The sequence below is a fragment of the Liolophura sinensis genome, chromosome 13 (genome assembly GCF_032854445.1).
Source record: "Liolophura sinensis isolate JHLJ2023 chromosome 13, CUHK_Ljap_v2, whole genome shotgun sequence".
Taxonomy (NCBI): Eukaryota; Metazoa; Mollusca; class Polyplacophora; order Chitonida; family Chitonidae; genus Liolophura; species Liolophura sinensis.
Genome location: NC_088307.1, coordinates 16,445,415 through 16,517,503, shown reverse-complemented (window position 1 = coordinate 16,517,503; position 72,089 = coordinate 16,445,415). Strand labels below are relative to the sequence as shown.

The window sequence follows — 72,089 nt, the reverse complement described above, 5'->3', positions numbered from 1 at the left end:
ATGAAAACGCTGTTCATAAGTTCATACCGGCTCTGAACAAGAACATGACACTGAGACCTGTGTTTTCTAAAGCTTGTACAACTAACACTGCAGCACTTGGTTATTTCTGTGAGGCTGGGAGAAGAGGCAAGAAGCATAGTGTAATTCTCCTTTCCAACACAAATGTGAATACATTCTGTAAAAACATGTGTGCAAAACCTGAGCTTAATGCATTTTCTAAGATACTACCCCGAACATTTTCGTTAACAATGCTTTCTCTGTTATTGAGCCCTGACGCTCAAACTAACAAATGTTAGTAAAAAAAAATGCGTAAATGTGGTAAAGCACAAAGCAAACAAAAGTCTCAATAGATGACAAAGATTACAAGGAAAAAGTCACATAAAAACAAATCTTGTTCACAGCTTGAGCGTAATCTAAAAGGGAGCCACAAAATAAAGGAAAAGGGATTTGTAAAGGGTGCTTTGATGTGATTGGCTGTTACTAAGTGGGACATATCCTCATTGATTACTGTCTCGTTAGGTCTCCCAGGGACCCCAGGCCCCGCCATGGAGCTTGGGGTTTGACCTGGGGTCTGGTTTGGGGTAACGCACAGGGACGGCTGTGACATTATAAGCCTGTAGTCTTTCCAACATCTTTCTGACCATATCCGGGTACTGCTCAGAAATGTCGTCGCGCTCTTCGGGATCAACAGCGATGTTAAACAGCCACAGATTTTTTGTTGGTGCCTCAGATGAAATCTGGGTTTTCCCTGCCATATGTGGGGGTGGAATCCAACTGCTGTTACCTAAAGAAATCAACACACAGAATTAGATCAGCTAAGTTGTGGGTTCAAATCCCAAACTAGCCGGAGAAGTGTGTTAGCTGTTAATTTAATGTGACAAGGTGGTATATAATGCTATATAGGATGTATTTAGAGGCTGCGTGGTATATAATGCTATATAGGATGTATTTAGAGGCTGCGTGGTATATAATGCTATATAGGATGTATTTAGAGGCTGCGTGGTATATAATGCTATATAGAATGTATTTAGAGGCTGCGTGGTATATAATGCTATATAGAATGTATTTAGAGGCTGCGTGGTATATAATGCTATATAGGATGTATTTAGAGGCTGCGTGGTATATAATGCTATATAGGATGTATTTAGAGGCTGCGTGGTATATAATGCTATACAGGATGTATTTAGAGGCTGCAGGGAATTTTCCTATAGTTTAGTGGTAGAAGCATGAACTCAAAACCAAGGGACAACTTAATCCCGCAAACCCTTAATCTCCGTCAGGCTTGGCGCTGTGAGCAGGGTTGCTGAGGTGGCTTATTGCAGGCCGTGTTGCAGAGCGGTTATGTATCTCTAATCTTCAGGGAATTTCCCTTTAGTCTAAATGTAGAAGCGTGAACTTGAAACCCAAAGATCACTGGTTCAAGTGGTCAGCTGGTAAAACCAGTGTCATTAAGCTGTCTGAAAGAAGGTATATTTATACATATAACATGGCAACACAGCTACATGTAAATCTTGAGTAATCTCCCTTGGTTCTGGTATCAATGTTGCGGTGTTGGCAAAGTGAAATGATTTTGAACACCTAGTTTGGCATTTAATTCAGAGATTCCCCTTCAATATGTTGTTTCAGTTAATAAAAATAACTGCAAAGATCAGCAAAATGCCAATTTCTGTCTAGGCATCAGAAGGCTGTTTGATCTCTAGTGCACCAAGATATATACCTTAACTTTACCCCTTGTTCTATTACAAACCTGGGCCGCCTGTGATAATCTTCCAGTCGCCCACACGAAGAGCCGCTCTCACTGTGTTGTCAAAACTGGCGTTACGGAGAGGCTGACCAGTTTTTTTACTGAGTGGATCTATATTGTGAAGAATTTCCTGACGTGAACTGGGCTTGCCTTGGCTGTCAATGACAAACAAAAAAATTGCTCATGGATATTTGATACAGTTTCATACTGCAGAAGCTTGTATTCTTTCACACAATGATGCATATTTATGTAATTAAAAAGTTATGATTCTTTATCTAGTCATTGTTGGGCAGTAAATGTGGAAGAGATGAAATTTTAGAATAAGGCACCCAAAGTCCAGTGCTGTGATCCAATTACATTCCGAGGTGTTTGTATCTTCATATAAAAACTATCCTGTTAAAAGTGAAAAAAATCCATAAAGGTATCATAGGAAGGATCATTAAAAAAAACGATATATCAAAAACTACACCAGACACGATACACACACAAACCACAGTACGCTGACAACTGACTGACAAGCATATATGTAGGCCAATACCCTTCTGCCGATGTGTGCCAAGTGAGCAAATTAACATAATAACCAATTCTAAAATTTTAGGTATAACTTCACTGTTATTATATCGATTTATTAATTTCTTAATTTGACTGATACCTAATACCGCCTCCAAGAACATTGCAATTCAATGTGAACTATAAGGTGAAAAAACCTATATATCTACATCCATCTATATTCCCATTCATGCTATTTGGGTCCATGTTCACAACTGGTGGTGTATGGTTTTGTATCCGTGCCTGATTGTTTCCCACTGGTCATGGCCATCCAGTTTGGTTCCATTGAGAGATCCTTTAGCAAGGTTGACCAGGGTTGGATACCAGTCAGTTACATGCATTAGGCCCGTGTTAATTGTGCCAGGTTTGGTCAGGCCGTTGCCATGGACAAAGCCAACACCTTTCATCCCTCCATCCCAAAGTGAACCCTTCCAGCCCCGGAGTGGCCAATTGTTCCCACCTTCATGAATTTGACCACCATTGTCTGTAAACATATTTTTCATGCCAGCACTTAAGTTTCTCTGATAACAAATTAACAAGATTTCGCCAAAAATGTTCTTAAGTGACCCAATATAAAGGTCGATGAATCAAACACAATCTTTTCAGATAACAAATCAATGAGACTTCAGTCACTTGAATAAATCTAAACTTTAACTCGCATAAGTAATTTCTAACAACAGTAACAAAATCGTTCATAGCATACATAACCACATGTAACTTTTTTAAATAAGCTAAGACAATAGATAGGTGTAAAATATTTTGAATTTGAAATGTATCACTTATATGTGTGTTACAAATATACAAGTACTTAAGCATATTACAATATTGCCCCTCTTGAAAAGCCTGCGAGAGAGAAAACCGTTTTGGTCGGAGAAAACCTACCTGTTGTGAAAATCATGAAAGTGTCTTCAAACATGAACTTGTCCTGGAAAGCCTTAGTAATGTTTCCCACGGCTTCATCCATACATGTCACCATACCTTGACAAATAATGACAGGTGTAAAACCATTTATGTATTATTTCATAACAAACCAGAATTCACAACTGCTACATAACATCTTGCTCTCTGGCCTCTCTATAAAAGTGTATGGCCCAGGTTAGTCATAAATTTGACCGACCAACGGACAGACAGACAAACGGACTAAAAGACTTGATTTAATGCCATAAACAATAAGCAAGGTCTATATACATAAATGGTCAGTATGACAAAGTGTAATATTTATTCTAGCTTTGTATTAGATCCAGCGTGGACTTAAGTTACATTTTTTATGTATTTTAATAAGACTACTACGCGCTAGGATATATGAAGCCTGCATTTGACTCACACATGCACGTAGCTTCTGCTCAACCACTTCAGGAAATGTACATTAACAAAGTTTTAAGTTCTATACATATATTAATCATACGTGTTACAAATATATTTCTACAATCAGCAAATTAAAAAAAAATATTCCGGAAGGCATGAATTGTTTGTTTGCTTGTCTATGTTAACAGTATTGCTGTCACATCACAACAGTTCTTCCTTGTGGCACACCAGTTACAATGTCACAATTTGTATTGCCGCCTCCCTGGAATACTATGTCTAGCCACCAGAAATGATTATCCCCCCTAATTGGTCTACTGACTGAGGGCCAACCAGCAATTGGCCTTAACTTCCCCATTTACAAATCAAGGACAAAGAAAAAAACATTTACTGAAATTCAACCCTGCAAAGAGATCCCAATCTCCACAGGTCAGATCTGGCAGCCTCTCCCAATACTGACTTGTCTCTAACTAGATCTGAACACAGACTTACACTTAGTCTACTATTCATAAAATCAGGTTCCTGCTTCCCTATTACGGGTAATGAAATGAACTCTTCCATTTTCTTGTGGATTAAAACAGTCATTTTGAATGCTTGGTGCTAAGCTTTGATCTCTTACCACTGGAGGACACCAGTGAAGACGAAACTAGTTCAATTGACCTGGTCACTGCTGAGTGAACTACTCAAACCACTGGCCCCGGCCGGCAGATTATGAGAAGCATGATTTAAACCAGACTGCAAATCATCAAATCTAAACTCTAAAGGCATTTGAATTGTTACATAAAATGACTGACAACTTAATTTTACCAGCATAGGTCCTCCTGTTTTTATCCTGTATGAAATCGTACATCTGTGTATATTTCTCCGGCACTTCTAATGGAGCGTGAACAGCTTGGAAGGCTATGTACAGAAACAGTGGCTGAAAATACAGCAAAATAATGCAAATTAGTTTGTCAGTTATTGAACAAATGGACATCTGTTTCCTTCAGGCTTAACATCAATCTTTCCCTTATATGACCGCGTTTTATGGGCGTAGGAAACCAGAGTGTCCAAGATAAACCACTGACCTTTGGCAAGTTATTAACATTTGTATTACATATGCCCATCACACTGGTGGAAGACAAGTGCCCTGCAACGCACACTTAAGTCCACAAACAGCCTCATCGACTGCTTTTGTTACAAAGGTCTCACGATCAGTGAGAGCGAGGCAATCTACCACTCACCCAAGGGCATGGGCGTGTTTTATGGCAGAAATGGTACTTAAGCCTTGTAAAAATTGCTTCGTGGTAGTTGAATAAAATGCGTGTTTTGATTTCAGATTTCTGAAAAAAAAAATCCTACCTGTTCAATTTTTTATTCCAGATTTACATTGGAAAACAAGTGATAATCTTAAGGGGTCATAGATGCAAAATATAACGCCTCATATATTTGCTGTATACATCAGTATTATTTGAGATTTTCTCCACCTATGTGTACAAAGTCTAAGATGTCAAACAAAGAAGGGAAAGGTGGAATAATTTCAACAGAAAATAGGATTTCGCGTAGTGTTACACCCAGCCTCCTCACCACATGAATAACCTATGTCAGAAGACAAGAGGCCCAAATAAAAATTATACATACTCCAGTAAAAATTATGCAAGAACAAGCCTCACCTGATTTGGATCATGGGAGTTAACCACGTCTATGGCCCGCTGGGTAAAGACATGTGTAGAGTAGTTCCCCTTGTCTTGATAATCGACTTTATCTCCGTCTCTGAAGTCATAACCACAGAAGCCTTTCAGCAGGTAGGAGCAGGTATTGTGGCCATAGTAATCCTCACCGCCACCGTAGTAACCTTTATGGGGAAACCAAACAGAAATAGGCAGCCAAAATTTTAAGAGGAAACAAAACAGAAACAGGCATACAGTTAGTATACTTAATTTGACTGAAGTTTGTTTTTCAATTTGTAAATACGAGTATCTGAGCCGAGTGTATGAGGATTACAGGCAATTACTGCTAGCAGCCACTCGTTTTCTTCTGTAAATCCTCTTCTAAAATTATATCTAATTATTAGTTATAAATCAATTAGTGTTACAAGGAAAGTTACTAAAATTTTCAAAAAAATTTCAAAAAAGATTCTCTGAAGTTTGGTGCTTTTAATCCATATGTTTTAGACGATATTCAAGAGGATATCATCTAGATAATAGCCATCTTGTTTCAGGATAAAGGAAATGTCCAGCCTCATCAGGCTTTGTGAACGTTAAAGTTCCCTTTAAACAACCCTGAGAGAGGAGACCCTCACGATACCATCAGGGTCTTATGAAAGACATTAAACCAGTCAAACGGGTTTGAACATTACATGTACTAGTTTGGGATCCCCAAATCATGAAGTTTTCATACTATGGTGTTATTTGCATGCATAAAAATAGCAAAATTAACACCTTCGCAAATCAAAAAGGTGCCCAAACTTTAGTATGTTTCTTTTAATTTTACAGTCAAAGTCGCTACCAGAATTGCATTTCATCCATGACAAGTAATACCATAAGCTCTACACTTTGATATGTGGGACGTCTATTTTATTACGAAGAAAATTCAGTTAGAATACCTTTTCCTAATTTATAATGTTAAACTACATGAGACTCTTTTCAACACCAAGAACTCATTGCCTCAGGTGACATCCACGTCAAATGCTCGGCGCCAGGGCTTTGACATCATTTTGTTCACATCAAACTTCCTTTTCCAGCTCATAATGATGATGACACACTCATGACATTAAAGACAGTACAACATTATGATAGAAACTGATACATTTGTAACATTGTTGATGCGCTACAGTCCTTTTCTTTTTGGACATAAAATTGGCTCAAGGTTGAGTTTTACACTAGGGCCACCAAGTATACTTAACTTATACAACGCATACTGCATCAGGAAAGCGGGCTCAGGGAACCAAAGACCATCTGCAGGTTTGTGAAAGGCCTTCACACATACGGTCGGAGAGGTAGCTAGCATGAGCTGGACTTAAAACTCACAACGAACGCATTAGTGACAGGCTCTTGTGTCGCTGCATGGAGCTGGCGTGCTAACCACCTCAGCCATAGAGGCCCCTGTCCCCCTACACAGTACATCGATGCAACGTCAACCAATCATCAGAGCCGACCTGCTACACAGTACGCCCATGCAATGTAAACTTATCTGCAGAACTGTCCCGCTACACAGTACATTGATGTAACGTAAACCAATCACCAGAGCCGACCCACTATACAGTACGCCCATGCAATGTAAACTTATCTGCAGAACTGTCCCGCTACACAGTACATTGATGCAACGTAAACCAATCACCAGAGCCGACCCACTATACAGTACGCCCATGCAATGTAAACTTATCTGCAGAACTGTCCCGCTACACAGTACATTGATGCAACGTAAACCAATCACCAGAGCCGACCCACTATACAGTACGCCCATGCAATGCAAACTTATCCGCAGAACTGTCCTGCTACACAAGTACATCCATGCAAAGTAAACTTATCCGCAAAACTGCCCGCTACGTCCATGCAACGTAAACTTACCCACAGAACTGTCCCGCTACACAGTACGTCAATGCAACGTAAACTTATCTGCAGAACTGTCACGCTACACAGTACGTCCATGCAATGTAAACTTATCCACAAAAGCAACCCACTACATAGAGAAGCAGTCATCATATTGAAAACAACGTATATTTAACCAAAAGCAAACCACTCAGAGGTCTGTGAGCTTTGTTGCCTAGCTCCAGAAAAAAATGCACCCACAAAGTTAAAACCCTCACCAAAATAGGAGTCAAAACCGCGGCGTGTAGGGAGATACTCTTCCTTGTAGAAGCCGATATGCCATTTACCCACCATGTGCGTGGAGTACCCAGCTTCCTTCATCTTGTCTGCCAGGGTGGGGTCTTCTAGGGGAAGGCCATTAGGCTGTGTCGACCAGATGAGGCTGTGCTGCAGACCGGTGTGGATCTGAAATAATACAAGTACATAAAGATTAAATTGATTAATCGTGATGATGCAATCTCAATGCCCCTATATATATCTCAGTATAGTACCATTTATAAAGCCTTTGGTATGACCTGACCTGGATTTGGTGCGGGCCTCCCGACTTCAACGTAGCCGTTACAAGTTCTAAGACAGACAAGAAAAGCCGACACACTGGTATTCTCTGCCAGAGACTGAAATTACTATTTCAGTACAAAGCGCATCGGCTTAATTATTGCTCGACACTCTGGTTCAAAGAGACAATTCATAATTCTCATGGAATGGACGCTGTATTCCAGTGTTTCCTGTCAGTTGTTGCACTGAATCATTTTAGACGTAGAGATCTGGATTCAAATCCCAATGAGATCCACAGAGTTAATCCTTCAGGTGTTACAAATTTACGTGCATTGGTCACTTCTATCAGATTTGTTTTCCCAAACTGGAATATACATGTATAAAGAAAAAAAAAATATATGGCCAATGTCATATGTTGATACAGTACCCCATTACAACTTCCGTTCTTCAGGGGACGTATGTAATTCGGTGTATTTTAGAGTGTAAAGTCTTTTTTCGCTGCCAGCCTGCCGTTTTTGGTGTACAGGTGCATGCTTGGTATCAACATGATGGAAACTGTCTAAGCTTTGGGCAGGTATGAGTTTAATGATGAAAGTTTGAAATTCTGGGCAAGACGACACAAGGAGACAGGTGGTGATGAGGCTGCAAGTGACGTCCCCTTGGCATTGCCACGCACCCCTCCCAGCTGCCGGCATAGATAGGTCCAGATTTTGTCAAGATTTCAAGATTTTCACGGCTTCTTTATTACAGGCTGGGCCAGGTATGTACCAAAGCTTATTGGCCATAGAATGTTTGGGACTGAGTCGCAGCGCTACAGGTCGACGTTGTTGCTTTTGGAAAATTAATGGGAGTCTGTGGCCATGTTGATTACTAATTTTTTTGGCAGAATTACAATTATGGCTTACCTGATATTTGCCTGAGAACAGCTGACTGCGGGTCGGTGTGCAAATCGGCTGTACATAGTAATTCTCCAGCTTCACCCCATCTCCAGCAAGTTTGTCCAGATTGGGAGTTTTGATTTCGGAATTGTGATAACCAATGTCATGGAAACCATAGTCATCAGCTACTATAAAGAGGATGTGGGGCTGTTTGTTGCTCTGACTTTGCACAGTGAATTCTCCCAAAGCACACAGAAACACCGCTGCGACAGCAGATAATGTGGTTTTCCAAGTCATCATGAGTTTGTCTGAGGCACAGATGTTCCGTCCGCCTGTAACCATGTAACAGAACGAACGAATGTGAGAAAGTCATATGGGATCTGTAAGACGGTCCAAAAGTTGAAGATTATGTGATCACACAAGCGTGGGTGAAAACAAACTTTCCATTCCATATAATCTGGTTGGTGTCTTTTATTTGCCGTCTTTTATTAGCGTCGAGTCTCCAACGACGCTATACCAGTATAAGAAAAGGACTTTCGGGGCGTCGATTTTGAGAGCTGACATGACCGTGAACGGACGGGTGGCTCGGTTAAGAATTTACAGGCTGGAATTTATACTGTTGTTACGGTGTACTGGTCAAAAGGAAAGGAAAGTGTGTGGTGTCTGAAATACCTGATTATATTTATTCGTCTCGATCTTGGTTGACGATCCGAGCCAGTGATTTTTGCTTCCTGTCTTACTCTATATTTTCCTTCATGACTGGAGAGCAGTTAGCTCTGACTAGTTTAACCTCCAAGCAGAAGATTTCCAAAGCTGCCAAGATATAGGAACATGTTTACCATGCAAAAAAGAGAGATAAATAGCCCAAGACCTCGGTCTAAGGTGGCTTGTATGTTCTGAAACGCGAGGACCGCTGGCCACCCTTAACCCACAGACACTCGAAGTTATCTCCCTTTATAAATCAGTCACACACTAATCCTTATGAAAGAATAGTTCTCACTTTATACCAATATCCAATTTATGTGTCCGTCTTGTGTTCGTCCAACATCTAAGTTGTCCGTCTTATGTTCGTCCAACATATATTTTGTTTTTTTCAAGTGTTTATTTTATGGACAAGATCAGTTTTCAGGCATTTTTTTTGGTATGAAATCATTCTACTAGCAACTGTTTACATTTCCTTAACCAGCTGCATTTAAGGGCAATATTATTTGGACATTTGGATAGGACATTGTCCGTCTTGTGTTTGTCCAACATAAAGTAGGTATTTCTGTAAAATATACTAATTCAGAAATTTTTGCACACTTCTTTACTTTAGAATTGGTTTGCACTCTCAAACAAATGCATAATAAACTTTTCCATGAAAAGCTATTATTGTGTATGAAATTCACTTGTGTGTCTGTCAATGTTCGTCCAACATACTAAAACCATCTACTATTCTCGGATTGTTATAGGTCAACAGGGCTGCTTAGTTATCTAATAGATATGCTTTTCAGAAAATATAATGATTATTTTATGTGAAAAACAATTCATAATGTGAATCATGGTATTTTGAAAATGTTTTCAATTGTCACACACCATGGTACACCTTTGCATATAAGCACCCATATATATATGAACAAGTGTGAAACACTTTTGGCAAGAAATCACGAAAAGGCAATAAAAAGCCCTTGTTTCTCGAATGTTATCGCACCTGTTCGCGGTAGACACATACCTTGCCTCATCCTAGTGAATTAAACGGCTCGAATTTTGCGTGAATATCAGCTTTGAAGGAAATGTCCAAAATCTATCAACTCCATCTTTTACCCCAGCGCTCCGCCATTTATAGCCGTATGGGCTTTCCCTTCGGGAGTTGACGGAGATTCACAAACTGGTTTGCATGCGCGTCATACTTGAAACAGATACCAACCAGCTGTTTACTAGCTTAATTACAAATCCAAATTAGAAGACACCATGGCAAATATTTATTTATTTATTAGTTGAAAAATATGGAGGTATAATTGTTCTGCCTATGCATGGAGGTATAATCCATGCAAAGGCACAATTTAAAAGTTAGAATTTACATACACATATCATATTTTAACTGCTTTTTCAGGTCTACTTATATGAATTGATGTGCATATAAACTGTTGAAAAAGTTTGAAGATAATAGAGAAAAAGACGAAATAATGGACTTATTCAAAATTCCCACAGTAGCCCCTGCTTTGTGGCCAGGTGTATGTGGTCACAAGCGCTATAATTAATGGAATGTATCCGGTCTGGATTGTCCTAGGTTGATTTACCTGGAGAATGAAAAAAGAGTAAGCAACCCACCTGTGGTGAAAACCATGGAAGTGTCATCAACCATGAACGTTCTTGAAAAACTTAGTAATATTCCCCACAGCTTCATCCATACATGTCACCATACCTAGACAAATGATGACAGGTGTAAAACTATTTATGTACTTTTACCGAAACACAGAGCACATCAAAGTACGAAGGATCTATTCGTCGAAACAGGCATTATTATACCAGCCGTCAACCAAAATGGACTTTCTGCGTCAATAATGACAACACTAATTTGCAACAATTTTCAACAATACACTACAAAGAACTAAGAAAGTATATAAAATGAGATATTAGGACGGGTTCATGCAAGAAAAGCAGTCAGCATATGTGAATGATAACTATAAGATGCAGGCAGATTCTTGGTGAATGAATGAAATCGTGTACCATGCACGTGACTTCATAAGTTGTCGTTAATCAAAACATGTATATTAATATTTATGTAAGGCCTCTATCAACAGAAATACAACAAAATTATGAAGCCTGGTGCCATATTTACTTCCAAGAGAACTATTGTTCTTGTAAAATTCAAGGTCCTTAGTCTAGTTCTTCAACAGACTTGAGTTGTTAAGAATCCACACCGAGTGGCAAAGCTACTTGTCCCAGCAATAAAGCGAGCAAATACATGCATTTTATTCTTCTGTGGAATTCAGTAAAATTGTGGTGCATCGGTGTGATGAGGAGGTACAGAGAAATATCTAATATTTTCAAACAGTTTCTTCACAGTTATGTCGTGCTTGGATACGCTAGTATTAATTGCACCAGTTGTTTTAGCCGAGTTTGGCAGCTCTACAAGACCTTGATGGCAAGAATTCTTACAGGAAAACATGATAGGAGCATTGTCCGCTGAAACAATAACGTGTTTTCTCTGAAGATGAGCAAGTACCTGCATGATAGGGCCATTCATAACTCGTTTGTTTGTTGCGAAAGCATAAGTATTAAAATGATGGATTGAATAAACAACAGTTTCCTTAAAAAAATTCAAGCCAATTAAGTGTCAAGCACTGAAGGTTCTATCTTTTCCCGCATTGACCATTTTCACATAAACTTCAGGCGCTGAAAGAACAATTTTTTTATTAACTGTCATACTTATATATTTCTCAGCTCTGCACTCTCGGACTCCCAACAAGCAGAATGAGAAAATCAACTTTTACAACAATATTAAAGCCAACCAAACTCTACTAAACACTGTCCAGGAAATGGTTTCATTTACTTTTTTTAGATTTAAAATTTTTTTCCAACCGAATAAAATGGCTTTAAAACATCAGATTCTATGGTGGTTTGCTGTGATCCAATGGTATCAGTGACGTCACATCGATATGTTTGGCTTGAAGTAGTTCATTTCAAGGTCCATTCAATGAATGGATTTACAGATCTATATGTATCAGCATTTTAAATCATGAAATTTAGCGGTCTACAAGTACGTGTGTTAAGTGACAAAAAAACCTGATGTGACGTCACTGGTTCCAATAAGGCCACCGTAGAATCCATTGTTTCAAATGCATTGTTCTAGATTGAAAAAATTCTTTTTAGAACATCAATCGAAGTATTTGTGTGGTCTTTCATCTGACATATATATTTCATGCTATATTTACTCTTGCCAGTCATGGCATGTTTACACTGATCTAAAATAAAATTATAGCAGGTAAGGGTTCTCAACCTATTTGAAGCGGATATGCCAGAGACATCTTTGTCACTAGCGACAATCTTTGAAGTTCATTTGCTAAAATTTCCGACCACTGACATATGCGCAACGCATTGTAGTAATTAAGATATATTGAACATTCTTTAAAAGATGAAGAAAACAAAAACAGTTTAAGATTTTAAGCATAACTTTCTTCATGTATGTTTTTAAAACCATACTGCTTGCTTGAGAGTTCCTTTTCATGTATACACATGTTTTCACTTATACAACGGCGGCCAGGATTATGGTGCAAGAAAACAGGGCAGAGCCCTGGGAAAACCCACTATAATTGCATGTTGCTGCCCGACCTTCCCACGTACTGTGGGAGAGGAAACCAGTAAAGAGGCCAAATGCAAAATATTAAGTGATCAAAGTTCTTTTCAGGGATGTATCAGGAAGAACCGTTTTGAGCTTTAAAGACATGTAATTTGGAAATAAAATAAATGAGAAGTGAATCTTTCTTACCTGCATCGGTCCTCCTGTTTTTGTCCTTTATAAAGCCGTACATCTTTGTGTATTTCTCAGACATTTCCAATGGAAATTGTACGGCCTGGAACGCTACATGCAGAAATAGTGGCTGGAAACAGAGAAATGAATAAACATATTTATGCTGATGCATAAATATGTTTTGTCATTTCTATTTTTGAAAAATCTAGACCTCAAAACAGTAATTGCACATTGTGAATGTTGTTTCTTTACGGCTTGATAATTATTATTATCCCACTGTTACAAATATAATAATTAATATTAATTAATTATAAGAATTTTATTATATTATTGGCAACAATTATTTTCAGCGATCGTTGGCCTAATGATTACAGCGCCCGCCTCGAGGTAGGAAGGCCCGAGTCAAACCCACGTTGGGTCATACCAAAGACTTTAAAAATGGTACTTGTTGCGGCTTAGCTTGGCGCTCAGCACTGAAAGGTTAGAGCGTATTTATTAAAAAACACGCAATTTATTTAAAATCGCAAATTAAAAAATCATTTGCCAATCAATTATCTCATGAAACACAAAAAAGAAAAATAATAATACATTTACCCATCTTTGAAATCAAAGACGCTACGTCAAAGTGATCCAAGTATTAAACCGTGGAGTGTGAAAACTAACGACGGCAGACTATTTACTCTTGTCACAGGTTGAAAGTTTTCACAGTATTGAAACAAGAACAGTACCTTGGCAAATGAGTACCAGTTTTCGTTGGTCGAAGTGGAGGTGTTTCTTTATTAAAATTCACGTACTTTACATGGAGGCAGGGTGTCGACTACCGACGCTGGCATTTTCAAAGAAATAAAAACTACTTCAACAATACCCAATGATCGCACATAGGTAAACCATTTTTCATGCCGGTAATATATTTCATATACCGGTATATCTTTTATGGTTAACAATATGTATTTATACATTTAAAATATTATACTAAAGAGATCCCTATTATACAAAATCTCTTTCTTTATTACCGGTATATAGTTTATAAAATATTACACCATGGAAAAAACACTGATTATTAACATTATATTATTTCATACTTGTGGAAATCAACGCTGCTTATTTATATTGTCATATTATTTCACACGTGTGGAACTCAACACTGATTTTTAATATTGCCATATTGTTTCACACTTGTGGAACTCAACGCCGATTATTAATATTGTCATATTGTTTCATACTTGTGGAACTCAACGCTGATTATTTATATTGTCACATTGTTTCATACTTGTGGAACTCAACACTGATTATTAATATTGTCGTATTGTTTCATACTTGTGGAATTCAACACTGATTATTAATATTGTCATATTGTTTCATACATGTGGAATTCAACACTGATTATTAATATTGTCACATTGTTTCATACTTGTGGAACTCAACACTGATTATTAATATTGTCATATTATTTCATACTTGTGGAATTCAACGCTGATTATTAATATTGTCATATTGTTTCATACATGTGGAATTCAACACTGATTATCAATATTGTGATATTGTTTCACACTTGTGGAATTCAAAACTGATTATTAATACTGTCATATTGTTCGTACCTGTAAAATTCTACACTGATTATTAATATTGTCATATTGTTTCATACCTATGGAATGCAGTAAGCTCACTTGGTATTTGCCCAAATTGGGAGTTTTGATTTCGGAATTTTTGATAACCGACGTCATGGAAACCATGGTCATCGGCTATTATGAGTTCTTCGATATTAAATTGTACCGGAAGTTGTCATCATATATAGATATGAATATAGAATTCCTCGGGGAATAGCATGGTATTTATTGTGGACAGAGGAAAGCAATAGTAAACAAATATAAAATCTTACAAGATAAACACATGAAATACAAAGTGTAACAAAGGACAAAGCTTCAGCTCTGTAGTGCGGTTGGAAATGACTTGACAAAGACTTACATGTATTCTACGGAAGTTATAGAACTGTTACCACACGTTACGTAAACCATGGCTTAACAATTATCCATTCTATTTCTGACTCTTGGTATAAACATGTTCTCGCCACGATATGGCTGAAATATTGCCGACCTCGCGTTAAGCCATAATCATTCTTTCCATTCTAATTCATGATAACACTTATTTAATGCAAGACCCCGGGCTCTGCCTGGTTTCCTCCCACCATAATGCTGGCCGCCGTCGTATAAGAGAAATATTCTTGAGTATGGCGTAAAATACCAATCAAATAAATAAATAAATAAATAAATAAATATTTAATGCAAGATGGCCTATAGCTTTACTGATACAAAAGTACGTTTCCAAAGAAGAAAAAAAAAATGAAGAAGGATAAAGATTCGAACTCTTCCACATGGGGCAACCTGTTCTCAATAGTCACTTCGTTAACTCACTGTACAATCAAGGATGCCTGACTTAATACGGCAGAAATAGGGATTTTAAACGTGCCAGAATATAACAAAACTTTATATAACTTTAATGATCACATTATAAAGTTTATGTTTTACATATGAAGACAAACGTTAAATGAAATTTTGACAGCACGTAGAAATACACTCATAAAAGTTTCAGTGAAGATATTTTTTTGGTTAACGTCGATCTTCATATTGTAAATTTCGTTTGAACAAAAAATTGGCGTTTTTGATCGACAGTGCATTTTTGACGAGTTATTGCTAAGCACCCATATCTTGTATGGCCATATAGCTGTTATTGGTGCTTCGACCAACTTTTATACCTCTTATTTGGAAATTTACACAATTGTGCTGGTATTTTGAAATTTGCACTTTCTTATCGTACCTCTCTGGGGCCGATTCTCCGTCTTACCACACAACTTCGTTTTTTATGTTAACTTGCAGCTGAGTGTCGTGCATTTTGTCACAGCAATATAGAGTGTATTTAGTTTACTCTGCCAAATCGCTGTATTTTGTTTGACATCACAGTAGATCCACAGAGTTTCAGTGTAGAATTACAATTCAGCCTAGACACATAGCGATGGTTTTAAATATACACAGAACAGTGTGATATGACTGTAAGTTCATCAAGAATAGTGTGGTGAAATTTTGCAGTTATAAATCCTGTAAAATTTTAATACACTTTTAGTTTTACATTCACAACCCCAAAAATGGTGTAAACTAGGTCTGCATGTTACTGATAAGTCTGCTAAAGTATCTACAATATGTTATAAGTAAATCCAATCGAATTATCGCTGTTAGTTTAGAATACTGGGTAGCCCAAATTATTATCTTTCACAGAGTGTAAGCCTCGTTAGCACTCATGCGCTATCATTTAAAAGTGACAACTAAGTTCAAAAAAAAAAAAAAATTCGCTTTGTCGGTTTTTGCTAACTTTATATCCACTTTAACACCGTGACTCCGACTGGGCCTCTATTTGTAATAAATTCAGACAATTTGACCTGAATTAACAGCGTTTATTAATTTTTTGCCGAGAATCCCCAAAATTTAGATCAGAAGTCTTGCGCGACCCCTGCCTTCTTGCATATCTTTCGTTTTTTTAGTCCGTCACTATACCATATGTTATTAAGCTATTAACATTAAGGCAAAATTTAAAATCCCAAATTAGAAAATCATTTGCCAATCAATTATCTCATGAAATACAAAAAAGAAAAATAATATTACAATTACCCATCCTTGAAATCAAAGACGCTACGTCAAAGTGATCCAAGTATTAAACCGTGGAGTATGAAAACTAACGACGGCAGACTATTTCCCCTTGTCACAGGTCGGGGCCTAATATTCACCACAGACGCTAAAATTGATTAAACAGTGATAGTAGTATCTGTAGAGTGATGTTATGACAGATGGTCGACTAAGACCTCGATTTTGTCAAATCTGCTGCAAGCCATAACAAAAGTTGCATGTACAGAGTATTAGCTAATGCGTTTCAGAATATCAAAACATTTGCTGTGTTATAGTCATACTTGACGTTGACAGGTCCAGGTCCTCGGTAAGTCTCAGGTATTTAACAGTTATCCCCCTTCGTGTAGCTCTTTATGTAAACAGATACGAAACCGCGTCACGTGCGTGAAGAAAAGGCGAGGGAAGACAAAAGTGGGATTTGTTTGACAGCTGTGAATCCAGTGTAGATCATATGTTGCTGTTAAACTCAACTTAAAGTTGTTTGTTCATATGACCTGACATTGAATGGCCACGTGACTGTGGCTTAAAATATGCTAGGGTTATCGATCTTTTCAGTTAAGTACATGTATATTGTTACAGATAATCTGGGACTAGCAATATAATGTTAGCCCTTATATTAGTCGCAGAGATAATACAGTGAATAAAGTTCAGTGTGTCATGGAAGATTGTTTTGTTCATGTAGACTAGATAAAGAAGCACACAGGATTTTCTCATAGTCGTTTGTTCTGTTTTCCTGATTACAGCCAGACGGGACAGTTCTCATCTCTGCCTCAGACAAACTCATGATGACTGGGAAAACGACATTATCTGCTGTGGCTGCGGTGTTTCTCTGTGCTTTGGGAGAATTCACTGTGCAAAGTCAGAGCAACAAACAGCCCCACATCCTCTTTATAGTAGCTGATGACTACGGTTTCCATGACATTGGTTACCACAATTCCGAAATCAAAACTCCCAATCTGGACAAACTTGCTGGAGAAGGGGTGAAGCTGGAGAATTACTATGTACAGCCGATTTGCACACCGACCCGGAGTCAGCTGTTCTCAGGCAAATACCAGGTAAGCTATAATTGTAATTCTGCTATTATAAAATTAGTAATCACCATACGACATTGGCCTCTTAAATGTACTATTGCCAGTGAGCCACGTCACACATATTCTGCATCCTTTTGTAACTGATAATCACTTTGGGTCTCACTGGGATTTGAACTCTGATCTCTCGGCTTAAGTCCAAAATAATGCAGGACTCTACCAACAGAGCAAAAGGAAGCTTGCCACTAGTTACTCCTAGTATACTGCGCAAATACTGCACCCGTGCCACATGTTTAATCAGTTATCTCTTAGAACCAGGACCTACTCTCACAAAACATCATGAATCAATTTTTAGGAACTTGTAAATAACGTTGCCTTAATGATGGCACGTTAGAGTAGACAGTGTCTTTTACAAAGCTTTTCAAAAGTGGCCCCAGCGGGGCAACCAGTAATTAAGTTGTATATATGCTGTATACTAGCTGTACATAGTAATTTCATTCTCTGGCAGGGAATACTATGTCTCTTGGTTTTTTTTTTGTCTGTCTGAGAACTTATAACAGTTGCTGAGACATATGTAGTGGCATTGGGATTGCCTCATCACGATTTAATCAGTATATTCTTTATGTACAAGTACATGAATTATTTCAGATCCACACCGGTCTGCAGCATGGTATCATCTGGTGGACACAGCCGAACGGCCTTCCTCTAGAGGACCCCACCCTGGCAGATAAGATGAAGGAAGCTGGGTACTCCACGCACATGGTGGGCAAGTGGCACATCGGCTTCTACAAGGAAGAGTATTTGCCTACACGCCGTGGTTTCGATTCCTATTTTGGTGAGGGTTTTAATTACTTCTGTTCGGTTGGGTGATTGTCTTCTAGTATGTCTGGGGCTAATCGAGAAAGATCACGCCTTTGGTAGTTTCTGTACAGCTGTAACATTATGCTGAAGACACCAGACAATTAAGACAACACACCCAGTGACATGACCCAACGACTCACTACAGTCCCCACTGTCCCTGTGAGTAAGAGTTGTGGACCTAGGAATTTTTGTGAACATTTTCCCCCCAATGTAGTGAGATAAAAAGGACTAATATAACATGGAGCCCACAGATTTTGTGTATCCTTGGAAATGCCTTCTTAGCTATTTTATTTATTTATTTATTTGCTTGGTGTTTTATGCTGTACTCAAGAATATTTCACTTATACTACGGGGGCCAGCATTATGGTGAGAGGAATTTGAGCAGTGCCCTTGGGAAACCCATTTTAAGCTATTTTTTGTGCATCCTATTAAACGTATATCACTGACATGTAGCAGGGAGTTAGTTCTACAATTCATGAAGAGGAACAATATAAATCTGTAAACTTTCTCATTTTCTGTTAAAGTACCTGCACATGCTCCAACAATTCCCCCTCTTCACTTAATTGATTTTCTAGAAGATCTGAAATTGTTTAGATATTTCTGAGTGTATCCAATGAAATTCACCATGTACCACAATAGGTGTAGTTCATCTTGGTCAGGTTTACAAGAAGGCCATCCTGGTCAGGTTTACATGAAGGCCATCCTGGTCAGGTTTACATGAAGGCCATCTTGGTCAGGTTTACATGAAGGCCATCTTGGTCAGGTTTACATGAAGGCCATCTTGGTCAGGTTTACCTGAAGGCCATTCTGGTCAGGTTAGGGTGAAGGCCATCTTGGTCAGGTTTACCTGAAGGCCATCTTGGTCAGGTTTACCTGAATGCCATCCTGGTCAGGTGTACATGAAGGCCATCCTGTTCAGATTTACATGAAGGCCATCCTGGTCAGGTTAACATGAAGGCCATCCTGGTCAGGTGTACATGAAGGCCATCATGGTCAGGTTTACGTGAAGGCCATCATGGTCAGGTTTATGTGAAGGCCATCCTGGTCAGGTTTACATGAAGGCCATCCTGGTCAAGTTTACCTGAAGGCCATCCTGGTCAGGTTTACATGAAGGCCATCCTGGTCAGGTGTACATGAAGGCCATCTTGGCCAGGTTTACGTGAAGGCCATCTTGGTCAGGTTTACATGAAGGCCATCTTGGTCAGGTGTACATAAAGGCCATCCTGGTCAGGTTTACATGACGGCCATCCTGGTCAGATTTACATGAAGGCCATCTTGGTCAGGTTTACATGAAGGCCATCCTGGTCAGGTTTACATGAAGGCCATCTTGGTCAGGTCTACATGAAGGCCATCCTGGTCAGGTGTACCTGCAGGCCATCCTGGTCAGTTGTACGTGAAGGCCATCCTGGTCAGGTTTACGTGAAGGCCATCCTGGTCAGGTTTATGTGAAGGCCATCCTGGTCAGGTTTACATGAAGGCCATCCTGGCCAGGTTTACATGAAGGCCATCCTGGTCAGGTTTACGTGAAGGCCATCCTGGTCAGGTTTACATGAAGGCCATCCTGGTCAGGTGTACATGAAGGCCATCCTGGTCAGGTGTACATGAAGGCCATCCTGTTCAGATTTACATGAAGGCCATCCTGGTCAGGTTTACATGAAGGCCATCCTGGTCAGGTTTACATGAAGGCCATCTTGGTCAGGTGTACATGAAGGCCATCCTGGTCAGGTTTACCTGAAGGCCATTCTGGTCAGGTTTACGTGAAGGCCATCCTGGTCAGGTTTACGTGAAGGCCATCCTGGTCAGGTTTACATGAAGGTCATCCTGGTCAGGTTTACATGACGGCCATCCTGGTCAGGTGTACATGAAGGCCATCCTGGTCAGGTGTACATGAAGGCCATCTTGGCCAGGTTTACGTGAAGGCCATCTTGGTCAGGTTTACATGAAGGCCATCTTGGTCAGGTGTACATGAAGGCCATCCTGGTCAGGTTTACATGACGGCCATCCTGGTCAGACTTACATGAAGGCCATCCTGGTCAGGTTTGCATGAAGGCCATCCTGGTCAGGTTTACATGAAGGCCATCCTCGCCAGGTTTACATGAAGGCCATTCTGGTCAGGTTTACGTGAAGGCCATCCTGGTCAGGTTTACATGAAGGCCATCCTGGTCAGGTTCACATGAAGGCCATCCTGGTCAGGTTTACGTGAAGGCAATCCTGGTGAGGTTTACATGAAGGCCATCCTGGTCAGGTGTACATGAAGGCCATCCTGTTCAGATTTACATGAAGGCCATCCTGATCAGGTTTACATGAAGGCCATCCTGGTCAGGTTTACATGAAGGCCATCATGGTCAGGTTTACGTGAAGGCCATCATGGTCAGGTTTATGTGAAGGCCATCCTGGTCAGGTTTACATGAAGGCCATCCTGGTCAAGTTTACCTGAAGGCCATCCTGGTCAGGTTTACGTGAAGGCCATCCTGGTCAGGTGTACATGAAGGCCATCTTGGTTAGGTTTACATCAAGGCCATCCTGGTCAGGTTTTCATGAAGGCCATCCTGGTCAGGTTTACGTAAAGGCCATCCTGGTCAGGTTTACCTGAAGGCCATGTTCGTCAGGTTTACCTGAAGGCCATGTTGGTCAGGTTTACGTGAAGGCCATCCTGGTCAGGTTTACATGAAGGCCATCCTGGTCAGGTGTACATGAAGGCCATCCTGGTCAGGTGTACATGAAGCCCATCCTGGTCAGGTGTACATGAAGGCCATCTTGGTCAGGTTTACTTGAAGGCCATCCTGGTCAGGTGTACATGAAGGCCATCCTGGCCAGGTTTACATGAAGGCCATCTTGGTCAGGTTTACGCGAAGGCCATCCTGGTCAGGTGTACATGAAGGCCATATTTGTCAGGTTTACCTGAAGGCCATTCTGGTCAGGTTTACATGAAGTCCATCCTGGTCAGGTTTACATGAAGGCCATCATGGTCAGGTTTACCTGAAGGCCATCTTGGTCAGGTTTACATGAAGGCCATCCTGGTCAGGTGTACATGAAGGCCATCCTGGTCAGGTTTACCTGAAGGCCATCTTGGTCAGGTTTACATGAAGGCCATCCTGGTCAGGTGTACATGAAGGCCATCCTGGTCAGGTGTACCTGAAGGCCATCCTGGTCAGGTGTACATGAAGGCCATCTTGCTGAGGTTTACATGAAGGCCATCTTGGTCAGGTGTACATGAAGGCCATCCTGGCCAGGTTTACATGACGGCCATCCTGGTCAGATTTACATGAAGGCCATCTTGGTCAGGTTTACATGAAGGCCATCCTGGTCAGGTTTACATGAAGGCCATCCTGGCCAGGTTTACATGACGGCCATCCTGGTCAGATTTACATGAAGGCCATCTTGGTCAGGTTTACATGAAGGCCATCCTGGTCAGGTTTACATGAAGGCCATCCTCGTCAGGTTTACATGAAGGCCATCCTGGTCAGGTGTACCTGAAGGCCATCCTGGTCAGTTGTACGTGAAGGCCATCCTGGTCAGGTTTACGTGAAGGCCATCCTGGTCAGGTTTATGTGAAGGCCATCCTGGTCAGGTTTACGTGAAAGCCATCCTGGTCAGGTTTACATGAAGGCCATCCTGGTCAGGTTTACATGAAGGCCATCCTGGTCAGGTTTACATGAAGGCCATCCTGGTCAGGTTTACATGAAGGCCATCCTGGTCAGGTGTACATGAAGGCCATCCTTGTCAGGTTTATGTGAAGGCCATCCTGGTCAGGTTTACATGAAGGCCATCCTGGTCAGTTTTACATGAAGGCCATCCTGGTCAGGTGTACATGAAGGCCATCCTGTTCAGATTTACATGAAGGCCATCCTGGTCAGGTGTACATGAAGGCCATCCTGTTCAGATTTACATGAAGGCCATCCTGGTCAGGTTTACATGAAGGCCATCCTGGTCAGGTGTACATGAAGGCCATCCTGGTCAGGTTTACGTGAAGGCCATCATGGTCAGGTTTATGTGAAGGCCATCCTGGTCAGGTTTACATGAAGGCCATCCTGGTCAAGTTTACCTGAAGGCCATCCTGGTCAGGTTTACATGAAGGCCATCCTGGTCAGGTGTACATGAAGGCCATCTTGGCCAGGTTTACGTGAAGGCCATCTTGGTCAGGTGTACATGAAGGCCATCTTGGTCAGGTGTACATGAAGGCCATCCTGGTCAGGTTTACATGAAGGCCATCCTGGTCAGATTTACATGAAGGCCATCTTGGTCAGGTTTACATGAAGGTCATCCTAGTCAGGTGTACATGAAGGCCATCCTGGTCAGGTTTACATGAAGGCCATCCTGGTCAGGTGTACCTGAAGGCCATCCTGGTCAGTAGTACGTGAAGGCCATCCTGGTCAGGTTTACGTGAAGGCCATCCTGGTCAGGTTTATGTGAAGGCCATCCTGGTCAGGTATACATGAAGGCCATCCTGGCCAGGTTTACATGAAGGCCATCCTGGTCAGGTTTACATGAAGGCCATCCTGGTCAGGTTTACATGAAGGCCATCCTGGTCAGGTTTACTTGAAGGCCATTCTGGCCAGGTTTACATGAGGGCCATCCTGGTCAGGTGTACATGAAGGCCATTCTGTTCAGATTTACATGAAGGCCATCCTGGTCAGGTTTACATGAAGGCCATCCTGGTCAGGTTTACATGAAGGCCATCATGGTCAGGTTTACGTGAAGGCCATCATGGTCAGGTTTATGTTAAGGCCATCCTGGTCAGGTTTACATGAAGGCCATCCTGGTCAAGTTTACCTGAAGGCCATCCTCGTCAGGTTTACATGAAGGCCATCCTGGTGAGGTGTACATGAAGGCCATCTTGGTTAGGTTTACCTGAATGCCATGCTGGTCAGGTTTACATGAAGGCCAACCTGGTCAGGTTTACGTAAAGGCCATCCTTTTCAGGTTTACGTGAAGGCCATCCTGGTCAGGTGTACATGAAGGCCATCCTGGTCAGGTTTACCTGAAGGCCATCTTCGTCAGGTTTACCTGAATGCCATGCTGGTCAGGTTTACGTGAAGGCCATCCTGCTCAGGTTTACATGAAGGCCATCCTGGTCAGGTGTACATGATGGCCATCCTGGTCAGGTGTACACGAAGCCCATCCTGGTCAGGTGTACATGAAGGCCATCTTGGTCAGGTTTACATGAAGGCCATCCTGGTCAGGTGTACATGAAGGCCATCCTGGCCAGGTTTACATGAAGGCCATCTTGGTCAGGTTTACGCGAAGGCCATCCTGGTCAGGTGTACATGAAAGCCATCTTTGTCAGGTTTACATGAAGGCCATCCTGGTCAGGTTTACATGAAGGCCATCCTGGTCAGGTTTACATGAAGGCCATCCTGGTCAGGTGTACATGAAGGCCATCTTGGCCAGGTTTACGTGAAGGCCATCTTGGTCAGGTGTACATGAAGGCCATCTTGGTCAGGTGTACATGAAGGCCATCCTGGTCAGGTTTACATGAAGGCCATCCTGGTCAGATTTACATGAAGGCCATCTTGGTCAGGTTTACATGAAGGTCATCCTAGTCAGGTGTACATGAAGGCCATCCTGGTCAGGTTTACATGAAGGCCATCCTGGTCAGGTGTACCTGAAGGCCATCCTGGTCAGTAGTACGTGAAGGCCATCCTCGTCAGGTTTACGTGAAGGCCATCCTGGTCAGGTTTATGTGAAGGCCATCCTGGTCAGGTTTACATGAAGGCCATCCTGGCCAGGTTTACATGAAGGCCATCCTGGTCAGGTTTACATGAAGGCCATCCTGGTCAGGTTTACATGAAGGCCATCCTGGTCAGGTTTACTTGAAGGCCATCCTGGCCAGGTTTACATGAGGGCCATCCTGGTCAGGTGTACATGAAGGCCATTCTGTTCAGATTTACATGAAGGCCATCCTGGTCAGGTTTACATGAAGGCCATCCTGGTCAGGTTTACATGAAGGCCATCATGGTCAGGTTTACGTGAAGGCCATCATGGTCAGGTTTATGTTAAGGCCATCCTGGTCAGGTTTACATGAAGGCCATCCTGGTCAAGTTTACCTGAAGGCCATCCTCGTCAGGTTTACATGAAGGCCATCCTGGTGAGGTGTACATGAAGGCCATCTTGGTTAGGTTTACCTGAATGCAATGCTGGTCAGGTTTACATGAAGGCCATCCTGGTCAGGTTTACGTAAAGGCCATCCTTTTCAGGTTTACGTGAAGGCCATCCTGGTCAGGTTTACATGAAGGCCATCCTGGTCAGGTTTACCTGAAGGCCATCTTCGTCAGGTTTACCTGAATGCCATGCTGGTCAGGTTTACGTGAAGGCCATCCTGGTCAGGTTTACATGAAGGCCATCCTGGTCAGGTGTACATGATGGCCATCCTGGTCAGGTGTACACGAAGCCCATCCTGGTCAGGTGTACATGAAGGCCATCTTGGTCAGGTTTACATGAAGGCCATCCTGGTCAGGTGTACATGAAGGCCATCCTGGCCAGGTTTACATGAAGGCCATCTTGGTCAGGTTTACGCGAAGGCCATCCTGGTCAGGTGTACATGAAAGCCATCTTTGTCAGGTTTACATGAAGGCCATCCTGGTCAGGTTTACATGAAGGCCATCCTGGTCAGGTTTACATGAAGGCCATCCTGGTCAGGTTTACATGAAGGCCATCCTGGCCAGGTTTAGGTGAAGGCCATCCTGGTCAGGTGTACATGAAGGCCATCTTTGTCAGGTTTACATGAAGGCCATCCTGGTCAGGTTTACATGAAGGCCATCCTGGTCAGGTTTACATGAAGGCCATCCTGGTCAGGTTTACCTGATGGCCATCCTGGCCAGGTTTAGGTGAAGGCCATCCTGGTCAGGTGTACATGAAGGCCATCTTGGCCAGGTTTACGTGAAGGCCATCTTCGTCAGGTTTACATGAAGGCCATCTTGGTCAGGTGTACATGAAGGCCATACTGGTCAGGTTTACATGACGGCCATCCCTGGTCAGATTTACATGAAGGCCATCTTGGTCAGGTTTACATGAAGGCCATCCTGGTCAGGTTTACATGAAGGCCATCCTGGTCAGGTTTGCATGAAGGCCATCCAGGTCAGGTGTACCTGAAGGCCATCCTGGTCAGTTGTACGTGAAGGCCATCCTGGTCAGGTTTACGTGAAGGCCATCCTGGTCAGGTTTATGTGAAGGCGATCCTGGTCAGGTTTACATGAAGGCCATCCTGGTCAGGTTTACATGAAGGCCATCCTGGTCAGGTTTACATGAAGGCCATCCTGGTCAGAATGACATGAAGGCCATCCTGGTCAGGTGTACATGAAGGCCATCCTGTTCAGATTTACATGAAGGCCATCCTGGTCAGGTTTACATGAAGGCCATCCTGGTCAGGTGTGCATGAAGGCCATCCTGGTCAGGTTTACATGAAGTCCATCTTGGTCAGGTTTACATGAAGGCCATCCTGGTCAGGTTTACCGGAAGTCCATCCTGGCCAGGTTTAGGTGAAGGCCATCCTGGTCGGGTGTACATGAAGGCCATCCTGGTCAGGTTTACCTGAAGGCCATCCTGGTCAGGTTTACATGAAGGCCATCCTGGTCAGGTGTACATGAAGGCCATCTTGGCCAAGTTTACGTGAAGGCCATCTTGGTCAGGTTTACATGAAGGCCATCTTGGTCAGGTGTACATGAAGGCCATCCTGGTCAGGTTTACATGACGGCCATCCTGGTCAGATTTACATGAAGGCCATCTTGGTCAGGTTTACATGAAGGCCATCCTGGTCAGGTTTACATGAAGGCCATCCTGGTCAGGTTTACATGAAGACCATCCTGGTCAGGTGTACCTGAAGGCCATCCTGGTCAGTTGTACGTGAACGCCATCCTGGTCAGGTCTAGGTGAAGGCCATCCTGGTCAGGTTTATGTGAAGGCCGTCCTGGTCAAGTTTACATGAAGGCCATCCTGGTCAGGTTTACATGAAGGCCATCCTGGTCAGGTTTACGTGAAGGCCATCCTGGTCAGGTTTACATGAAGGCCATCCTGGTCAGGTTTACATGAAGGTCATCCTGGTCAGGTTTACATGAAGGCCATCATGGTCAGGTTTACCTGAAGGCCATCCTGGCCAGGTTTAGGTGAAGGCCATCTTCGTCAGGTTTACATGAAGGCCATCCTGGTCAGGTGTACATGAAGGCCATCTTCGTCAGGTTTACCTGAATGCCATGCTGGTCAGGTTTACGTGAAGGCCATCCTGGTCAGGTTTACAGGAAGGCCATCCTGGTCAGGTGTACATGAAGGCCATTCTGGTCAGGTGTACACGAAGCCCATCCTGATCAGGTGTACATGAAGGCCATCTTGGTCAGGTTTACATGAAGGCCATCCTGGTCAGGTGTACATGAAGGCCATCCTGGCCAGGTTTACATGAAGGCCATCTTGGTCAGGTTTACGCAAAGGCCATCCTGGTCAGGTGTACATGAAGGCCATCTTTGTCAGGTTTACCTGAAGGCCATCCTGGTCAGGTTTACATGAAGGCCATCCTGGTCAGGTTTACATGAAGGCCATCCTGATCAGGTTTACCTGAAGGCCCTCCTGTCCAGGTTTAGGTGAAGGCCATCTTGGTCAGGTTTACATGAAGGCCATCCTGGTCAGGTGTACATGAAGGCCATCCTGGTCAGGTGTACATGAAGGCCATCCTGGTCAGGTGTACATGAAGGCCATCTTGCTGAGGTTTACATCAAGGCCATCTTGGTCAGGTGTACATGAAGGCCATCCTGGCCAGGTTTACATGAAGGCCATCTTGGTCAGGTTTACGTGAAGGCCATCCTGGTCAGGTGTACATGAAGGCCATCCTGGTCAGATTTACATGAAGGCCATCCTGGACAGGTTTAGGTGAAGGCCATCTTGGTCAGGTTTACCTGAAGGCTATCCTGGTCAGGTGTACATGAAAGCCATCCTGGTCAGGTGTACATGAAGGCCATCTTGGTCAGGTGTACATGAAGGCCATCTTGGTCAGGTTTACATGAAGGCCATCCTTGCCAGGTTTACATGAAGGCCATCTTGGTCAGGTTTACGTGAAGGCCATCCTGGTCAGGTGTACATGAAAGCCATCCTGGTCAGGTGTACATGAAGGCCATCTTTGTCAGGTGTACATGAAGGCCATCTTGGTCAGGTTTACGTGAAGGCCATCCTGGTCAGGTGCACATGAAGGCCATCCTGGTCAGGTTTACCTGAAGGCCATCCTGGCCAGGTGTACATGAAGGCCATCTTGGCCAGGTTTACGTGAAGGCCATCTTGGTCAGGTTTACATGAAGGCCATCTTGGTCAGGTGTACATAAAGGCCATCCTGGTCAGGTTTACATGACGGCCATCCTGGTCAGATTTACATGAAGGCCATCTTGGTCAGGTTTACATGAAGGCCATCCTGGTCAGGTTTACATGAAGGCCATCTTGGTCAGGTCTACATGAAGGCCATCCTGGTCAGGTGTACCTGCAGGCCATCCTGGTCAGTTGTACGTGAAGGCCATCCTGGTCAGGTTTACGTGAAGGCCATCCTGGTCAGGTTTATGTGAAGGCCATCCTGGTCAGGTTTACATGAAGGCCATCCTGGCCAGGTTTACATGAAGGCCATCCTGGTCAGGTTTACGTGAAGGCCATCCTGGTCAGGTTTACATGAAGGCCATCCTGGTCAGGTGTACATGAAGGCCATCCTGGTCAGGTGTACATGAAGGCCATCCTGTTCAGATTTACATGAAGGCCATCCTGGTCAGGTTTACATGAAGGCCATCCTGGTCAGGTTTACATGAAGGCCATCTTGGTCAGGTGTACATGAAGGCCATCCTGGTCAGGTTTACCTGAAGGCCATTCTGGTCAGGTTTACGTGAAGGCCATCCTGGTCAGGTTTACGTGAAGGCCACCCTGGTCAGGTGTACATGAAGGCCATCCTGGTCAGGTTTACATGACGGCCATCCTGGTCAGACTTACATGAAGGCCATCCTGGTCAGGTTTACATGAAGGCCATCATGGTCAGGTTTACGTGAAGGCCATCATGGTCAGGTTTATGTGAAGGCCATCCTGGTCAGGTTTACATGAAGGCCATCCTGGTCAAGTTTACCTGAAGGCCATCCTGGTCAGGTTTACGTGAAGGCCATCCTGGTCAGGTGTACATGAAGGCCATCTTGGTTAGGTTTACATCAAGGCCATCCTGGTCAGGTTTTCATGAAGGCCATCCTGGTCAGGTTTACGTAAAGGCCATCCTGGTCAGGTTTACCTGAAGGCCATGTTCGTCAGGTTTACCTGAAGGCCATGTTGGTCAGGTTTACGTGAAGGCCATCCTGGTCAGGTTTACATGAAGGCCATCCTGGTCAGGTGTACATGAAGGCCATCCTGGTCAGGTGTACATGAAGCCCATCCTGGTCAGGTGTACATGAAGGCCATCTTGGTCAGGTTTACTTGAAGGCCATCCTGGTCAGGTGTACATGAAGGCCATCCTGGCCAGGTTTACATGAAGGCCATCTTGGTCAGGTTTACGCGAAGGCCATCCTGGTCAGGTGTACATGAAGGCCATCTTTGTCAGGTTTACCTGAAGGCCATTCTGGTCAGGTTTACATGAAGGCCATCCTGGTCAGGTTTACATGAAGGCCATCATGGTCAGGTTTACCTGAAGGCCATCTTGGTCAGGTTTACATGAAGGCCATCCTGGTCAGGTGTACATGAAGGCCATCCTGGTCAGGTTTACCTGAAGGCCATCTTGGTCAGGTTTACATGAAGGCCATCCTGGTCAGGTGTACATGAAGGCCATCCTGGTCAGGTGTACCTGAAGGCCATCCTGGTCAGGTGTACATGAAGGCCATCTTGCTGAGGTTTACATGAAGGCCATCTTGGTCAGGTGTACATGAAGGGCATCCTGGCCAGGTTTACATGACGGCCATCCTGGTCAGATTTACATGAAGGCCATCTTGGTCAGGTTTACATGAAGGCCATCCTGGTCAGGTTTACATGAAGGCCATCCTGGCCAGGTTTACATGACGGCCATCCTGGTCAGATTTACATGAAGGCCATCTTGGTCAGGTTTACATGAAGGCCATCCTGGTCAGGTTTACATGAAGGCCATCCTCGTCAGGTTTACATGAAGGCCATCCTGGTCAGGTGTACCTGAAGGCCATCCTGGTCAGTTGTACGTGAAGGCCATCCTGGTCAGGTTTACGTGAAGGCCATCCTGGTCAGGTTTATGTGAAGGCCATCCTGGTCAGGTTTACGTGAAGGCCATCCTGGTCAGGTTTACATGAAGGCCATCCTGGTCAGGTTTACATGAAGGCCATCCTGGTCAGGTTTACATGAAGGCCATCCTGGTCAGGTTTACATGAAGGCCATCCTGGTCAGGTGTACATGAAGGCCATCCTTGTCAGGTTTATGTGAAGGCCATCCTGGTCAGGTTTACATGAAGGCCATCCTGGTCATTTTTACATGAAGGCCATCCTGGTCAGGTGTACATGAAGGCCATCCTGTTCAGATTTACATGAAGGCCATCCTGGTCAGGTGTACATGAAGGCCATCCTGTTCAGATTTACATGAAGGCCATCCTGGTCAGGTTTACATGAAGGCCATCCTGGTCAGGTGTACATGAAGGCCATCCTGGTCAGGTTTACGTGAAGGCCATCATGGTCAGGTTTATGTGAAGGCCATCCTGGTCAGGTTTACATGAAGGCCATCCTGGTCAAGTTTACCTGAAGGCCATCCTGGTCAGGTTTACATGAAGGCCATCCTGGTCAGGTGTACATGAAGGCCATCTTGGCCAGGTTTACGTGAAGGCCATCTTGGTCAGGTGTACATGAAGGCCATCTTGGTCAGGTGTACATGAAGGCCATCCTGGTCAGGTTTACATGAAGGCCATCCTGGTCAGATTTACATGAAGGCCATCTTGGTCAGGTTTACATGAAGGTCATCCTAGTCAGGTGTACATGAAGGCCATCCTGGTCAGGTTTACATGAAGGCCATCCTGGTCAGGTGTACCTGAAGGCCATCCTGGTCAGTAGTACGTGAAGGCCATCCTGGTCAGGTTTACGTGAAGGCCATCCTGGTCAGGTTTATGTGAAGGCTATCCTGGTCAGGTATACATGAAGGCCATCCTGGCCAGGTTTACATGAAGGCCATCCTGGTCAGGTTTACATGAAGGCCATCCTGGTCAGGTTTACATGAAGGCCATCCTGGTCAGGTTTACTTGAAGGCCATCCTGGCCAGGTTTACATGAGGGCCATCCTGGTCAGGTGTACATGAAGGCCATTCTGTTCAGATTTACATGAAGGCCATCCTGGTCAGGTTTACATGAAGGCCATCCTGGTCAGGTTTACATGAAGGCCATCATGGTCAGGTTTACGTGAAGGCCATCATGGTCAGGTTTATGTTAAGGCCATCCTGGTCAGGTTTACATGAAGGCCATCCTGGTCAAGTTTACCTGAAGGCCATCCTCGTCAGGTTTACATGAAGGCCATCCTGGTGAGGTGTACATGAAGGCCATCTTGGTTAGGTTTACCTGAATGCCATGCTGGTCAGGTTTACATGAAGGCCAACCTGGTCAGGTTTACGTAAAGGCCATCCTTTTCAGGTTGACGTGAAGGCCATCCTGGTCAGGTGTACATGAAGGCCATCCTGGTCAGGTTTACCTGAAGGCCATCTTCGTCAGGTTTACCTGAATGCCATGCTGGTCAGGTTTACGTGAAGGCCATCCTGGTCAGGTTTACATGAAGGCCATCCTGGTCAGGTGTACATGATGGCCATCCTGGTCAGGTGTACACGAAGCCCATCCTGGTCAGGTGTACATGAAGGCCATCTTGGTCAGGTTTACATGAAGGCCATCCTGGTCAGGTGTACATGAAGGCCATCCTGGCCAGGTTTACATGAAGGCCATCTTGGTCAGGTTTACGCGAAGGCCATCCTGGTCAGGTGTACATGAAAGCCATCTTTGTCAGGTTTACATGAAGGCCATCCTGGTCAGGTTTACATGAAGGCCATCCTGGTCAGGTTTACATGAAGGCCATCCTGGTCAGGTGTACATGAAGGCCATCTTGGCCAGGTTTACGTGAAGGCCATCTTGGTCAGGTGTACATGAAGGCCATCTTGGTCAGGTGTACATGAAGGCCATCCTGGTCAGGTTTACATGAAGGCCATCCTGGTCAGATTTACATGAAGGCCATCTTGGTCAGGTTTACATGAAGGTCATCCTAGTCAGGTGTACATGAAGGCCATCCTGGTCAGGTTTACATGAAGGCCATCCTGGTCAGGTGTACCTGAAGGCCATCCTGGTCAGTAGTACGTGAAGGCCATCCTCGTCAGGTTTACGTGAAGGCCATCCTGGTCAGGTTTATGTGAAGGCCATCCTGGTCAGGTTTACATGAAGGCCATCCTGGCCAGGTTTACATGAAGGCCATCCTGGTCAGGTTTACATGAAGGCCATCCTGGTCATGTTTACATGAAGGCCATCCTGGTCAGGTTTACTTGAAGGCCATCCTGGCCAGGTTTACATGAGGGCCATCCTGGTCAGGTGTACATGAAGGCCATTCTGTTCAGATTTACATGAAGGCCATCCTGGTCAGGTTTACATGAAGGCCATCCTGGTCAGGTTTACATGAAGGCCATCATGGTCAGGTTTACGTGAAGGCCATCATGGTCAGGTTTATGTTAAGGCCATCCTGGTCAGGTTTACATGAAGGCCATCCTGGTCAAGTTTACCTGAAGGCCATCCTCGTCAGGTTTACATGAAGGCCATCCTGGTGAGGTGTACATGAAGGCCATCTTGGTTAGGTTTACCTGAATGCAATGCTGGTCAGGTTTACATGAAGGCCATCCTGGTCAGGTTTACGTAAAGGCCATTCTTTTCAGGTTTACGTGAAGGCCATCCTGGTCAGGTGTACATGAAGGCCATCCTGGTCAGGTTTACCTGAAGGCCATCTTCGTCAGGTTTACCTGAATGCCATGCTGGTCAGGTTTACGTGAAGGCCATCCTGGTCAGGTTTACTCGAAGGCCATCCTGGTCAGGTGTACATGATGGCCATCCTGGTCAGGTGTACACGAAGCCCATCCTGGTCAGGTGTACATGAAGGCCATCTTGGTCAGGTTTACATGAAGGCCATCCTGGTCATGTGTACATGAAGGCCATCCTGGCCAGGTTTACATGAAGGCCATCTTGGTCAGGTTTACGCGAAGGCCATCCTGGTCAGGTGTACATGAAAGCCATCTTTGTCAGGTTTACATGAAGGCCATCCTGGTCAGGTTTACATGAAGGCCATCCTGGTCAGGTTTACATGAAGGCCATCCTGGCCAGGTTTAGGTGAAGGCCATCCTGGTCAGGTGTACATGAAGGCCATCTTTGTCAGGTTTACATGAAGGCCATCCTGGTCAGGTTTACATGAAGGCCATCCTGGTCAGGTTTACATGAAGGCCATCCTGGTCAGGTTTACCTGATGGCCATCCTGGCCAGGTTTAGGTGAAGGCCATCCTGGTCAGGTGTACATGAAGGCCATCTTGGCCAGGTTTACGTGAAGGCCATCTTCGTCAGGTTTACATGAAGGCCATCTTGGTCAGGTGTACATGAAGGCCATACTGGTCAGGTTTACATGACGGCCATCCCTGGTCAGATTTACATGAAGGCCATCTTGGTCAGGTTTACATGAAGGCCATCCTGGTCAGGTTTACATGAAGGCCATCCTGGTCAGGTTTGCATGAAGGCCATCCAGGTCAGGTGTACCTGAAGGCCATCCTGGTCAGTTGTACGTGAAGGCCATCCTGGTCAGGTTTACGTGAAGGCCATCCTGGTCAGGTTTATGTGAAGGCGATCCTGGTCAGGTTTACATGAAGGCCATCCTGGTCAGGTTTACATGAAGGCCATCCTGGTCAGGTTTACATGAAGGCCATCCTGGTCAAAATGACATGAAGGCCATCCTGGTCAGGTGTACATGAAGGCCATCCTGTTCAGATTTACATGAAGGCCATCCTGGTCAGGTTTACATGAAGGCCATCCTGGTCAGGTGTGCATGAAGGCCATCCTGGTCAGGTTTACATGAAGTCCATCTTGGTCAGGTTTACATGAAGGCCATCCTGGTCAGGTTTACCGGAAGGCCATCCTGGCCAGGTTTAGGTGAAGGCCATCCTGGTCGGGTGTACATGAAGGCCATCCTGGTCAGGTTTACCTGAAGGCCATCCTGGTCAGGTTTACATGAAGGCCATCCTGGTCAGTTGTACATGAAGGCCATCTTGGCCAGGTTTACGTGAAGGCCATCTTGGTCAGGTTTACATGAAGGCCATCTTGGTCAGGTGTACATGAAGGCCATCCTGGTCAGGTTTACATGACGGCCATCCTGGTCAGATTTACATGAAGGCCATCTTGGTCAGGTTTACATGAAGGCCATCCTGGTCAGGTTTACATGAAGGCCATCCTGGTCAGGTTTACATGAAGACCATCCTGGTTAGGTGTACCTGAAGGCCATCCTGGTCAGTTGTACGTGAACGCCATCCTGGTCAGGTCTACGTGAAGGCCATCCTGGTCAGGTTTATGTGAAGGCCGTCCTGGTCAAGTTTACATGAAGGCCATCCTGGTCAGGTTTACATGAAGGCCATCCTGGTCAGGTTTACGTGAAGGCCATCCTGGTCAGGTCTACGTGAAGGCCATCCTGGTCAGGTTTATGTGAAGGCCGTCCTGGTCAAGTTTACATGAAGGCCATCCTGGTCAGGTTTACATGAAGGCCATCCTGGTCAGGTTTACGTGAAGGCCATCCTGGTCAGGTTTACATGAAGGCCATCCTGGTCAGGTTTACATGAAGGTCATCCTGGTCAGGTTTACATGAAGGCCATCATGGTCAGGTTTACCTGAAGGCCATCCTGGCCAGGTTTAGGTGAAGGCCATCTTCGTCAGGTTTACATGAAGGCCATCCTGGTCAGGTGTACATGAAGGCCATGCTGGTCAGGTGTACATGAAGGCCATCCTGGTCAGGTGTACATGAAGTCCATCTTGCTGAGGTTTACATGAAGGCCATCTTGGTCAGGTTTACATGAAGGCCATCCTGGTCAGGTTTACATGAAGGCCATCCTGGTCAGGTTTACCTGAAGGCCATTCTGGTCAGGTTTACGTGAAGGCCATCCTGGTCAGGTGTACATCAAGGCCATCCTGGTCAGGTTTACCTGAAGACCATCTTCGTCAGGTTTACCTGAATGCCATGCTGGTCAGGTTTACGTGAAGGCCATCCTGGTCAGGTTTACAGGAAGGCCATCCTGGTCAGGTGTACATGAAGGCCATTCTGGTCAGGTGTACACGAAGCCCATCATGATCAGGTGTACATGAAGGCCATCTTGGTCAGGTTTACATGAAGGCCATCCTGGTCAGGTGTACATGAAGGCCATCCTGGCCAGGTTTACATGAAGGCCATCTTGGTCAGGTTTACGCAAAGGCCATCCTGGTCAGGTGTACATGAAGGCCATCTTTGTCAGGTTTACCTGAAGGCCATCCTGGTCAGGTTTACATGAAGGCCATCCTGGTCAGGTTTACATGAAGGCCATCCTGATCAGGTTTACCTGAAGGCCCTCCTGTCCAGGTTTAGGTGAAGGCCATCTTGGTCAGGTTTACATGAAGGCCATCCTGGTCAGGTGTACATGAAGGCCATCCTGGTCAGGTGTACATGAAGGCCATCCTGGTCAGGTGTACATGAAGGCCATCTTGCTGAGGTTTACATGAAGGCCATCTTGGTCAGGTGTACATGAAGGCCATCCTGGCCAGGTTTACATGAAGGCCATCTTGGTCAGGTTTACGTGAAGGCCATCCTGGTCAGGTGTACATGAAGGCCATCCTGGTCAGATTTACATGAAGGCCATCCTGGACAGGTTTAGATGAAGGCCATCTTGGTCAGGTTTACCTGAAGGCTATCCTGGTCAGGTGTACATGAAAGCCATCCTGGTCAGGTGTACATGAAGGCCATCTTGGTCAGGTGTACATGAAGGCCATCTTGGTCAGGTGTACATGAAGGCCATCCTTGCCAGGTTTACATGAAGGCCATCTTGGTCAGGTTTACGTGAAGGCCATCCTGGTCAGGTGTACATGAAAGCCATCCTGGTCAGGTGTACATGAAGGCCATCTTTGTCAGGTGTACATGAAGGCCATCTTGGTCAGGTTTACATGAAGGCCATCTTGGTCAGGTGTACATGAAGGCCATCCTGGCCAGGTTTACATGAAGGCCATCTTGGTCAGGTTTACGTGAAGGCCATCCTGGTCAGGTGCACATGAAGGCCATCCTGGTCAGGTTTACCTGAAGGCCATCCTGGCCAGGTGTACATGAAGGCCATCCTGGTCAGGTGTACATGAAGCCCATCCTGGTCAGGTGTACATGAAGGCCATCCTGGTCAGATTTACATGAAGGCCATCTTGGTCAGGTGTACATGAAGGCCATCCTGGCCAGGTTTACATGAAGGCCATCCTGGTCAGATTTACATGAAGGCCATCTTGGTCAGATTTACATGAAGGCCATCCTGGTCAGGTGTACATGAACACAACTGGTACATGGACAATCATGACCCAACTCAGTACTGTCGCTGTACTGCCTCTCAATTATGAGGTGCAGACTTTGACGTACATATGCGGACTAGAGTAGCTAAGTCCATGCACAATTATCTCTTAACATCAGTAGTATGCATCACTCGACTCAGGGTTGAATCTGCATCTTCTCACTTATTAGATGAGCAGGGGGCTTTTGTGGCTGAGTGGTCAGTGTGCTAGCATAGCAGAACGACCCAGGTGCCTATCACAAATGCGATCCCTGGGAGTTCAGGTGCAGCTCATGCTGGCTTTCTCTATGGTCGTATGTGGGAAGGTCAGCCAGCTCTTGGGTTTCCCATGGAAGGTGCTTACCACAATGCTGGCTGCTGTTGTATAAGTGAAATATTTTTGAATAAGGCGTAAAACTCCATTAAAATAAATAAATATAAAATGAAGATGCTTAGCATAAAACCATAAGGACTCAGTGTATACATGTATGTTATAGCATGAACAGTAAACCTGACTTGACACAGGATTGAACCATCTGTGTCTCCTGGCTACCTCATGAGGTGGACGCTTTGGTCTGTAGACCATTACAGGGAATCACATGTATGTCATAGCATGAACAGTAAACATGACCTGACACAGGATGGAACCATCTGTGTCTCCTGGCAACCTCATGAGGTGGACGCTTTGGTCTGTAGACCATTACAGGGAATCACATGTATGTCATAGCATGAACAGTAAACATGACCTGACACAGGATGGAACCATCTGTGTCTCCTGGCTACCTCATGAAGTGGACGCTTTGGTCTGTAGACCATTACAGGGAATCACATGTATGTCATAGCATGAACAGTAAACATGACCTGACACAGGATTGAACCATCTGTGTCTCCTGGCTACCTCATGAGGTGGAGCTTTTTTATCTCAGATTTGGAAAGATAGCCCTAAATCTTTAGCCCCATCTGAAGGGGGCTAGGTGGAATATGAAAATAAATTTGGCTTTGAAAGTTTTGTCCCAGTTTTGAACATTGCTATAGACTGTCTGCCTATATGTGTTTGGTTTCCCTATAAAGGTTACTATGGCGGCAGTGAGGATTACTATGGCCACAACACCTGTTCTTTTCTTGAGAGAGGTTACTGTGGTTACGACTTCAGAGACGGCGATAAAGTTGATTATCAAGACAAGGGGAACTACTCTACACATGTCTTTGCTCAGCGGGCCATAGACGTGGTTAACTCCCATGATCCAAATAAGGTGAGACTTGTTTGGCCACGTTTTGGGATATATCTGTGTTGGCTCTACAGCTTGGTTGTTATCATCAGGTGAGGTGAATTTTAACATTTTATCTTTTAACTTTGGCTTTCTCTTTTTTAACCTTGGCCTCCTCTCTTTTAACCTTGGCCATACATATAATGAGGGCAACACTATGTTTAGTCCTGTGCTTTTATTGATATTTTGTTCTGTTGAGGTTTTTGTTGTCTCTCTCCTGAACTCTGTTAGACACACTGTTCACGACGACAAAAGCTATCATTTAGGCTCATGTGGCCACTCATACAGTCAAATGTGCATTGAAAACCACCTGTCTTCCGTCAGTATGGGGTGCATATTTGTAGAAAATATGAGAAAGTTTGTAACTTGACTTCCCAAAGGTGAGTGGTTTACCTCAGGCACTCCTGTTTCCTATGCCTATTAAGCCTAAAGAAAACAAATGTTCACTTGTTCAATATCTGACAAACATATTTGCATAATTTTCCTGTATTTTCAGCCACTCTTTCTCTACATAGCTTTCCAAGCTGTTCACTCTCCATTGGAAGTGCCAGAGGAATACACACAGATGTACGATTTCATACAGGACAAAAACAGGAGGACCTATGCTGGTAAAATCAGATTGTCAATCATTTTATGTGACAATTCAAGTGCCTTTAGACTTTAGATTTGATGATTTGCAGTCTGGGTTAAATCCTGCTTCTCATAATCTGCCGGCCGGGGCCAGTGGTTTGAGTAGTTCACCGAGCACTGACCAGGTCAGTTGAACTAGTTTCGTCTTCACTGGTGTCCACCAGAGGTGAATTTCCGGTGATTATCGCCACTAACTGTTCTCTCATACAGCTGATGGAAGACCGCCACTCTTCGTCGACTATAAACGGTCAAATTTATAACTTACCTGGGCCATTCACTTTTATAGAAAGGCCAGAGAGCAGGATGTTATGTAGCAGTTGTGAATACTGGTTTGTTATGAAATAATACATAAATGGTTTTATATCTGTCGTTATTTGTCAAGGTATGGTGACATGTATGGATGAAGCTGTGGGAAACATTACTAAGGCTTTCCAGGACAAGTTCATGTTTGAAGACACTTTTATGGTTTTCACTACAGGTAGGTTGTATACTCTAACTTCTGTCTCAAAAGCTTGTCAAGAGAATAAGGTTTTAGCTGGTACAACGTAGTTCTGCATAAAGTTGGTCATTCTTTATGTCATGTACATGTGTGCGAGTCTTGTAACCTTGACCTCCTGTATTTTAACATGGCCCATTCACTTAACATTTTATCTTGTAACCTTGAACTCCTGTATTTTAACATGGCCCATTTGCTTAACATCTTATCTTGTAACCTTGACCTCCTGTATTTTTACCAGGCCCATTCACTTAATATGTTATCTTGTAACCTTGACCTCCTGTATTTTAACATGGCCCATTCGCTTAACATCTTATGTTGCCATACAAGGTTATATTGTAACCTTGACCTCCTGTATTTTTACCTGGCCCATTCACTTAACATGTTATCTTGTAACCTTGACCCCCTGTATTTTAACATGGCCCATTTGCTTAACATCTTATCTTGTGGTGTTGACCTCCTGTATTTCAACATGGCCCATTCGCTTAACATTTTATCTTGTAACCTTGAACTCCTGTATTTTAACATGGCCCATTTGCTTAACATCTTATCTTGTAACCTTGACCTCCTGTATTTTTACCAGGCCCATTCACTTAACATGTTATCTTGTAACCTTGACCCCCTGTATTTTAACATGGCCCATTTGCTTAACATCTTATCTTGTAGTGTTGACCTCCTGTATTTCAACATGGCCCATTCGCTTAACATCTTATCTTGTAACCTTGACCTCCTGTATTTTAACATGGCCCATTTGCTTAACATCTTATCTTGTAACCTTGACCGCCTGTATTTTTACCTGGCCCATTCACTTAACATCTAATCTTGTAACCTTTACCTGTATTTTTACATGGCCCATTTGCTTAACATCTTAACTTGTAACCTTGACCTCCTGTATTTTAACATGGCTCATTCGCTTAACATCTTATCTTGTAACCTTGACCTCATGTATGTTGAAATGGCCCATTCGCGTAACAAATTTCCTGAATGAAGACAACATCAAATCCTGTTGAAGGGATGAGATAGTTGTTCTGAGCTTACCTAAAGCCTCGGTTGATATTTCATGCTGTTTTTATGCTCAAATGCATGTGACTTGTACATACCGTAAAGGACCATAAATTTCGTCCATGAAAAAGTTGTCCATTTTACCTGATTCTGAGAGTTCTGTTGATTTTAGAAAGGTGTTTTGAGGTTTGCTTGAAACAAGGGATGATATCCTGCTGCAAAATTGTCAATTTCGTCACTGAAAATAATATTTTGTGACATTTATTGGCCTCTAAAAATGCACATTTGTGGACGAAATTTTAGGTCATTTAGGGTATAAATCATACTTGTAGTATGTAAAACACTTTTTCATATATCTGCATTTTTGCCAGATTTAAAAAAGTTAAGGATGTATGCTATGAAATATTTTGTTGGTATTGTTAGAAATAACACATGCAGCCTATTAAATGTGTTTAATGTATTTTGTAAACTTGCTGTGTTACAAACTGTGAAGTTTAGCTTTCTTCAAGTGACACATTTTGCTTGATTCTGACTGATTCATCGACCTTTATATTGGGTCACTTCAGAGCAGTTTTAGTAAAGTCTTGTTAATTTGTTATCAGAGAAACTTAAGTGTTGACATAAAAAATATGTTTACAGACAATGCTGGCATGAAAAATATGTTTACAGACAATGGCGGTCAAATTCTGGAAGGCGGGAACAATTGGCCACTCCGGGGCTGGAAGGGTTCACTTTGGGATGGAGGGATGAAAGGTGTTGGCTTTGTCCATGGCAACGGCCTGACCAAACCTGGCACAATTAACACAGGCCTAATGCATGTAACTGACTGGTATCCAACCCTGGTCAACCTTGCTAAAGGATCTCTCAATGGAACCAAACTGGACGGCCATGACCAGTGGGAAACAATCAGGCAAGGATATAAAATCACACAAACCTGCATTTTCTCGTGGGTTTCCGGCCTCCAGGCTTTTCCCGTTTTCCTCCCAAAATAGTGCTGCCCCCCCCCACCCCCCGACATATATAAGTGAAATATTCTTGAATACGGCATAAAACACAAATGAAACAAATAAATAAATATATCAAAATCATGCACCACCAGTTGTGAACAACGAACCATCTCAAGTGGGAATATAATTAAAATCAACTCTGCTTGGTTTCCTTCACCCAGGAACCTTACAATAATAATAATAATAATAATAATAATGACTTTCTTTATCAAAGATAACTATGTCATTTTAAACAAAACTTCTCTTCCGCAAGGCGTTTACGCACAGGACAAAATATAGTAAAAAATTACGTGCTTTAAGTTTGAATGGTAACTATTCAAAAAAATTGGTAAAGAAAGACATATAGCCCTCTTATTCTTGTGAATGGTGGTGGCAAAAGTTTAAACAGCTGTTAAGAGATGTTTCACCAACGTTAGCTGTGCCATAACTACACTTTAATTGGCTCAGGGAATCATACCAAATGTTAGGCATGTGGCTTGTATGGTTTGAGCTGTTATTTTTAGTGAAATTATCCGCATGAAAGTCTGTGTAAGAGACACTAGTTATATTAATATATATATATATATATTAATATATTATATTAATTTGCTCACAAGGCACTCATCAGACAACATAAGAGAATTGTATAGTGTGTGGTGTCTTTGGTGTGATATTCCTGTTAGGCAGCACATGTTAACACAGTGTATTTGAGAATAAGACACAAGTAAGGTTGAAAGTCACAGTAGGTCTTAGGTGCAAAGACACACAGAAACTTAAGATGTTTCTGTTTATAGTGAAAGAGCACAAAAAAAATATGTAAGCATCAGTAGAAAGACTGTCGGATACTACACATAATTATGTACATGTATATCCAAAACTGTGTGTGTTACATAATACATGTAGCTCTCTTTTTTGTGTGTGAGTAGAGATTACACTAGTAAACATCCAGAAAAATATAGAAATATCACTGGCATCTAACATTTAAGAATATGGTCCATAAAATCCCCCATAGACTTATATCATTCACCTGCATCATCTATTTAATCAGAAAAACAGATGAAATTAAAAAAAAATCATAAAGTCTTGGATATATATATATATATTTTTAATGATCCTTCATGTGATACTTTTGGGGGGTTATTTTCACTTTTAATAGGATAATTTTACATAGGGCGTTGTAAGGATATATATTCTATGCAGCATTGAAGATTAACACTTCTAAAATCTTATACAAATACTTGTGTTACGATACTGGACCATGGTGACCTTCTAATATTTCATCTCTCCCAAATTTACTCTATAATAATGACTAGATAACTAGAATAATTATTTCTTACTTAATGAAGTATGCATCCTGATAATGTGTGAAAAAATGCAAGCTTCTGAAACAGGTAAATTTATTAAATATTAATAAGCAATTGTTTTTTCTTTGACAGCCTAGGCAAGCCCAGTCAACGTCAGGAAATTCTTCACAATATAGATCCCCTGAGTAACAAAGCTGGTCAGCCTCTCCGTAACGCCAGTTTTGACAACACAGTGAGAGCGGCTCTTCGTGTGGGCGACTGGAAGATTATCACTGGCAACCCAGGTTTGCAATAGGGCAAGGGAGTTAAGTTTTACGGTTGATCACTAGAGATCAACCAGCCATCTGACCACAAGGCGGAAATGTTGATCTTCACATTTATATTTATTAAATCATACATCAACCTGTGTCTGAAATTGTATGTTTTTTATGTCGGTAGCACAGAAACAACATTGAAGTGGTACCGCAAAGTTAAATGCCAGCTAGGTGTTTAAAATCATTCACTTTGCTCACTTTTTATTACTCCACATTGATTTCAGAACCAAAATTTAACTACATTGTCATCATCTTATCCTAATGATGATGGGCTCACCAGCTGAGGATTTGAACCAGTAATCTTTGGGTTTCAAGTCCATGCATCTAGGTTTAGACTAAAGAGAAATTCTGTGATGGTCTGTGGTATATTGTGTTTATTTTCCACTCTGCATTTACCCATTATTTCACTAGTAATGTCCTCATGACTACCCTGAGAAAGAAACTTACACAGGATCCACCAAAGCATCAGGGTCTGCAATATAAACCACCCCAGCAACTTTGCCTGCAGTACATAGTATGACAGGGTTTACCAGTGGGGGATTTGAACCAGTGATCTCTGGGTTTCAAGTCCATGCCTCTAGCAGTAGACTGAAGGTAAATTCCTTGCAGCCTGGCAGTAATATAATATAGCATTATATACCACCTTGTCACACTAAGATAACAATGAACACTCTTCTCTGGCTAGGTCGTGATTTGAACCCAAGATTTCATCTTCATTTCTTCAGGTAACAGCAGTTGGATTCCACCTCCACATATGGCAGGGAAAACCCAGATTTCATCTGAGGCGCCAACCAAAAATTTGTGGCTGTTCAACATAGTTGTTGATCCAGAAGAGCGAGTTGACCTTTCTGGGCTGTACCCGGATATGGTTAGACAGATGCTGGACAGACTGCAAGCTTATAATGTCACAGCCGTTCCTGTGCGTTACCCCGAACCAGACCCCAGGTCAAACCCCAAGCTCCATGGTGGGGTCTGGGGTCCCTGGGAAACCTAAGCATACAGCAGCCAATGAGAAGACGTCTGACTTAATGACAGCCAGTCTCATCAAAGTTTCTATTGCAAATGTTTCTGTTTTGTTTTGTTTGGTGACTCCCTATTAGATTGCCCTTATGCTCTGGACAAATTGGTGTTTTAAAGTGATAGTTTACATTCTTTGTCTAATATGCACCTCTAATGTTTATTTTGTGTTTTACAACCTCTAAGCAATTTTCATCACACATGACAAATTGCCAGATAATTAAGCTGGACATAATGGTTGATGTACTAGCTACAGCAGCATTTATGAGGGGACTGTAAATTGATTTTCACATGCAACTTAACACTCGAAATTGAACTGTGCTTTTTTCAATTGCTCTGTTTAAATATTAGGGATAGATGTACATTTATCATGCCTTTGATACAGCAACCTGAATATATAAGGAGATCTCTGTCGTTCCAAAGGTTTTACAGAATAAATTCACATTTGTGGTGGAAAAGAGCATTACACTATCTCCTAGCCCAGTTGTGTGAACCAATGGGGGGATAGTGTTAGTTTCACATCTTTTTGAAAACACTTCTAAACTGGTTCTTGCTCAGCCAGTGTCAATTTATATCGGGTGGGCATAAAAAATGGGCCGCACTTTGAGACTCAATATCTCCGAAACCCTCTTCCGTCAGCTTCTAAAAATTTACACACTCAAAAGCCATTATGTCCTAAGCATACAGACCAAATTTCAATTTCATCATGATTTCTGTTCATGGGACCAGTCAAAATAGAGTCAAAAACGCATTTCAAAATGATGTTCTACCTTGTTTCACTTGAAAAGGTGATCAATTCCATGTCCGCCGCAGAGAAAACCATCTTGATTCAGCAAAACTTGTGTCTATCGGGCAGAAAGGTTTCTCTGACACTTGAGCCAGACAATTTTTCCTGACGACACTTGATTGACGCGTGTCACACAGGTGCAGCGCACTCTACTCATAACACCTGACAGGTCGTGCAGTGTGTGTCACCGGCACGTGCGTTTTTGAGGTTATGATTTCATTTTAACCCTGTGTACAGACTACTCAAGCTATGACCTTGAAAATTGGTCAGTTTATTAACAAAATCATGCCATTTGAAAGTCAAGTTTGAAAGGGTTTGACCAAAAGGATAATGGAGCAATGCAGCATCAAAGAATGGCCCATTTTTTATGCCCACCCGATCTATAAACAGTGTTTTCGTCGCTGCAGTTTTCACATCTTGAAATGTTTAAAGTAATTTCAAATTTGATATCATGGCTGTGCAACCGTACATTTCAACTTGTACTTTTCAACTTATGTTGCATTGTAACTAATTTTTTAATCTAATTAATTTTTTTTTATTTTCTCTTTATAAAATGATATAAAATGCGGGGAGATAATATAGAATGATATTTGTACGTGCTGCTGAATAATTCGTAACATTCCCAGTATCTTTTTTATTTTAATATTCAGTTATACAAGTTCACATGTACTTATCTTTCTTCTACATTGACTGGCACTGGGTCAGAATGCGAATAGAATAGTTTTGATAAAGCTAGAAATTTTTATTATATGAATATATAAATCCAATACTGATAATAATCCTGTAACTTTTTATGCAAGTTTTTGGGGGTTCCCGTAAACCAGGAATGATGATATGCTGATTGTGGCATACATAGACATATTACTCTACCTGTATGTACAAAGTGTGCGTACATATGTTGCCAGTGATTAGCTATAATACAACATACAGGTGTAGTTGTACATTCCTTCATGCATATCAGGGTTTTTTATTGTTGAAAATGTCCATTGTTATCAGAGCTTTACTAAATACGTTTTGCATTGTTCAAAATAATTATCGTAGTGTATTAAGACATTTATGAATGTTCATAAAATAATGCTCAATATTTTTTAATTATATACGTTTGATGATAATATATATTTGTAAATGCTGAGTGGGTAAATAATTGGAGTTTTGTAAATATATTTTGTCAGTTCATCTTGTCTTCCACATTTCAGTTATCATTTAGGGCTGACCAGAAGATTTGGACATCGGTTACTCACCTCAGGCAGAGATCCGCCAATTAGAATCGACAGATTCTAATTAAGTCGAAGTCGGGAGACCGGGGATCAAACCCGGCTCGGGTCATACCAAAGCTTTAAAAATGGTAAAAATGATGGGTTAGAAGGAATAATGTGATTGGATGGGGTGTCATGCCCGGTGTGTTGGGCCTGATACTTCAGTGGCTGCAGCACCTTTTCAGTATCGAATCGCCCTGCCTCCAGAAGACAGGTTAGAGCAAGGAAACATGAGGGGGTTGGCCCGATGTCAGTGTAATATGACTGGGTTGGGTGTCATGTCTGGTGTCATGAGCACTTTGGCGGCATGGACTCGCCATGTCACAAGAAGACACATCATCTGCACAGACGCCTAATGGTACGTCGTCCTTATATGACCGAAAAAAATGGTTAAATACGAAGTTAAAAACCAAGCATATAATACATACTTTTCAAATTTTTAACGAAATTTTCGTGTGGAGGGATTGAGTTACACGTTAATACAGCCAGAAAATACAGTACAGGTGTAATCAATGTGCAAGGTTAGGAGGTTTAGTCGTTTTTTTCTGAGAAGTTCAAATATTTGTAAATACCAGGTGTTTGTGCATGGTTTATACCTGAAATGAATACAAAATAGGACGTATTTCACATCAATTTTCCAAATAGGTTAAATAATGTAAATATAACAGGAATGTAGGGGAGAGTGTGGCATAATGGATCTGTGAGGCAAAGAGACTTTCGCACCACAACTTACGCGACTACCATCTGTATGATCATTTCTAGTGTTAGATATAGCTATTAGCACAACATAAATGTTGCTGTAAATGATAAATGTCAACAAATGGTTATCAAAGAGGCCGGACAATAATTCGGTCACCTTTGATCTGTGGTGGGCCCTTGGCATGTTTTTATCCCTAGTGCTCAAAGATTTTGTGGGTACCTATGATTGCCAAGTTGCACTAGTTTTCACAAATATATCATCAAGCTAAAAAAAGAAAAGACCAAAACGTGGACGATTGGTGAGCTACTTCTGGTAAAGCAAATTAAGCACTTGGGGCAAAACGGACTGGTGTGCCGTTTTGCCCCAATCCCCGGTCCATTTTGCCCGTTACCTCATATAGTCAATTAAATACCGTAATTTAGGCCAACACTTTCCAGTTTATGGAAGAAAAACAATACCAATTTGCAAACAACAAGCATAACAAATCAGAAAAAATATGGGGAAACCCATTATTTATATGAACATATATGATGTATGATGTTTACAATATATTAAGAGTGTATAATGTATACACTTTCAAAATGCCTGAACTGGTAGTTTACGATGACAAATGAAAGCCCAACTTCTTTACACATTGTTTTTCCTCATTACTGTTGTAAAATTATACCAGATGAAAACATATCATAAGCTATGCGCCTAAATATTGAGTAGACCCACACATAAAACATTACTTTTCATGAATCTTTTAAACTTGGGACGCAGTCTAATCTGGCTTATCTCTGACTTCTCATTCTAAAATTTAAACTCCACATTCGCTGCATGTGCTAAAATGAACAGCAAAGACGTCAGTTGAATGTATTCAACCATTTGAAAGGTGGTAAACGATGATACAGTTTGTTATGTCACTTTGTTATGTTAGTGCATGACAAGTTGCTTGTCACCACAATAGCATGCACACAGAAACATTTTTTTAAAACAAAAATCAGTATAGATAAAAGAAAATGAAGGAAAATGTACCAACATAAGTATCTGCAATATCTGCATTTAGCAAAGGAGTTTATAATGATCTAGGGTATATTGCAACCTCTGACCTTGTTGACCACATGCATGGTCCTTGTATAGTTCGTTTACACCTGCATATTGATATTTAGACAGATATACATGTTATAATTATCTTTTTTATGAAGTTTATGTACTTGTACCAACTTTTTTATTTCATTTTAAAATATGTATGTATAATTTATGAAACGGAACTAGGGAGGGACTCATTGGCTTAGTGAGTATTGAAATCTTTTGAAGTCTTTCTATTTCTTTCTGACAACAGTTTTCTTATACGTTAAAATCGAGTATGCTTTACAATTAAAATCAGTCTGCTAATGAAATGTGAAAAAAAGGTTATTGAAAATAATTTGTATATAGAAGTGGAAAAAATTGGTATTTGCGCCTTTTTCGTTTGTTCGCCTCATTAAAACAAAACCAATAAAAAGCGTGATCCCAATGCAGAGTTAAGTGCAAAATGTGTAATGGGGCAAAACGAGCCTTTAAGTCCGTTTTGCCCCGACGTATGGGGCAAAAATCACTTTTCTCAGGTAAGCGTTTTTCACCGGCTGGCGGAACTGTCGACATGTGAGATTCCTGGCTTTGTTTATAATGAGAGTCTATTATGACATGATCGTTTGTACACTATCCATGGAACATCTGAGACTCGCACCTGAGCCTCCGAAGTTAGCTAGTCCTTTATGTCCCACTTCTACTATGCATTCATTCAATCAACAAGTTAAATATTTGTAAAAGTCTAAGCCACGTGCAATTGTTATTACAAGTAAATGCTCTGAAATAACAAAAATATAAGTAGTTTCGTACTACAGATATGTAAAATATATATTTAAAAGCTTCCAAGACCAGAACTTTGCGCACTAGGCTACATGATAAATGGTGTCAAATAAAACATATATTCAATTTCAGTCTGAATTTTATAGTAAACAATTGCAAGGGAAAAGTTTTATTGTGACATTGCTTTCCTACACACTCTGAACAAAGTCCCACAAGTAACTAAACATTTGATGTCATTAGCAAGACTCGACAAACAGTTGTATACGTCAAAGTGTCATAGATTGATGTGAATAACCAATATGATATTGAAATATTTGCAAAAAATTCAGTATTCTGTGAAAACACTTAGGACGCTATTCGCTTCTTGGTAAATATAAATATTCCGTTTCAAGCAGTTGCCATTTTCTAGTAAACACTTGTCAAGAAAATGGTTACATTCACAAATGTACATGGTATATATAAATTAGGGCGTAACACTCGGTAGTCTCCGTCGACTTACGTCATGCAAGTCCAACCTTGACGAATGTCGGAGCTTCAGTGTTTGAAAAAAAGCAACAAGAGTGACAACAAGCACATCGAATTTCTCCACGGAATGGTTTGCTGTTCGCATACATTTGTAAAAACATTGTCGAAGAACCCTGGAGTTACAGCTGAATTTCCACAACGGCACATGTATACATGCATTATAAAATACTGTTAAGTCAACTGAAAAATGATAGATAGTAAATCTATGTAAACTCAGACACCGACGTCCACATCATACAGGTATTTATATTGTACGCGAATATATGCCCCTGTGTCGCCGTCGGAATCCCGATAATAACATGCACCGGAAGTTTTAATCATATACTGATATGAATATCGAATCCCTCGGGGAACAGAATGGTATTTATCGTGGACAGAGGAGAACAATAGTAAACAAATATAAAATCTTATAAGATAAACACATGGAATGTAAAGTGTAACATAGGACAAAGCTACAGTTCCGTATTGCCACCGACCGGCCCGGACAGCACAGTTGGTAGAGCGTCCGCATCGGGGGCGGTAGATCCAAGACCAATCCTGGGTCGAGTCACACCTAAGACTTTAAGCATGAAGAGGACAGAACAACGACTGGTTAACCCTTATCAATATAATGGCTCGGGCGGGGCAGCTTACTTGCCTTCGGTATGTCGTCTCAGTGAAGCAGCACTAGATATAAGAGCGGTGGAAATCCGTCCTGCAACAAGGAGGCACATTACATACACCCTAAGGATGAAAAGTTGTTGAGTACGACGTTAAACCCCAAGCACTCACTCATTCGTATTCCCAAATGCGGTTGGAAATGACTTGACAAAGACTCGCATTTACTTCACGGAATTTATCGAAGTGCTTGAATTTCTGATATTGGTATCACAACGGACACTTACTACCCCCTCCCCCCACCCCCCTTCTCCTGGCTCTCTCTTTTTTCAGTTCTGTTTTAATCTTTATTTTATTTTTACTTTCTTCTCTTTATTCTTTACTCTGTTATAAGGCAAACATGCGACTAAGAAAGTTCCAAACATGCACTGAAGCTATCCACATAGGTCACAAAATCGAAAAGTGGTAACCTGCTCCAGTCACACTATATACCTAACAATATAACAAAACTTTCAGGCTTATACTTCCGCTACGCTTAGCATGTTAATGTTAATGATAGCTAGAAGACAATGTGTGCTGTCAACCAGGATTCACGTATAATTTCGCTACAGTTGCCACACGTTACGCATACCATGGCTTAACAATTATCCATTCTATTTCTATCTCCACGTGTAAACATGTTTTCGCCACGATATGGCTGAAATATTGCCGACCTCGCGTTAAGCCATAATCATTCTTTCCATTGTAATTCATGATAACACTTATTTAATGCAAGACCCGGGGCCCTGCCTGGTTTCCTCCCACCATAATTCTGACCGCTGTCGTATAAGTGAAATTATTCTTGAGTATGGAGTAATCAAATCAAATAAATAAATAAATATTTAATGCAAGATGGCATATAGATTTACTGATACAAACATATGTTTACAAAGAAGACAGAAAAACTGAAGCACCACAAAGATTCGAACTCTTCCCCGTGAGGTAACCTATTCACATTAGTCACTTCGTTAATTCACTGTACTATGAAGGATGCCTAAGACTTTACGGCAGAAATATTGTGTTAAATGCACACAATTTGACTTGAATTCATTGCGTTTATTAATTTTTGCCGAGAATCCCCAAAATTTAGATCAGAGGTCTTGCGTAACCCCTGTTCTCTTGGATATCTTTCGTTTTTTCAGCCCGTCTCTATACCGTATTTATTTATTTATTTGATTGGTGTTTTACGCCGTACTCAAGAATATTTCACTTATACGACGGCGGCCAGCATTATGGTGGGAGGAAACCGGGCAGAGCCCGGAGGAAACACACGACCATCTGCAGGTTGCTGGGAGACATTCCCACGTACGGCCGGAGAGGAAGCCAGCATGAGCTGGACTTGAGCTCACAGCGACCGCATTGGTGAGAGACTCCTGGGTCATTACGCTGCGCTGGCGCGCTAACCGACTGAGCCACGGAGGCCCCTATACCGTATGTTATTAAGCTATTAATATTAAGGCAAAATTTAAAATCGCAAATTAACAAATCATTTGCCAATCAATTATCTCATGAACTACAACAACAACAACAACAAAAAAGGCGGTACGTCAAAATCATCCGAGTATCAAACCGTGGAGTATGAAAACTAACGACGGCAGACTATTTCCCCTTGTCACAGGTAGGGGCCTAATATTCACCACAGACGCTAAAATTGATTAAACAGTGATAGCAGTATCTGTAGAGTGATGTTATGACAGGTGGTCGACTAAGACCTCGATTTTGTAAAATCTTTTGCAAGTTATAAAAAAAGTTGCATGTATAGAGTATCAGCTAATGCGTTTCAGAATATCAAAACACTTACTGTATTATTGTCCCACTTGACATTGATAGGCCCAGGTCCTCGATAGGTCGCAAGTATTTAACAGTTATCTCCCTTCGTGTAGCTCTTTATGTAAACAAATACGAAACCGCGTCACGTGCGTGAAGAAAAGGCGAGGGAAGACAAAAGTGGGATTTGTTTTATAAGCTGTGAAACCAGTGTAGGTCAAATGTTGCTGTTAAACTCAACTTAAAGTTGTTGGTTCAAATGGCCTGACATTGAATGGCCACGTGACTGTGGCTTAAAATATGCTAGGGTTATCGATTTTTTCCGTCAAGTACATGTATATTGTTACAGATAATCTGGGACTAGCATTTTAATCTGCGCTACTCCTTTCGAAATTCAGTCCCTTTTCGAGTTTTTTACGTTTCGTTGTTTTCATACACTCTGGAAGAATCGTTCATCGTCTGCGTGCGCCTGCTTTACTCTTGTGGTACACAGTGTAAGTATACTTTGGACTCGTTGCAAGTAGTGAGTTATGAACTTTTGTGCATGACTTATTGTGTACTTAAAATCACGGTGTAATCATACATGGCGACGCTAATATCGTTTTCGTAAATGTAATAAATGAGAACCGATCTTATGCTATCGTAGCAGACGGCCCGGCTAAATTAAATATCAAATATAGGATCTGTAGCAAAAACGAAAACTCGCGGACCGCCGTCTTTATCGATTGGAACATACTGCTTTAATAATAAAGAAAAGATAAAGTTTTTGGGACAAGGAACTTATTAATTTAATTTACGAACGGACATTTTTCGTGTTATATGGAGGTGACAATAACATGTGATCAGGAGATGAAGTCATTCCACATGCTTTAGAAAGTAATATGAAATAATAGCAAGTGAAGTGTCCAAATAACGAATTCTATTTCTATTTGCCATAGCAGCATCTTTATAACTGACGCTAGGCGATACATGATTCAATATTTCAGTTTTATTTAAACAATTTTTGATAAACAAGATTGATAAAGAAAAAATCTACAATTAGGCATATGTATACAGAAACAATGTTTACTAAACAACGATTGAATATAAGATGTGAGGGCAAAATTAAAACAAGTTCATTGTACAGGAATTTAATGAAATTAACAAGATTATAAGTTGTTACTTTAAAACTGCACATAAAGTGCAAATAGTCGAGCAATTATTTAGAAAAAAAAATCAACAAATGATACACAATATATGATAAAGTAGACTATAAAGGGTGGGTAACATTGTTTGTAATATTGATACAGTTGTATAACGTGTCCACCAAGACCATACTGATGAGCTGGATCTGGAAGAAAATAACCAGTGAATTCAATGGTAGAAACACAAGTCGGCATTCAGCATTTTCATTCAGTTGATACCTGGTGTTTGCTCACGTGTACACCTAATTTTTAATTATTTTGCTCACTTGTACACCTAATTTTTAATTATTTTGCTCACTTGTACACCTAAAGTTTAATTATTTGTATCCGATATCAGAAACAAAAAAGAAAAAATTCTAAGTTGACTTAGTACAACGTTAATTACAAAAAGTCCACTGAACTTCCTGACTTTTTTTCCCAAGAGAAAACGCATGCACGGTGTGATAAAAGATACCCCTGTAAGTGCGAGGTTGCATCTTCAGCCGTCTAGGACCCTGGAGCCTCCAGGGCCTAGGCAGGCCCTGGACCCTTGCATGTGATAGTCAATCTGCCATTAGCCCCCACCTATATGGCCTTGCTCAGTGAATAAAGTTCATTGTGTCATTGGAAGATAATTACATTGTTTTGTTCATGTAGCCTAGATAAAGAAATATACAGGATTTCTTCATAGTTGTTTGTTCTATTTACCTGATCACAGCCAGACGAGACAGTTCTCATCTCTGCCTCAGACAAATTCTAGATGACTTGGAAAACCACATTATCTGCTGTGGCTGCAGTGTTTCTCTGTGCTTTGGGAGAATTCACTGTGCAAAGTCAGAGCAACAAACAGCCCCACATCCTCTTTATAGTAGCTGATGACTATGGTTTCCATGACATTGGTTACCACAATTCCGAAATCAAAACTCCCAATCTGGACAAACTTGCTGGAGATGGGGTGAAGCTGGAGAATTACTATGTACAGCCGATTTGCACACCGACCCGCAGTCAGCTGTTCTCAGGCAAATACCAGGTAAGCTATAATTGTAATTCTGCTATTATAAAATTAGTAATGACCATATGACATCTTAAATGTACTATTGCTGGTGTGCCACCTCACACATACTCTTCATCCTTTTGTAACTGATAATCATGTTGGGTCTCACTGGGATTTGAACTCTGATCTCTCGGCTTAAGTCCAAAATCATGCAGGACTCTACCAACAGAGCAAAAGAAAAATTCCCACAAGTTACTGCTAGTATACTGTGAGAATACTGCACCCATGTGATATGTTTAATCAATTATCTCTTAGAACCAGGGCCTACTCTCACAATGAATCATCATGAATCAATTTTTAGTGACTTTTTTTGAAAATGATGTCGCCTTAATTGTGGCACTGTAACCTAGACGGTATCTTTTACAAAGCTTTTTGAAAGAGGCCCCAGAGAGGCAAGCAATAATTAAGTTGTATATATGCTGTGTACTAGCTGTACATAGTAATTTCATTCTCTGGCAGGGAATACTATGTGTGCTGGCTTTTCTTGTCTCTCTGAGAACTCTGCTGAGAACAGCCGTTGAGACATATATAATGGCATTGGGATTGCACAATTCCAATCACAATTTAATTGATGTATTCTTTATGTACATGTACATGAATTATTTCAGATCCACACCGGTCTGCAGCATGGCATCATCTGGAAGACACAGCCTAACGGCCTTCCTCTAGAGGACCCCACCCTGGCAGACAAGATGAAAGAAGCTGGGTACTCCACGCACATGGTGGGCAAGTGGCACATCGGCTTCTACAAGGAAGAGTATTTGCCTACACGCCGCGGTTTCGATTCCTATTTTGGTGAGGGTTTTAATTACTTCTGTTCGGTTGGGTGATTTTCTTCTGGCATGTCTTGAGCTAATCGACAAAGGTCACAGACGCCTTTGGTAATTTCTGTACAGCTGTAACATTATGCTGAAGACACCAGACAATTAAGACAACACACCCAGTGACATGACCCAACGACCCACTACAGTCCCTACTGTCCCTGTGAGTCAGAGTTGTCGACCTAGGAATTTTTATATAGTTTTTAACTGAATTTTTGTGAACATTTTACCCCCAACGTAGTGAGATAAAAAGTTCTAATATAACATGGAGCCCACAGATTTTGTGTATGCTTGGAAATGCATTCTCAGCAATTTTATTTATTTATTTGCTTGGTGTTTTATGCCATACTCAGGAATATTTCCCTTATACGACGACGGCCAGCATTATGGTGAGAGGAAACCGGGCAGTGCCCAGGGGAAACCCACTCAGTCATTTTAAGCTATTTCTGTGCGTCCTATAAAACTTATATTTCTGACAGGGAGTTTGTACTAAATCTGTAAACTTTTTTTATTTTGTATTAAAGTACCTGGACACGTTCTTATCAACAGCACACTTGTATATCTCTTGTAGGTAAGTCCAGTAGGTATGACTGGACTTAAAGAATATAATCCGTGAGTCGTTGCTTAATATGAGGTGGGCGCTCTACTAATCAACACCATGACAACTGAGCAATGTATCTCTGATCATGAACAGAACGCAGGACCGGGCTCAGGTTTGATCCTCTGCCTCTTTGTTGATGAGGTGGACACTAAGGGCCCATTCCACGAAAAGTCAAAGCCTATAAAACTTAGACAGCTAACTCAGTTATACGACTAGCGATTTTGTTAAGCTCATTTTACAAAAAGCTTTTTTATCTTAGATTTGGAAAGATAGCCCAAAATCTTCAGTCCCTTCTTAAGGTGGTTAGGTGGAATTTGAAAACAAATTTGGCTTTGAAAGTTACTATAGACTGTCTGTCTATTTGTGTTTGGTTTCCCCATGAAGGTTACTACAGCGGCAGTGAGGATTACTACAGCCACAATACCTGCTCCTACCTGTTGAAAGGCTTCTGTGGTTACGACTTAAGAGACGGCGATAAAGTTGATTATCAAGACAAGGGGAACTACTCTACACATGTCTTTGCTCAGCGGGCCATAGATGTGGTTAACTCCCATGATCCAAATAAGGTGAGACTTGTTTGGCCAATTTTTGGGGTATATCTATGTTGGCTCTACAACTTGGTTGTTATCATCAGGTGAGATGAATTAACCTTCTGTCTTTTAACTTTGGCATCCTCTCTTTTAACCTTGGCCTCCTCTCTTTAACCTTGGCCACCTCTCTTTTAACCTTCGCCATTCATTTAATGAGGGCAACCCTACATCTAGTGTTACACTTTTATTGGTATTTTATTCTATTGGGGTTTTTGTTATCTGTCTCGCAAACTCTGTTAGACACAGGCGTGGGTGTGGAGGAAATCATGCAAACTGTGTTAGACACGTGTGTGTGGAGGAAATCATGCACAGCACACTCGTATCTACAAGAAATAAATTAGATATCTACATTTATATCAGTGGCCACATGAAACATAGTATTTGTTTCCCAACATAAATCTCATCAAAACACAGGAAGAACTTGTTGTTTTGTTTTTAATTGTTTACAACCTGCGGATGATCGTGGGTTTCCCTCGGGCTGTGCCGGGTTTCCACCCACCATAATGCTGGCCGCCGTCGTATAAGTGAAATATTCTTGAGTACGGCGTAAAACACCAATCAAATAAATAAATAAATAAATAAATTTAATTGTTTAAATTTACAATCACAACAAACAGTTTACTCTACTAAACAACAAAACGATATGAGGCCTATGCACTATGCATTGCCAATTTACACAGCTATATGCATGGATGGGAAGTTTGTAGTTTTCCCATGCTACTATTCTAGCGGGTTTACTGTTCGGATGACAAAAGCTGTCATTTAGGCTCATGTGGACATTCGCGCAGTCAGATGTGCATTGAAAACCACCTGTCTTCTACCAGTGTAGTGTGCATATTTGTAGAAAATATGAGAAAGTTTGTCAGTAACTAGCCAAAGTTGAGTGGTTTACCTCAGGCACTCCTGTTTCCTATGCGCATAAAACACCGTCGGATATTAAGCTTAAAGAAAACAAATGTTCACTTGTTCAATACCTGACAAACATATTTGCATAATTTTCCTGTATTTTCAGCCACTGTTTCTGTACATAGCCTTCCAAGCTGTTCACGCTCCGTTAGAAGTGCCGGAGAAATATACACAGATGTACGATTTCATACAGGACAAAAACAGGAGGACCTATGCTGGTAAAATCAATCTGTCAATCATTTTATGTAACAATTCAAGTGCCTTTAGAGTTTAGATTTGATGATTTCCAGCCTGGTTTAAATCATGCTTCTCATAATCTGTCGGCCGGGGCCAGTGGTTTGAGTAGTTCACCCAGCAGTGACCAGGTCAGTTGAACTAGTTTCATCTTCACTGGTGTCCATCAGCGGTGAATTTCCGTCAATAAATTATTGGCACTGGCTGACCTCTCAAGTGATAGGAGCTGATAGGGCACTGCCACTTTGTCGACTCTACATGTATAAGAACCATATTAGTCAGATGTGGAAAAGATCAAAGCTCAGCACCAAGCATTCAAAATGACTGTTTTAATCCACAAGAAAATGGAAGAGTTTCATTTCCCGTAGTAGGGAAGCAGGAATCGGATTTTATGAATAGTAGACTAAGTGTAAGTCTGTGTTCAGATCTAGTTAGAGACAAGTCAGTATTGGGAGAGGCTGCCAGATGTGACCTTTGGAGATTGGGATCTCTTTGCAGGGTTGAATTTCAGTAAAATTTTTTTTCTTTGTCCTTGATTTGTAAATGGGGAAGTTAAGGCCAATTGCTGGTTGGCCCTCAGTCAGTAGACCATTTAGGGGGGATAATCATTTCTGGTGTCTAGACATAGTATTCCAGGGAGGCGGCAATACAAATTGTGACACTGTAACTGGTGTGCCACAAGGAAGAACTGTTGTGATGTGACAGCAATACTGTTAACATAGACAAGCAAATAAACAATTCATGCCTTCTGGAATATTTTTTTTTAATTTGCTGATTGTAGAAATATATTTGTAACATGTATGATGTACGCTAAGATGCATGTATAGAACTTAAAACTTTATTAATATACTCTACATTTCCTGAAGTGGTTTATCAGAAGCAGTTTTATTAAAATACATAACAAATGTAACTTAAGTCCAAGCTGGATCTAATCCAAAGCTAGATTAAATATTACACTTTTGTAATACTCATCATTTATGCATACTGACCTTGCTATTGTTTATGGCATCAAAGCAAGTCTTTTAGTCCCTTTAACTGTCAGACAGTCAAACTAACCAGGGCCATTCACTTTTATAGAAAAGCCAGAGGGCGAGATGTTATAGGGCAGTTGTGAATTCTGGTTTGTTATGTAATAATACATAAATGGTTTTACACCTGTCGTTATTTGTCAAGGTATGGTGACATGTATGGATGAAGCTGTGGGAAACATTACTAAGGCTTTCCAGGACAAGTTCATGTTTGAAAAACACTTTTATGGTTTTCACTACAGGTAGGTTGTATACTCTAACTTCTGTCTCAAAAGCTTGTCAAGAGAATAAAGTTTTAGCTGGTACAACGCAGTTCTGTATAAAGTCGGTCATTCTTTATGTCATGTACATGTACATGTGTGTGAGTCTTTAAGTCAAATTTTTAACGTCTTGTCTTGTAACCTTGACCTCCTGTATTTTAACATGGCCCATTAGCTTAACCTTTTATCTTGTAACCTTGACCTCCTGTATTTTAACATGGCCCATTTGCTTAACATCTTATCTTGTAACCTTGACCTGTATTTTAACATGGCCCATTCACTTGACATCTTATCTTGTAACCTTGACCTGTATTTTAACATGGCCCATTCGCTTAACAAATTTGCTGAATGAAGACGACATCAAATCCTGTTGAAGGGACGTCGCAGATGTTCTGAACTTACACTTAAGTCTTGTTGATGTTTCATACAGTTTTTATGCTCAAATACATGTGACTTGTACATACCGTAAAGGACCATAAAATTCGTTCATGACTAAGTTGTCCATTTTTCCTAATTCTGTGAGTTTTATTGATTTTAGAAAAAGTGTTTTGAGGTTTGCTTGGAACAAGGGGTGATATCCCGCTGGAAAATTGTCAATTTCATGACCAAAAATAATATTTTGTGACATTTATTTGCCTCTAAAAATGCACATTTGTGGACGAAATTTTAGGTCAGTTAGGGTATATATCATATTTGTAGTTTGAGGGGCCTGCATGGCTCAGTTAGTTAGCGCGCTAGTGCAGCGGAATGACCCAGGGAGCCTCTCACCAATGCGGTCGCTCTGAGTTTAAGTCAAGCTCATGCTGGCTTCCTCTCTGGCTGTACGTGGGAAGTTCTGTCAGAAACCTGTGGATGGTCGTGCGTTTCCCCCAGGCACTGCTCCGTTTCCTCCTACCATAATGGTGGCGGCTGTCGTATAAGTGAAATATTCTTCAGTGCGGCATAAAACACCAACCAAATAAATCAATAAATACTTGTAGTTTGCATATTTCAAATGTAAAACACTCATTCATATATCTGCATTTTTGTCTCAAAAAAAATTAAGGATGTATGCTATGAAATATTTTGTTGGTATTGTTAGAAATTACACATGCGGCCTATTAAATGTATTTAAGTATTTTGTAAACTTACTGTGTTACAAACTGTGAAGTTTAGCTTTCTTCAAGTGACACATTTTGCTTGATTCTGACTGATTCATCGACCTTTATATTGGGTCACTTAAGAACATTTTTGGTGAAGTCTTGTTAATTTGTTATCAGAGAAACTTAAGTGCTGGCATGAAAAATATGTTTACAGACAATGGCGGTCAAATTCTGGAAGGCGGGAACAATTGGCCACTCCGGGGCTGGAAGGGTTCACTTTGGGATGGAGGGATGAAAGGTGTTGGCTTTGTCCATGGCAACGGCCTGACCAAACCTGGCACAATTAACACGGGCCTAATGCATGTAACTGACTGGTATCCAACCCTGGTCAACCTTGCTAAAGGATCTCTCAATGGAACCAAACTGGACGGCCATGACCAGTGGGAAACAATAAGGCAAGGATACAAATCATACACCTGCAGTTGTAAACATGGACCCAAATAGCATGAAATGGAATATAGATGGACTTTTGATTGGTTTTCTTCACCTTATAGTTCACATTGAAGTGGAATATTCCTGCAAGCGGCATTAGGTATCAACCAGATTAAGAAATTAATAAATCGATGTAATGACAGTGAAGTTATACCTGAAACTTTAGAATTGGTTATTATGTTAATTTGCTCACTTGGCACACATCGGCCTAAGGAAATTGGCCAATGCTTGTCAGTCAGTTGTCAGCATACTGTGGTTTTGTGTGTAGTGTCTGGTGTATTTGGAGTGATATTCCTGTTACGCAGCACTACATAAATGTAGCCTATGTGGGAACATGGCAGAAGTAAGGGTGAAAGTCACATTAAGCCTTAAGCACACAATCAAAAACATAGATGGTAAAAAAATGGTAATCGCCTATAAAAAAAATGCAAGGTCTCATCCTTTCGACCTTTTGCTTCTGGTGCGTAATGCACACAGCGATTTATAGCAGGAGGGCAAAAGTACGAAAGTGTGAAGTTTGGTGGAACCTTGCCCTTTCATTGTTTCGTTGTTTTGCCATTTCGTATGTTTTGTATGAATGAAAACTCGAAAGAACAAAAGGGCGAAAGAAAGGCACGAAAGGGCAAGATGAAAGTACAAAAAGATGAGATGGCAAAACCTGGTTGTTTTGCTTTGCACTTTCGTACTTTTGTTTCGTCCTTTCGTAGTTTTGTACCTCTGCATTAATTTCTGGTCTAAATAATCAATAGGAACAACACAGCACACATGGCCGCTATCGGCTTCCATACACACTCTAGCCAGAATCTACGTAGTATGAAAAAATGGACTTTAAAGGCATTTTATGATAAAAATGTAAAACCTCGTTGCAGGTAATTTAAAGATCCACACCACATGAATTCTGGAAATAAATTGAAGTCTTTCTTTAATAAATCTAATTGTTTTATAACATAGTGTGAAGCCCTCACGTCACCACCCCCACTGCCTTCATCTTTGACAACGAGCTGTCCCATTGGTGTCCTTCTCCCGCCATGGTAGACACGTGGCCAGTAAAGGGAATGAATGATTTTGGCTTAACGCCACATCGGCAATATTTCAGCCATATCGTGGCGAGAACAAGGTGAAAAAGTGAGACGGTTAAGGTTTTCGATATGATAATATGAACACCAAAAGTAAAACAAAAAGTACAGACATGTTTAAAATCGTATAAAAGAAAAATAAGAGTTAAAACTCGAAAACCAGGGTTATAGTACATGTATAAATATATATGTATATAACTGTTTATCTATAGATATTTATGACAATTAAAATTTATATTTTATGATATATGATAAATCATATATAGAGGTGACCGTGTAGAACCTTTGCCGAACATGAGCAAAGTCCACACAGTCAACCAAGATATGTTTGATGCCGTATTGAGCAGCACAACCAACACACTCGGGAGCACTGCTCCCATCTAAGATGAAATTGTGTGTCAGATGAGAATGCCCAACACGAAACCTCGTTAAAACTACTTGGTCTCTGCGAGACATTTGACAAGTATAGGCATTGTAGTCAATGATAGGATGAATGGCATGCAGTTTATTATGGATCTGCAAGTCCCATTCACCCTGCCAAAGGCGACGAATATATTTAAGAATATTAGACTTCACGTCAGTATAAGGGATTTTAACCCGAGATACATGTTTATATAGGGCAGCTTTCGCTTCCCTGTCCACGACTGTGTGTCCATGGATACCAGTGTGACTTGGTATCCAACAGAATATAATATCTTTACCTCTTTTAATTAGTTTTGGGTGTTTGGCTATTATCTCAAGTATCAATGGATTTTTAAATTTATTATTCTGAATCGCCAAAAGGCAAGACAGCGAGTCGGTGAATATCACTGCCCTCTGGACATGCCCAGAGGAAACATATGATAAGGCCAGGAGTATAGCCCTGGCCTCTGCAGAAAAGATAGAAGATGAAGGTGGCAGACGAGGAGAAGTGACCCGCTGCTCTAAGACAGCCGCAGCCGCAACCCTATCCCCATCCTTTGACCCGTCAGTATATATAAATTTATAATCCATATAATGAGCCTTGATTTCAGCAAAACTTTGCTGAATTATAAGAGGATTTGTATTGGATTTATTATATTTACGTAGATCAAATATTAGTTTAGTTTGTGGACTCCGGAAAAGACACCGGAGCTATATACTCTAGCTTGATGTTAGCTCCCACAATATGGTCCCGTATGCGAAGACCGAACGAAGGGATCTTGTTAGGACATTAAATATATTTGTCTACATATAATGGGTTGAAAACACAGTCGTAGGCAGGGTTTGTTGGATGAACTTTAAGCTTATTAGCGTATTGAAGGCTAAGTTTTATACGTCGGTTATATAAAGAAGGCTCATTTGCCTCCACGTATAAACTTTCTACTGGTGAGGTTCTGAAAGCACCAAGGCTGAGCCTCAAACCTTGGTGATGAACAGGATCCAACATTTTAATGTACGACTTCCTAGCGGAACCGTAAATGATGGATCCATAGTCCAATTTAGACCTCACCAGAGAACGATATAAATTAAGTAAAACTGATCGGTCAGCACCCCAGTCGATGCTAGACACGACCTTAATTATATCGAGAGCCTTTGTACATTTAGCTTTAAGCATTTTAATATGAGGTATAAAAGATAGTGTACTATCAAATATTGTACCTAAAAATTTTGTTTCTCCAACAATTTTAACCTGTTCACCACAAAAATTAAGCTCAGGGTCAAGGTGAAGTTCCCGTTTATTACAAAAATGCATACCGACGGTTTTAGACGTTGAAAATCTAAAACCGTTTTCAGTTGCCCATTTCTCGATTGTATTGAGACAAAGCTGCAACTGACGTTCGATATTATTCATATTCCTAGCTCGGTAGCATATAAGGAAATCATCCACGTATAAAGAACCCTCTGTGCCTGATGTTAATGTTTTTGCTAGGCTATTTATTTTTATGCTAAACAGAGTTGGTGATAGAATGCTGCCCTGGGGTACACCCATTTCCTGCTCATAAGAGTCAGAAAGAGTGGACCCCACCCGTACCTTAAACTGACGATCTGATAAATATTCGGCTATAAATATAGGTAAGCGACCTTTAAGACCCATATCCGCGAGATCTTTTAAAATACCATATTTCCATGTGGTGTCGTAGGCCTTTTCAAGGTCGAAAAATATGGACACCACATGTTCGTTATTCATGAAGCCATTGCAAATAAAGGTTTCGAATCGAACAAGGTGATCTAAAGTAGATCGACCTTGACGAAAACCGCATTGAATATTAGAAAATAACTTGTTGGTTTCAAGAAACCAAACAAGTCTATCATTAATCATCCGTTCCATAGTCTTACAGACACAGCTGGTAAGAGCTATGGGACGGTAATTATTTGGATCAGTATGATCCTTACCCGGTTTGGGAACCGGGATAATACACGCCTCCCTCCATGATGGTGGAAAATTACCAGTTATCCAAATATTATTAAGCAAGTCCAGGAGAGTGTCTAGTGGCTCAGGTGGTAAATGATTCAGAAACTTATAATATACATTATCAGGACCACAAGCAGTATCGTGGGCCTTTTTTAATGCAGTTTTAAGTTCATCGATATTAAAAGGATGATTATAATCTTCTAAATTCTTAGAAGAAAAGGGCAATTTAATTTTCTCCTTCTGGTTTTTAATACGTTGGAATTCTTTAGTATAATTCTCAGAAGAAGATTTCTTTGAGATTGTTTCAGCTAGTTTATTAGCTATATCGGATGGAGAAGTTAATATATTATCTCCATCTTTTAAATGCTGAACTTTTGCTTTATTATTTTTGCCCTTAAGTTTCTGAACCATGTTCCAGGCCTTACGCATGGGTGTTTTTGACGTAATGCCCGAAACAAAGTTCCGCCAACAAGATCGTCTCTTGAACTTGAGTAATCGACGAGCCTTAGCTCTAAAAATACGAACCTGGTTTAAGTTATTATCAGTAGGACAATGATTAAATCTACGTTCAGCCTTTTTACGGTCCTTTATGGCTTTACGACAGTCATTGTCGTACCAGGGTTTACTTTTGGATTTTGGATATGTCGAGGTCTTAGGTATAGTTCTATCGCCAGCTCGTAATACAAGCTCGTTAAATTTTAACATAGGATCATCTGCTGCTTTGAGAGTGTCTGGGGTGATATCAGCCTCACAGAACATCTCAAATGCGATCCAATCTGCTTTATCGAATTTCCACCTAGCTACACGTTCTAAAGAATTAGAAGTGATATGTTCTAGGATTATAGGAAAATGGTCACTACCACAAAGATCGTCATGCACCTTCCAAGAAAAATCAAGGAGAAGTGATGGATCTGAGATAGTGAGATCGATAGCAGAATAAGCGCCATTACCTGGATGTAAATAGGTGTTAGAACCATCATTGAAATAACACAGTTCCTCTTTCGATAAAAAATCTTCCATTATCTTGCCCTTATTATTTATGTTAGGGGGTTATGGGAATTAAAATCTCCCATAAGTATAAAAGGTTTGGGTAATTGTTCTTTTGGATTATGTAACTGCAAAGCTGACAAAGAAATGTTCGGGGGAATATACACCGAACATAATGTGATTGTTTCGGACAATGAAACACGAACAGCCACAGCCTGCAGTTCTGTATCCAGAGCAACAGGGCTGTGAATAACATTGTTATTCACGAAGATGGAAGAGCTGCCTGCAGCTCGATCTTCTTCATTTGAATAAGTGCTGTATAAGGAATAATTTTTAAGGGCAACTGTATCTTTGTCAGATGTCTTCAGGTGAGTTTCCTGAAGACACAGGGCAATAGGATTAACTGATTGAACTAGCTGTGTTATTTCAATAAAATTTACCTTAAGACCTCGACAATTCCACTGTATAATTTTGTCTAAATAAGACATTATGGAGGGAGACGTATAGGAGATTTCTCTTTATGTTTGGACCGAGGACGACCCTTCCTTGGAGATCGGCTGGAAGATCTCCCTGTTGCGGGTGATGTATCCATCACATCCGCATCCGATGTTGTAGGACCAACGTCCTCCAACGATCCAAATCTATTAAAAGTTTGGACAGGGTCCCTGGTGGCCTTAGAGGGACGCTCTGTGGGACCGCTAGGTTCACTATTATCACTATTATATTTATTTTCAGATTTGGTTTTGGCAGATTTGTTTTTGAATTGGTCAATTTCAGGTTTATCAGTTTGTTGTTTATTATTGACTGGTTTTATTTGCTGTTGTGCAGTGGTCTGTGTTGAGCAGGAAATATGCGCAGGTTGAGCAGCAGGTTGTAAAGATGTGAAGCTAGGTTTGTCGTTTCCATTGGGCCATGTTAATGAAGTTTGAGTTCCAACAGATGTTGTAGTTCGCTTGACCACATTGGCAAACGAAGATTGCAGTGAAGTGTTAGAGACGGAGGCCAATTTGCGGGCCTCCTGATAAGAGATATTATTTTTAGTTTTTAGATTTATTATTTGCTTTTCTTTAATAAAAAACGGACAGTCCTTGGAGGAGGCCATGTGATCTCCACTGCAATTACAACACTTAACTGTGCTGCTGCAGTCGAAACCATCATGACCCTCACTGCCGCATCTAAAACAAACCATTTTATTTTTACATTGGCCCTTGCCGTGACCAAATTTTTGGCAAGTAAAGCAGCGTGTAGGGTTGGGAATGTATAAATCTACACTAACCCTATACGGGCCAATGTAGATATACGACGGAAGCGAGGTTGTGTTAAAGGTCAAAAGATATGTATTAAGTTTAATGATGTTGCCAGATTTCTTCATAGTGAAGCGTTTAACTCTGGCAACACCCTGTGATTTCAGTTCTGCGCATATTTCCTCTTCAGACAAGTCAATAATATCACCATCCCGGTCACGAATTATTCCCTGACAGCTGTTCAGGGAATTGTGCGGGGATGCGAAAACAGATGTATCAGCAATTTTATTTAATAATAATAAATTTTTTGATTGTTGCTTCCGGAAACATTCAATGAGAATATCTCCGGATCTTAACTTTTTAACGGTTTTTAATGTTCCAGCTGTGCCCTGGAGAGCCCTTTTCAATACAAAAGGGTGAATTTTTGAAGCCGGCTTTTGTTCACTCTTAGTCGAGAGAACAATAAAAGCCGGCCAGCTGTCCTGTCCATTATTAAGAGAGTCTGTAAAAACTTCTAACTTCCTCTTTTTGTCAGCACTTGATGAAGTCGGCTGAGAGGAAGATCTCAAGAGAGGGCCAGTAAAGGGAAACTTGCCTTCCAGTCGAACACACGTTTTACTCTCTTAGGTGTTTCTCTTTTATTGACATGTAAGGCAACGTTATGCAGTGATGAAATTGGTCTGTCTGCCATGTCATGGCCATGTACTTTACTCAAACTATGACAGGGCACATTCCTGGAATAACACAGTGCCCACGGATAATTTGCATGATCAGCCCGCTGAGAGCAGCTTTCGATCATTGGATTGCTCAGTGAAATCTAGAATATTCTTGCCCTTCGTCAGTATGTCTAGACGCACGCTTGTGAAAGGTACAATGACTTCCACCTAAACAAAGTGAACTATTGATAGCGGCGGGATTTTCCGAAAATGACATTGCCCTCAAAGCAGGGAATAGAGATGTTTGTGTTGACAAGCTGTGAATTGCTTAATTTTTACTTATATAACGAGAGCTTTGGCAAAATACCTTGGTCAGTTATAAACTTGTTCATTTGAAAATTGTTATAGACGATCTGTTTTAGTTTCTCGGTGTCCGATCTTGGTATCTTTGTACAGGTGATTTGGTATTTGATAGTCCTTCCGGTGATAACAACTTGACGATTATCACACGGGTACTACTGTTAACCGGTATATATGTAAAAAAAAAAAGCTGTTGTAATTTATCGGAAGTTTAGTCAAGCAATGCAGTCTCTTTGATCCATCTCCCTGATCAAGCTCACCGCAAACCGGTTGGTCCCGTGACCATTAAGTCATTTTGTTTGCTCGAATATAAACATAGATTATGGTAGTGCAGGTAGCTTTTTTAACCTCTGTGAATAGAGATTACACTGGTAAACTAAACATTAAAAAAATCAAGTACAAAATATCTGTTTTGTATCACTAACATTCAATATTTAGGAATGTGGTAAATAAAGGCCATCAAAGACTTCAATCATTCCACTGCATTTTATTCAATCCAGCAGAAAAACAAAACAAAAAAAAACAGAGTAAAAGAAATGAAAGTAGTTCTTTGTTGTATCGTTTTTTAATGATCCTTCCTATGATACCTTTATGGATATTTTCACTTTTAACAGGAAAGTTTTTATATAAAGAGACAAACACCTGGGAATGGAATTGGATCACAGCACTGGGCGCCTTATTATAAAATTTCATCTCTTCCACATTTACTGCCCAACAATGACTAGATAAAGAATCATAACTTTTTAATTACATAAATATGGATCATGACATTGTGTGAAAGAATACAAGCTTCTGCAGCATGAAACTGTATCAAATATCCATGAGCAATTTTATTGTTTGTCATTGACAGCCAAGGCAAGCCCAGTCAACGTCAGGAAATTCTTCACAATATAGATCCCCTCAGTAAAAAAGCTGGTCAGCCTCTCCGTAACGCCAGTTTTGACAACACAGTGAGAGCGGCTCTTCGTGTGGGCGACTGGAAGATTATCACAGGCGGCCCAGGTTTGTAATAGAACAAGGGGTAAAGTTAAGGTATATATCTTGGTGCACTAGACAGAAATTGGCATTTTGCTGATCTTTGCAGTTATTTTTATTAACTGAAACAACATATTGAAGGGGAATCTCTGAATTAAATGCCAAACTAGGTGTTCAAAATCATTTCACTTTGCCGACACCTCAACATCGATGCCAGAACCAACTGAGATTACTCAAGATTTACATGTAGCTGTGTTGTTATATCATATGTATAAATATACCTTCCTTCAGACAGCTTAATGACACTGGTTTTACCAGCTGACCATTTGAACCAGTGATCTTTGGGTTTCAAGTTCACGCTTCTACATTTAGACTAAAGGAAAAATCCCTGAAGATCAGAGATACATAACCGCTCTGTAACACGGCCGGCAATAAGCCACTTCAGCAACCCTGCTGGCAGCGCCAAGCGTAACGGAGATTAAGGGTTTACGGGATTAAGTTGTCCCTTGGTTTTGAGTTCATGCTTCTACCACTAAACTATAGGAAAATTCCCTGCAGCCTCTAAATACAACCTATATAGCATTATATACCACCTTGTCACATTAAATTAACAGTGAACACACTTGTCTGCCTAGGTTGGGATTCGAACCCACAACTTTATGGATTTAACTCCGTGTGTTGATTTCTTTAGGTAACAGCAGTTGGATTCCACCCCCACACATGGCAGAGAAAACCCAGATTTCATCAGAGGCGCCAACAAAAAATCTGTGGCTATTTAACATCGCTGTTGATCCAGAAGAGCGCGACGACCTTTCTGAGCAGTACCCGGATGTGGTTAGAAGGATGCTGGACAGACTGCAAGCCTATAATGTCACAGCCGTCCCTGTGCGTTACCCCAAACCAGACCCTAGGTCAAACCCCAAGCTCCATGGTGGGGTCTGGGGTCCCTGGGAGACCTAATGATACAGTTATCATTGAGGATATGTCCCACTTAGTAACAGCCAATCACATCAAAGCACCCTTTACAAATCCTTTTTGTTTTGTCGCTCCCTTTTAGATTACCTTCAAGCTGTAAACAAGATTTGTTTTTATGTGACATTTTCCTTGTAATCTGTGTCACGTATTGAGGCTTATGTTTGTTTTGTGCTTTACCACATTTACACATTTTTTACGGTACAGGCGTAACATTTGTTAGTTTGAGCGTCGGAGTTCAATAACAGAGAAAGCATTGTTAACGAAAATGTTCGGGGTAGTATCTTAGAAAATGCTTGTGTTCTTCTTTCCTCTTCTCAAAGAAATAACCAAGTGCTGCAGTGTTAGTTGTACAACCTTTAGAAAACACAGGTCTCAGCGTCATGTTCTTGTTCAGAGCCAGTATGGATTTACGAACAGCATTTTCATCGCTACAATTCTGACGTCTAGAAATGTTATAAGTTGGATATGATAGTTGTACAAATGTACTTTAAAACTTGTCCTTTTAAAGGAATATCGTATTGTAATAATCGTTTTGTACGTGTTACTTTGTAACACTCAGTGCATATTTTTTTAATATTCAATTTACAAGTATACATGTACTTATCTTGTTCAAAGACGGGCGCTGGGTCAGAGTGTGCTGAAAATTTCGAATGGCTTAAAGCCTTAATGTGTGATTGGTTAATTACCACACTGTCATAGCTTTAAAGGAAAATTCTCGAGGTAAAACAATAATATTTTTTTATAAATAGTTTGGAATTAAACCCTTTAACAGTTTAGCCACCTGGGCTGGCGCCTCGATTTTTGTATGTCATGTAACTGAACCAATCATTTTGTCCAATTAGAACAGTCGAAGGGTTTTGTCCCTGACATAGTTTAATGCAAATGTGACCGTCATGTACAACTATGTGGGAGCTCTATAGTAGACACAGGTTATATAGCTTTAGTGTTGATATTGCAAATGTCAGAGGGGCTCTCTGAGCCAATTTTTTGGAGGGGCAGAATGGTTTTGATGCAGTCTGAAATTGTTTTTATATGAATGCTGAATCTAGCAGTGTCATTTTACATTTGACGTTTTCTATGCAAGTTTTTATAAATTTTAGTAAATTGACATTTTACTCTAGTGGTATGCAGAGATTATGCATACATAACTTAAAATGGGTAGATATAATACAGAGGTGCAGTGGTGCATTACTTCATGTATTTTAAGGTATTTTTTTTTGTTGATATGTCGGTTGTTATCAGAGCTTTACCAATTATGTTTTGTAGTGTTCAAACTAATTGCTGTAATATAGATATAAAAAATGAATATTAACATGATATATTTTATATATATATATATATATATATATAAGAATTTGATAAGAATTTACATTCCTGAACTTACTGAGGTTGTGTGAGTAAAGTGGTCATTTGTTTTCAGGTCATTTGATAATTTGACACCACCTAAATTTAAATGGTTTCACAAGCTTCAGACCCTTATGTCGGCATCGTCACTTGATAAAGAAAGCTTGCGAAACCTTTTACATTTACGTGGTGATGCCTCATTTTTGTTATTATTGAAAATTATTATTGTTACCATAATATATTAATCAATATATAAATATTAATGCTCAACATGAAAACAGGATGCTCAATATTTTGTAATATACATTCCTGAACTTACTGAGTTTGTGTGAGTAAGTATATGGAGTTTTGTAAATTGTCTTCGTTAGTCTATCTTGCCTTTCACTTTTGGAATCAATTAGGGCTGATCCGAAGATTAGAAAAAGTTTGGGTTCCGTCGAGAATCTGTGAGTGCAAATGGCTATATGTGTGCTCTATGTGTGTCTGAATTCGATGAGCTGTGATGATAAACACTAGACTTGTAGAGTTTATTAGGGGGTTCACGCTGGTAGGCCTTCCTTCCGATTATTAGGCTTCCAAGCGAGACTATTGTTCTTGCTCAGAATATTTTTCTTCTCTGTCAACTGTTTTGTTTCGTTTTGCGAGAAAAACTAAGTGTGACAGCTGTTTACTTTCTACACATGTTCATTACTAAATCGCTTGGGCTACCTGCTTTAGTATAAAACTTAACCAACCTGTGACCCACTTTTCGGCCATATTGGAGTAGTATGGAAATCTAGAAAAAAATCTTCTCTAGAACCGCTGATCCGATTGCATTCAAAATTGATAAGCATGTACAAGACTACTGGAGGTGTCCGGATTGAAAATGTTATGCAAATCGGTTGAGAAATGTGGAAGCTCGCTATTGGTCGTTTAAGTCACGTGATGGCCTGTGGGTGAAAATTGGTCAGTAGACAGATCAACCACAGATATTCATTTTTTGCATCAAAATAGTCCAACACTTGTGATATACGGACCATATCAAGACTACACTAATTCAGTCTTTTCTAATTGCGTGATATTAAATCGGAAAACAATGACATGGGCTAGAGCATACAATTTTTAAAAAAATGAATAACGCAGACTGTGACAAAAACAATAGTTGTGTATCCCACTACGGTACCCTATATAGTGGATTTGCATCTGGCAACTTTTGCATTTTCGACTTCAGGAAATGTCAAAAACCCGAAAGTGCGAGGGAAAAACAAAACAAAAAACGAAGCGAACACCTCAAAGCCAACTTTGCACTTTTATGTTTTCCCTTGCCTATTCGGGCTTTTGCCTCGCATTTTCGGGTTTTCGACCTTCGCTCTTTCGTGTTTTTTGCGCTTTGCTCTTCTGCGGTTTCGCGTTTTCGACCGTTGATTTATAAGGTCGAAAGCAAGAAAACGCGAGCGACCGCAACCGGCTTCCATAAAAAGCAACACTTCATTTGGCTGCATTTCAGTCAAAAGTTTTGTTCTAAAAGCGTTGCAAATGAAGGGTATTCTGTTAAGCAAATTGTTTACAAAATGAAAAATATTCTTTGATGACACAGAACATATTTTAAATTACATTTCAAGACGACGCTGCAGAGCGTTTATCGACAGTTTGAAGGCCTTATTCGGCGCCCTTTGATGTGTCAGGTCGCACGGGGCACTGTGAAGGTAGGTTAGTGGGCAAAAAAAAAATAAACCGGTGTGCCCTTTCTACATGTTCATTCACAGCAAGATATTTTGATACATGCATGCAGATACCACCACCCCTTCACCCCTCTTCACCCATTTTCGACAACCTACCAACACCGAGACCTGTCAAGGGAATGAACCATTGAACTGTTGAGGGCCCTAGACAAGGCTTTATTACATCTACCGCCCAGGACTAGGCAAGGCTTTTGCCACTACGCGTGGTACGCCATAGAATGACGTATACAGTGACATGTACAATGACGTCATGCCACATTATTAACAATACTATGTGCGTAGAACACAACAGAGGGTATAAGCATTTGGTTGACGAGGCATAGAAATGAAATACCAGAGAGTGCATATTAACCCCCATACAGTCCTGCGTACCCACAACACACATGCCCCCTTTCTCAAGCCCCTCCCCACGTTACCCTATTTAATAAAATGTCTCACGGAATCTTTGGCCATTCGCCATGTAAACATTCACAATTGTAAGTAAATCTTTACAATAAAACGTATATTGTATGTGCTCATCATGTAAAGAAGAAAAATGCGCGTCAAAGGAAACAGACCTTGTAAATATTTAGTTACATTTAATTCGTGTAGTAAAACAAAATCTGTACTGAGAAATTTTTTTCCACCTTGTTTCTGGTTTTGATCTAACGAATGTGCCCCAAATTTGGTTACCGTAATTAAGAAGAGATTATGATGTAGTGGATTCGTCCTTTATGTGAAACAGTAGACGTATTTATTATCACATGGATTTGGGTTTTGCAATTCAACACCATCAAAAGAAGCACTAGAAGGCAGTCCTCCATATCCGAATGTTTGGCTACGTTGAGTGTATATGTAAGCAGCAAAGTAAGCCTTAGCTCACATCACAACTTTTGACCTTACTAATTACAATACCTGAAACATTTTATACATGAAGAAAATGTGCCAAGATCATGTTGTGTTACATAAAGTTTAAGGGTTAAACATGCAGGCTTTGTTTTTGGGTATGAGCACTGTTATCACATCACAACAGTGCACTGGCAAAAGGGTATTTTCTCTGTCTAGCGAAGTTTTCTTGAGATTATAGTTCAGATGACTGTCACTGACGCATTGTATTTCCATTTACATGCTCTCTCACAATCTGATAAGAAAACATAAATCCTCACACTTGTCTATAACCATTTTTAAATTTTGGGATGATCCATACAGTTCTTTCCTGTGCACAAAAGGGGGCTCAGGTGCAAAAATTAAGATGTAACTGAACCATTTTCGTTGTCGTAGTGTTTGCTTGTCCCACGCAGACATGTACGTACATGACAGAACTAGTTCGACAGTAAACACATGACAGGGTAGCATAATCGACGTCGATTTCAGCTGTTTGCCCCCGATACAGCCGCCCAATTTTTAGGTGTAGGCCTGCATTGTACTTTGCATGCTTCCATACAAACAACAATACTATTAGTGTTTTTTCTTGACAGCAAAGAATCTGCCAGTATCAAAAGTGAAAACATTTCACTGCAGGTTAATTGCAGCAGTGAGGGGTTACTTAGGTCCACACGTGGCAACCAGACTGACCTGATTTCACCGGACTGACCGTAAGGAT

At 41.2% G+C, this 72,089-nt stretch overlaps 3 protein-coding genes across 3 annotated transcripts in view; 2 read left to right on the top strand and 1 right to left on the bottom strand.

Moving 5' to 3' along the window:
- The window catches only part of LOC135480174 (arylsulfatase B-like), a 9,765-nt gene extending 899 nt beyond the window's left edge, over positions 1 to 8,866 (bottom strand). The window contains exons 1-8 of the mRNA XM_064759941.1: positions 8,565 to 8,866; positions 7,383 to 7,569; positions 5,248 to 5,429; positions 4,403 to 4,514; positions 3,176 to 3,271; positions 2,537 to 2,777; positions 1,748 to 1,899; positions 1 to 784 (exon numbers count right to left, since the gene is read on the bottom strand). The exon at positions 1 to 784 is cut by the window's left edge and continues 899 nt beyond it. Coding sequence (XP_064616011.1) covers positions 516 to 784; positions 1,748 to 1,899; positions 2,537 to 2,777; positions 3,176 to 3,271; positions 4,403 to 4,514; positions 5,248 to 5,429; positions 7,383 to 7,569; positions 8,565 to 8,837 — 1,512 coding nt within the window. The 5' untranslated portion in view covers positions 8,838 to 8,866 and the 3' untranslated portion in view covers positions 1 to 515. The remainder of the gene's footprint in view (positions 785 to 1,747; positions 1,900 to 2,536; positions 2,778 to 3,175; positions 3,272 to 4,402; positions 4,515 to 5,247; positions 5,430 to 7,382; positions 7,570 to 8,564) is intronic.
- An 8,313-nt stretch (positions 8,867 to 17,179) lies between these two features.
- LOC135481091 (arylsulfatase J-like) lies at positions 17,180 to 45,356 on the top strand. The gene is made up of 8 exons (XM_064761023.1): positions 17,180 to 17,719; positions 18,341 to 18,527; positions 37,115 to 37,296; positions 37,808 to 37,919; positions 38,324 to 38,419; positions 40,109 to 40,349; positions 41,862 to 42,013; positions 42,769 to 45,356. The coding sequence occupies exons 1-8, from the start codon at positions 17,447 to 17,449 to the stop codon at positions 43,035 to 43,037; spliced, it is 1,512 nt and encodes a 503-aa protein (XP_064617093.1). The 5' UTR covers positions 17,180 to 17,446; the 3' UTR covers positions 43,038 to 45,356.
- A 5,372-nt stretch (positions 45,357 to 50,728) lies between these two features.
- LOC135481090 (arylsulfatase B-like) lies at positions 50,729 to 68,754 on the top strand. The gene is given in 10 exon segments (XM_064761022.1): positions 50,729 to 51,058; positions 52,446 to 52,757; positions 53,390 to 53,576; positions 54,588 to 54,769; positions 55,806 to 55,917; positions 57,107 to 57,177; positions 57,179 to 57,203; positions 58,518 to 58,758; positions 66,343 to 66,494; positions 67,159 to 68,754. Coding segments are annotated over 9 exon segments (1,509 nt in total). The 5' UTR covers positions 50,729 to 51,058; positions 52,446 to 52,487; the 3' UTR covers positions 67,428 to 68,754.
- The last annotated feature ends 3,335 nt before the right edge of the window (positions 68,755 to 72,089 follow it).

Coding starts and splice junctions, on each gene's coding strand:
- LOC135481091 (XM_064761023.1), top strand. CDS start 17,447: ATGATGACTGGGAAAACGACATTATCTGCTGTGGCTGCGGTGTTTCTC. Junction 37,297..37,807: donor ACTCCCATGATCCAAATAAG/GTGAGACTTGTT, acceptor CTGTATTTTCAG/CCACTCTTTCTCTACATAGC. Junction 40,350..41,861: donor GACCAGTGGGAAACAATCAG/GCAAGGATATAA, acceptor TTTCTTTGACAG/CCTAGGCAAGCCCAGTCAAC.